At 46.6% G+C, this 71,839-nt stretch overlaps 3 protein-coding genes across 4 annotated transcripts; 2 read left to right on the forward strand and 1 right to left on the reverse strand.

The window, feature by feature from the left end:
* Window positions 1-11,344: 11,344 nt before the first annotated feature.
* LOC109755727 (calcium uptake protein, mitochondrial) lies at window positions 11,345-17,378 on the forward strand. The gene is made up of 8 exons (XM_020314616.4): window positions 11,345-11,866; window positions 13,145-13,212; window positions 13,304-13,527; window positions 13,629-13,712; window positions 15,560-15,773; window positions 16,250-16,426; window positions 16,509-16,628; window positions 16,835-17,378. Exons 1-8 carry the CDS (start codon window positions 11,551-11,553, stop codon window positions 17,039-17,041), a joined length of 1,410 nt encoding a protein of 469 aa, XP_020170205.1. The 5' UTR covers window positions 11,345-11,550; the 3' UTR covers window positions 17,042-17,378.
* Window positions 17,379-29,047: 11,669 nt separating this feature from the next.
* LOC109755728 (protein LAZ1 homolog 1) lies at window positions 29,048-32,531 on the forward strand. Of its 2 annotated transcripts, none has more exons than XM_020314617.4 (5): window positions 29,048-29,300; window positions 30,049-30,335; window positions 30,423-30,545; window positions 31,029-31,319; window positions 32,039-32,531. In XM_020314617.4, exons 2-5 carry the CDS (start codon window positions 30,054-30,056, stop codon window positions 32,240-32,242), a joined length of 900 nt encoding a protein of 299 aa, XP_020170206.1. In that variant the 5' UTR covers window positions 29,048-29,300; window positions 30,049-30,053; the 3' UTR covers window positions 32,243-32,531. The 2 variants fall into 2 exon arrangements, with proteins under 2 accessions (XP_020170206.1, XP_020170207.1); XM_020314618.4 differs by having other exon boundaries at window positions 29,103-29,296.
* Window positions 32,532-33,372: 841 nt separating this feature from the next.
* Window positions 33,373-34,962, reverse strand: LOC109755731 (NAC domain-containing protein 73). Its single transcript, XM_040400473.3, has 3 exons — window positions 34,672-34,962; window positions 34,518-34,536; window positions 33,373-33,994 (listed from the first exon to the last, which is right to left on the reverse strand). Exons 1-3 carry the CDS (start codon window positions 34,753-34,755, stop codon window positions 33,570-33,572), a joined length of 528 nt encoding a protein of 175 aa, XP_040256407.1. The 5' UTR covers window positions 34,756-34,962; the 3' UTR covers window positions 33,373-33,569.
* Between the last annotated feature and the right edge of the window lie 36,877 nt (window positions 34,963-71,839).

The raw sequence follows: 71,839 nt of genomic DNA on the forward strand, positions 1-71,839 counted from the left end.
GCTTGTCTTTGCTCTCAAGCGGAACTTGTTTCTTCACTCAGAACAGACTTTTGTACATGTGATGCAACTCTAAAGAGAAGGTCGCAGACGACCTGCACCTCATCGTCCTAGCGGATCGAGATGGAGCATACATTGTATTTGTGGCGTAGCTCCGAGGAGAGGGTCGCAGACGACCTGTACCTCATCGTCCTTGCGGATCGAAATGGAGCGTACATTGTATTTGTGGCGCAGCTCCGAGGAGAGGGTCGCAGACGACCTGCACCTCGTCGTCCTTGCGGATTGAGATGGAGCGTGTGGCTAAGTCTCCGAGGGAGAGGATTGCTCTTCACTCGGAGGTTTAAAAACTTAGGCGGGTACGAGACTGCAGCTAAGCCCCCGAGTGAGAGGATTGCTCATCACTCGGTAGGATTTCTATAACTTAGGCGAGTACGAGACTGCAGCTAAGCCCCCGAGTGGGAGGATTGCTCATCACTCGGTAGGATTTTTATAACTTAGGTGAGTACGAGACTGCAGCTAAGCCCCCGAGTGAGATGATTGCTCACCACTCAGTAGGATTTTTATAACTTAGGCGAGTACGAGACTGCAGCTAAGCCCCCGAGTGAGAGGATTGCTCACCACTCGGTAGGATTTTTATAACTTAGGCGAGTACGAGACTGCAGCTAAGCCCCCGAGTGAGAGGATTGCTCATCACTCGGTAGGATTTTTTCAAACTTAGGCGAGTACGAGACTGCAGCTAAGCCCCCGAGTGAGAGGATTGCTCACCACTCGGTAGGATTTTTATAACTTAGGCGAGTACGAGACTGCAGCTAAGCCCCCGAGTGAGAGGATTGCTCACCACTCGGTAGGATTTTTATAACTTAGGCGAGTACGAGACTGCAGCTAAGCCCCGAGTGAGAGGATTGCTCTTCACTCGGTAGGATTTTTTCAAACTTAGGCGAGTACGGAACTGCAGCTAAGCCCCCGAGTGAGAGGCTTGCTCTTCACTTGGTGGGATTTTTTCAAACTTAGGCGAGTACGGAACTGCAGCTAAGCCCCCGAGTGAGAGGCTTGCTCTTCACTCGGTGGGATTTTTTCAAACTTAGGCGAATCGGGTTCGCGGATAAGCCCCCGAGTGAGAGGCTTGCTCTTCACTCGGTGTTTGTTTTTCAAACTTAGGCGAATCGGGTTCGCGGCCAAGCCCCCGAGTGAGAGGCTTGCTCTTCACTCGGTGTTTGTTTTTGAAACTTAGGCGAATCGGATTCGCAGCTAAGCCACCCACTAGGGGATTTTGAACACATGTATAAGTAATAACAATCATTTAGGAGACTGTAAAACCATGTCTTTGATAAACAAACTGAAAGGTACTTCTTATTACATCTCAACAATATGAACGCTTAAGTAAAAAAGTGGCGGAGCAACTCCGCGTTCCAAGCGCGTGGCTCGTCTTTCTTGTGTTCCACATCGTACAGGTGGTACGCTCCATTGTGGAGCACCTTGGTGATGATGAAGGGGCCTTCCCAAGCGGGAGCAAGCTTGTGAGACCGTTGCTGATCTACTCGGAGCACGAGATCTCCTTCCTGAAATGCTCGACCTCTCACGTTTCTAGCATGGAATCGACGGAGGTCTTGCTGATAAATGGTCGACCTGATCAGGGCCATCTCTCTTTCTTCTTCCAGAAGATCAACAACATCTTGTCGGGCTTGTTCTACTTGTGCTTCTGAGAAAAGTTCTACTCGTGGAGCATTGTGGAGTAAATCAGACGGTAGCACAGCTTCAGCTCCATAGACCATGAAGAAGGGAGTCCGACCAGTCGACAGATTCGGCGTTGTTCTTAGACCCCACAGTACTGATGATAACTCGTCCACCCAAGCACCTGCCGCGTGTTTGAGCTCACGCATCAACCTGGGCTTCAGCCCTTGGAGGATCAAACCATTTGCCCTTTCTGCTTGTCCATTCGACTGCGGGTGAGCGACTGAAGCATAGTCGACCCGAGTGCCTTGGGAAGCACAGAAAGCTCTGAACTCATCTGAATCAAAGTTTGAACTGTTGTCCGTGATGATGCTGTCCGGGACCCCATATCTGAATGTTAACTCTCTGATGAAGCTGACGGCGGTACTTGAGTCGAGGTTTTTGATGGGTTTGGCTTCAATCCACTTAGTGAACTTGTCGACTGCAACAAGCAGATGAGTGAAGCCACTCCTACCAGTCCTTAGAGGTCCAACCATATCCAATCCCCAAACTGCAAAGGGCCAGACGAGTGGATTGGTCTTCAGGGCTGATGCAGGCTTGTGAAACATGTTGGAGTAGAACTGACAGCCTTCACACTTGTCGACTATGTCTTTTGCCATTTCATTTGCTCGTGGCCAATAGAATCCCGCTCGGTATGCTTTGGCCACAATGGTCCGAGAGGACGCATGGTGACCACAGGTCCCCGAGTGGATGTCGTTGAGAATCATTCGACCTTCTTCTGGCGTGATGCACCGCTGAGCAACTCCAGTAACACTCTCTCTGTAAAGCTGTCCACCTATTACCGTGAAGGCTTTAAATCGACGGACAATCTGACGTGCCTCATCTTCATCTTCTGGAAGCTCTTTCCTAAGAATATATCCAATATACGGTACTGTCTAATCAGGAATGACGACCAAAACCTCCATGATTAAGTCGACTACGGCTGGGATTTCAACTTCAGTCGGATCAGTAGAACTCTTAGGCTGCGGGGGCTCTTCTGTGAAGGGATCCTCTTGAACTGATGGTGTGTGAAGATGCTCCAAGAACACATTGCTGGGAATGGGCTCCCGCTTGGAACCTATCTTTGCAAGGTCATCAGCTGCTTGATTCTTCAGTCGGGGAATGTGGTGGAGCTCTAGCCCTTCAAACTTCTTTTCTAACTTTCTCACTACATTGCAATAGCCAGTCATAGCTGGGCTCTTGATGTCCCACTCCTTCGTCACTTGATTGACCACCAAATCTGAGTCGCCGTAGACCATTAGGCAACGGACGCCGAGTGAAATGGCCATACGCAGCCCATACAGAAGTGCCTCATATTCAGCTTCATTGTTGGAGGAATCAAAGTGAATATGGAGAACGTAATTGAGTTTGTCGCCTCGCGGGGATACCAGGACTACTCCAGCACCAAAACCATTCGGCATCTTGGATCCATCAAAGAACATAGTCCAATATTCCGAGTGAATCTGATTCGGTTGCTGCTGCTCAATCCACTCGACGAGGAAATCTGCTATTGCTTGGGACTTGATTGCTTTCTTTGCCTCAAACTTGACATCCAACGGAAGGAGTTCAATCGCCCACTTTGCCACTCGACCAGTTGCGTCTCTGTTGTTCGGAATTTCTGATAATGGAGCATCGCTGATGACTGTGATCCAGTGATCTGAGAAATAATGTGCAACCTTCTTCGTGGTCAAGTAAATTCCATAGACAAGCTTCTGATAATGCGGATATCTCTCCTTGGATGGAGTTAAGACTTCAGAAATATAGTACATTGGGCGCTGAACCTTTTAGGCTTTACCTTCTTCTTCCCGCTCGACCGTGAGTACTGTACTGACAACTTGTCCAGTGGCTGCAATATAAAGCAGTAAAGGCTATTTGCTGATTGGAGCAGCGAGCACCGGCTGGGTGGAAAGCAGGGTTTTGAGCTCTGCAAACGCTGCGTCAGCTTCAGGAGTCCACTCAAACTTATCAGATTTATTCATCAGTCAGTAAAGAGGTAATGCCTTTTCACCGAGACGAGAGATGAATCGACTCAAAGCGGCCAAACAACCCGTAAGCTTCTGAACGTCGTGTACACGCACAGGGTGTTTCATTCGGAGTATTGCACCAACTTTCTAGGGTTTGCATCGATCCCACGTTCGGAAATGAGGAAACCGAGTAACTTTCCACCTGGAACCCCGAATGTACACTTCGACGGATTAAGCTTGATATCATATCTCCTCAGATTGGCAAAGGTTTCAGCGAGGTCAGTCAGCAGGTTGGAACCTTTACGCGACTTAACCACGATGTCATCCATGTATGCTTCCACATTCCAACTGATTTGAGTGAGTAGGCACTTCTGTATCATGCGCATGAATGTGGCACCAGCATTCTTAAGACCAAAGGGCATAGTAACAGAGCAAAAGCACCCGAACGGGGTGATGAAAGCTGTTTTTATTTCGTCGGGTCCATACAGTCGGATCTGATGGTACCCGGAATATGCGTCCAAAAAGGACAATCGCTCACATCCCGTAGTCGAATCGACTATCTGATCGATGCGGGGAACAAGGAAGTGATCTTTCGGGCAGGCCCGATTGATATGCTTGAAGTCAATGCACATACGAAGTGAATCGTCCTTTTTGGGGACCATGACAACATTGGCGAGCCACTCAGAGTGGTAAATTTCACGGATGAACTCAGCTGCCAGAAGCCGCGCCACCTCCTCGCCGATTGCCTTTCTCTTCGCCACGGCGGACCGACGGAGATGCTCTTTACGGGTTTTGCTTTTGGATCGACACGCAAACGGTGCTCAGCCAGTCCCCTGGGTACACCCGGCATGTCAGAAGGTTTCCATGCAAAGATGTCCCAGTTCTCACGAAGGAACTGGATGAGCGCTTCTTCCTATTTGCTGTCGAGTGTTGTTGAAATATGAGTCGGAGCAGCATTGGGATCGGTCGGGTGAATGTGAACTGACTTCGTTTCACCGGACGACTGAAATGCAGAATCTGAAGCAGGCTTCCTGGCACGTAACAAATCACTCGGATCTGCGTTCTTCTGATATTCTTGCATTTCCACCGCTGCCATTTGGTCATCGGCAATTTTTGAGCCCTTCTGGAGGCACTCTTCTGCTCTCTGCCGATTACCAGTGACTGTGATCACGCCCCTGGGGCCAGGCATCTTCATCTTAAGGTACACGTAACATGGTCGAGCCATGAAACGAGCGGACGCAGGTCTGCCTAGAATAGCATGATAGGCACTTTGAAAATCCACAGCTTCAAATGTCAACTTCTCCTTTCGGTAATTCTTTGAATCACCAAAAACCACGTCCAGAGTGATCTGGCCAAGTGAATCATCTTTCTTTCCAGGGATGACACTGTGAAACCTCATGTTGCTCTCACTAAGTTTGGACATCGGAATGCCCATCCCTCTGAGGGTCTCAGCGTAGAGAATATTCAGACCACTGCCACCATCCATCAATACTTTGGTCAGTCGAGTGCCCCCAACAACTGGGTCGACTACCAACACTTGTCGTCCTGGAGTGGCAACGTGTGCTGGGTGATCAGACTGGCCGAATGTGATTGCATTTTGTGACCACTTCAAATATGTCGTCGTTGCCGGAGCAACCATGTTCACTTCTCTGTTGATGACTTTCAGTCGACTCTTGCTTTCGACATCAGCAAAATCACCAAGGTGGAGTTGACATTGGGGAAACCATCATCCTCCTCTTTGTCCTCATCCTTATCGGATTCCTTTTCTTTCTCACTGGGTTGTTTCTCTCTGAACTGCTGAATAAGGAGTCGACACTGTCGAGTGGTATGCTTGGGGTAAATCAGGTTTCCCTCTTCATCCTTGTTGGTGTGTATATGACACGATAAATCTAGCACATCATTTCCTGCCTGATCTTTTACCTTCTTGGGGATCCAGGGCCCTTTAGGTTTCCCCTTGAATTTTCCTTGGACTACGGCTGCAGTATCATCAGGTCCCGCGGGTTCAGCTTTGCGTTTCTGCTTCCAATTGGAATTACCTCCTCCAGTGTCCTGGCCTACTGGTTTGCTCTTGCCGCTACGGAGTCGGTCTTCTTCTTCGCCATTAGCATACCGAGTGGCTATTTCCATCATTCGGGTCAGGGTCATGTCTCCTGTCCGACCGAACTTCAAGTTAAGCTCTCGATACCGAACGCCCTCCTTGAAGGCGCACACTGCTTGATGCTGAGACACATTCTCCACTGTGTGATGCAAAGTGGTCCACCTCTGGATGTAATCCCTCAAAGTTTCATTCGGCTATCGCACACAATGTTGTAATTCTGCCAACCCTGCAGGTCATTTGCATGTACCCTCGAACGTTCTGACAAACACTCTGGCTAACTCTTCCCAGCTGAATATACTGCATGCAGTCAACTGATTCAACCAAGCTCTAGCTGATCCTTCAAGCATCAGGGGGAGGTGTTTCATGGCCACCTCATCATTACCACCACCGATCTGTACAGCCACTCGGTAATCCTCAAGCCAAGTGTCAGGCTTCGACTCACCAATGAACTTACTAACTCTAGTAGCCAACCTGAAGTTGGGAGGGATCTCTGCAGCTCTGATGGCTCTGCTAAAACACTCGGGACCAGAAACATGCACTCTGCTTCCAGTCGGGTGATCTCTGTCTTGCCTTTCTCTGTGTGCTCGATTTCTGTCGACTAAGCCTTGCACCAGAATTGATCTCGCATCAAATCCTGGCTCTTTGGGGTTGACCGGCAACCTCCGCTCCTCGCTGTACGGGCGCCTGTCATCATAATGCCGGGGCACATATGATCCGCCCCTCGGAGGGGGCGTAGGCACTCGACGACGATCATCACGGCCGAGCCGATGATCGTACTGCTCATGGTTCCGACCCAAGTACTGCTCTTGGCGATGCCCACGTCCCTCACGCAGCGGAGGCGATCTAGGGCTGTGAGCCGACTGGATTGTGTCAGCCACCACGGATCTGCTACAGATTTTGTTACGCGACTGAGATACTGTTGTGTTTTGCTCTCCTGCTGCCCGGAGCAGTGCCCGGATCTGCATCAAACCTCGTCCAGCCTCTGACTGGGAAGGCTGGATGGACTCTGCTATACGAGCTGCAACTGTGAGATTCTGAATCGGAGTGCGGTATACCTGAGGTTGAGGTGGAAACAATTGTCGCCGTGGACTGGACTCAGGGATCTGCTATCGAGCGCGTTCGTCGAGTGCATGCTGAAGGTTCTCCAGTCGAGTGCGCTTAGCCAAAGTGGCCAGGCACGCGGCCTCCAAGACCCGAGCCTCAGAGGTTTCTCCGACGATGGGAGTGTGGAGCGCCTCCATGTTGCGACGGTGCAGTTCCTCCCTCTGCTGCGAAGAGAGAGCTTCGGGATGATATTCCTCATGAACACGCGATGGATCATCGCCGCCATCGCCGCCGTCGCCGCAACGGAAACCAGGCGGGCTGTGCGGTGTGTTAACAACCAAGACTTCTGCCGCAGGGTCACTGCTGTCACACTCGGACAGTGTCTCGCCGGAGCCATTCGACAGGTCGAACAACCCGTAGAGCGATTCGTCAGGCTCGATTGCCGCGACCTGAGGAGTGGCCGATTGACGGGCCACCGCATGCTTCACCCACCGCTGGAGTCGCGATCAACCGGGCCGCTTGCGGCGACGAACGGCGGGGAGTGAAGGTGTCATGGGAGCCGACCGATACTGGGTCGACGGCTGCCGCAGAAGGACACCGCGGACGCATGCACGAAAGTGAGTAGCTCCGCGGACGGGGAGCGTCTCGACGTCGAGAGGGGCCTCCTGGAGCCAGGCGGAATCGTCGGCGACGAAAACAAGCGCGCCGAGACGGATCTTGCGGCCCTCCGCTAATCCACCGCCGGAAACCATGATGATGGGAATCGGAAAAATCGCAACCTCACCGGAGAGTCGCTAAGACACCTGCCCCACGGTGGGCGCCAACTGTCGTGGTTCTAAGTCTGACAGTAGAATGGGGGGGTAGGTTAGGAGAGGCGAGATCCTAGCTACGATGTGGTTGAGCAAGCAAGATTTACGAGTTCATGCCCTTCTCGGAGGAAGTAACAACCCTACGTCTCGGTGCCCAGAGGCTGGTCGATTGGATTATGCATGAAGTTACAGGGGGTGCGAACCCTTGTCCCAGAGGAGGGGGGTGGCTTATATAGAGTGCGCCAGGACCCCAGCCATCCCCGTTACATAGGGTTCAATGTACATAAAGATGGGACGTTACTGGTAACGTCAGCAATATAGTCATATAAATGCTCATTAAGACCACGGGGTGAACGCCTGACCGTTGCCATCCAGAGTGATTTTAGATCTTCTGCACTCCGAGTGGTTTCTGATATGGTTGAATGATTATATCTCTGTCGAGTGGAACTGTTGGTCGAGTGGGTTACACCTTGAGGTGATTTCAGTCGGGAGATGTTGTTGTCCTTTGAATGTCTTTAACTGTAGGGCAGTGTCCTTGGGAAGGGTGTCTAGATCAGGTCTATTACCCTACCCTAGGTACATGTCATCGTCAGGTGGCGCCCTCCCTCTCCCCTCAACCTATATATAGTAGAGGATTTTGCCCCTTGGACATATAAGTTTTTGGAGCCTCCTTTAGTTCTTTACTCCTAGTTCTAATTTATAGTTGATCTAGATTTGAGCTAGACCTAATTCTCTCTAATACTCATAATAGAGAATCCCCGTGTGGTTCTCTTCTTCTCCCTCTAATTCTTCGGGGACGATATCTTTGGACGGTGAAGTGTTGCCGGATGTGAAGCCCTGTACGCCTGCAATCCGGACAGAGGTCATGCTTCCGGTCTTCGGTTTGAGGGGGGCATTCATGAACGGTTTGAGGAACTTCATCAACGATCTACACCAACTCTTCTTCCACTGCAACTCAAAGTTGGTAACGATCCGATCTAAACCTCTAATGCATCTTCATAGTGTTCCTGGAATCGTGATTTTAGGTTAAACATTTTTGTTTTCTACTACGTTTCCCAACAACCATTGTCATAAGCATAGCAAGTATCAAGTTCATCAAAAGGAAACATTTCAAACGAATCCAAGGGATCATAACATTCATTCTCCGGTAAGCCCAAAGGGAAATTAAACAATGTATGAGTTAAAGAGTTACTCTCATTAGAAGGTGGGCTCGAGTGATCAATCCGCTCTTCCTCCTTTTGTTCTTTACTATTAGGGCATGACATGTTTGAATTATTGGAGCATCACAATATTTAAGAATTGTTTTGCTCTATTCGATGACAGTTTCCAAAGAACCAAATTCTCAACTCTTCCCAAGGCTTCTTTAGAGCAACTTGTATTTGATCAGATGGCATTTTGGTGTGAAGTGGCATGAACAAATTCTGAAAAATGGCAAATTGAACACATGGTAGAAAAATCACATGGCAAATTCAAAACATGGCAGTTCTTGCTTACTTAAACATGGCTTTTTAGAGCAAATTGTCTTTGGTCACATGGCATTTTTGTGTGAAGTGGCATAAATTGCAGTTTTTAGAGCAAATTTATATGCGAGAAATTCATATGGCAAATTCAAAACATGGCAGAAAAATCATATGGAAAATTCAAAAAACACGACAATGTTTGTTTAGTGAAACATGGCTTTTTAGAGCAAATTTTATTTATTTTTGTCACATGGCATTTTTGTGTGGATTGCCATGGCAAAACTATCACGCATACATAAATTTCTTCTCAATTCTTTTTGTTTTGAGATAGTATCAACTCATGAAGATTTTTGGATGCAAATCTTTTCGTACTAGGTATATGCCAGTTCCACATGTGCAAAAATGTCCACATGGCTCATTCATAGAGTTTTTGCCATGGCAATTACCTACAGTTTTTTTCTTAATCCACATGTAAAATATTTTGTTAACATGGCAAATTTATAGAGTTGTCATGGCATATAATTTTTTTTCAACATGCCAATTTGTTGTTCTATTTTAACCAACTTGTTCTAATGTTTGCCATGTGTAAATTTCATTATAGGTAGCATGATTTTTTTTACTTCTTTACACCATGGCATTTTAACTCGTTAGACCATGTCAGTTTTATTAATCATCCATGATAGTGTTATCGTTAAGATGATACCATTTTTCATTATCAATAATAGGATGGCAGTTTAATAATTATTAGCACGACATTTTAATCGTTAATAACATGAATTTTTTAATAATAATAGGATGCCGGTTTTTATGAATAACATGAAATTTTTTATAATAGGATCAAGCCCATAAAATTTTTCATTTTTTGTACAAGCATGGCATTTTGAAAAAAAAGAGGATGGTGTTTATTTTATGTTAAAGAGCGTGGCAATTTTTAATAGATCATGCTTTTTTCCCCCTCTTTTAGAGCATGTCATTTTTTGTTAGAAAGAACTTGGCATTTTTTAGCATGGAGTGGTAATTTTTCTCTTTGTATGGAATTTTTTAGGTACAAAAACATCCCAACACTTTTTTTGTGTGTGCATAACACATTTTTTAGTTTTAGATATGGCAAATTTGTACTTCGTCTCAAAATAAATGTCTTAATTTTAATACAACTTTATACTAAAGTTAATGGGTCTGCCTATGTCACATCTAGATGTGAGATATTATCTCGCATCTAACTCCCTCACCCTTAAAATCCATGGAAGACTTTAAAAAAAAATCAAGGTTGAGTGAGTGGAAGACTTTAAAAAAAACAAGGGTGAGTGAGTTAGATGTGAGATAATATTTCACATCTAGATGTGAAATAGCAAACCTGAAAGTTAATAGGTTTAATGTTGAGACACTTATTTTTGTGCAGATGGAATACAAACTAGACACCGGTCGAAGCGGTTGCGTTGCAGCAGGACAACTAGTCCGGTGGGCGCCCGCCATACCGTACGTACCTGTTTCCGGCGCAGGTTGTTGACGGACGTGCGCCTCGCGCCTCCCCTCCAGGTGCTCGCGGAAAAGGTTTTTCCACCAGGGATGGGAGGGACGCGGGAATCGGTGACCTGACTCGACCCGCACCCGGCGGGTATTCTTCGCACGAGATCATCATTGGCATCTTCCCCGCCTTCTCCCTCTCCTGAAGCGATCCTTCCGGCCGGCCCGCCGTCCGTTCGTCCAACAGCCGGAGCACCTGCTACTGTTTTTCCTCTATCAGAGTAATTTATTATTACCACTCGAATAGTGCCCATCTGTCACCGGAAGGTTGGGAACATTTTAAATCGTTGGAAAAGGGCTAAAGGCATTCCCACTTTCGCTTTCACCACCGAATAAAGGATAAATAATCATCGCAAAGCAATGCCTTTCTCTCAATCTTCAGTTCGCTTCATTCATTCAGCACGCACCTGTATTTATCTGTTTTTCTTTTGCATCAATCTGTATTTATCTGTTTGATGAGTACCAGCTTTACGTACACGACGGACAGCTTTACGTATGGCCCGAATCCGTGTGCTACCAACCGTCCGCCCGCAGTACCACACTAGCCGCCCACAGCAGCACCGTGAAACGTGCAAGCATAAACGCCAGCAGTCAGTACACCCGCAGTACGTACGATACAGTACAACACCGTTCGGTGCACGTAATAAATCACACGGGAAATGTGAGTCAAGCCACCACCACAGCACGGCCAGCCACCTCCCCGTTAAAAGGGACGGCCCCCCTGCCGACGCCGACGCGCCCACAACCCGCCCCATTTTCTCCCCTTCTCTTCTGACTTCTCCCAGTGCTCCGCGCATCGACGCATCGCCGCCTCCTCCCTCCCCCACAAGCCGGACAGAGTCCACTCACACTCTCCTCCTCCTCCTCCGCACCACCATCATAATAACCGCCTCCTCCTCATCCGCGCCGCCCGCCGAAACCGGGACCCCGATAATCCCACGCCCATGGCACCCTTGAGACTCCTCCGGTCCGCCGTCGGACGGCTCAGGGCGGCGCAGTCCGCCGGCCGCGCAGCTTTCTCCAGCGCCGCCGCTACGACGGAGGCCAAGGCGACCGTCCGCGAGGGGGTGATCGCCGCCGCCGCCGCGGCCGTCGCAGGGTCCGGGCTGGGGCTCTGGCTCATGCCGCCGGCGCTCGCGGACTCCGGCGAGCTGGCCCGCGCCGCCGCGCCAGGACAGATCGCCGCGGCCGGGCAGATCTCGGCGGCCGCCGGCGCCGTGGAGGAGCGGCACGAGAAGAAGACGAGGTTCCTGCTCGCAGGTGAGCCGTCCTGTTCCCCCAATTTACTCCGATGTACGGTGCAGGACGCTCCGTCCGTCCTTGGTTCCAACGGCGTTTGGGCGATACAGGCGTCTGATTTCGCCGCCGCCGTTGCCCCGTGACGCTTGCTTTCCTTGCCCGCTGGGGTCTGGAAAAGCCGCGCGCTTTCGCATGATTTCCCCCCCACCAACACTGCCTTTTTTTAGCGGCTGCTGCTACCTTTCCCAATAGTTTGATCTCACGCCTTCCCTACTTTTCTTCTTCTAGCAAAGAACGTTACTAGTACGTTTGCGATAGGTACGGTGCTTGCCTTGCTGTACCGATATAGCTCCAGATAAGCGATAAGCCCACTGGCCGCAAATATCCAAACCTGTTGACACGGCGTTGGGTGGTGTAGTAAATCCAAACCTACTACTTCCTCTGTCCGGGTTTATTAGGCCTCTCAGCATCACAGACATGTCCCCTTTTATAAGGCCCCGCTTTGAAAAGGTGCATGCATGCAACCAATGAAATGGTTGCATTGAAAGCCATTGTTGTTGGTGCCATGGTTGGAAAATTAATATACTTCGCTTTTTCATTGGCTGCATGCACGTGAGAGAGTGCATTGGGAGTGGAATGGAAGAATTAATGTGAGCAAATTACTATGTGTCTTGGTCTAAGAAAAGTTGTTTTTAGGCCTACCACCTCCGTCTAGGTGAATAAGGGGGTGTTTGGTTCAGGGACTTTTTAGTCCCAGAGACTAGAAGAAGTCCCTAAAAAGTCCCTAGAAACCAAACGGGAGGGACTTTTTCTACAGGGACTAGAAAAAGACTCTACTAGAGAGTCTTTTTTGATTAGTCCCTGGGACTAGAAAAAGTCCTAGGACTTCTGAACCAAACACCCCCTAAGTCATTCGCGTAGTTCTAGGTCATCGATTTGAAGAATTAAATATTTATTATATGTCATGAAAAGTATATCACTAGATTTCTACACGGATGTAGTTTCTAAATATATATTTTTTGTCACATATAATACATATTTAGATAGTTAAATTATCGACCTTGAACTACGCGAATGACGTATTCACCGAGACGGAGGTAGTAATAAACCCGGACGGAGGGAGTAGTATTAATGTAGTAAAGTCTTGCGACGCTTTCTGTCATGTTTTCAGATCAGACAGCAAATAAGCATGAACTGGCTATAACTACGTGCATTTATCGCTATTATATGCTAAGTTTTGAAAATTTTAACCCATGATGATCATCTGATCAAAACCCCTTTTCTCTGCTCTCACTGCAGACTCATACCGCCGAAGGGTGTTCTTCAACTACGAGAAACGGATACGGCTTCGCAGCCCTCCGGAAAAGGTGAAGCATCATTGTCTGCATTGTAGGTGGTTGCGTGTAATTTGATTTTGGTTTGTCCTATGTTTTCTAACTTTTGGTGCTATCTGCGTAGATTTTTGAGTACTTTGCGTCTGTGCGAAAACCGGATGGGGAAATGTTCATGTTGCCTGCCGACTTGATGAGAGCGGTGGTCCCTGTTTTCCCTCCATCGGAGTCGAACGTCGTGCGGGAAGGGAGGCTAAGGGGGGAACCCAGCCCCGGAGAGCTGCACTGCGCGCCATCCAAATTCTTTGTCCTGTTCGACACAAACACCGATGGTCTCATCTCATTTGCCGAGTAAGTGAATTGTGATTTCTCCCCGTTTGACACAAACACCATGTTATATGACTGTACTCAGCTTTGCTGATGGTGATTTATGCTTTTGGTGGCTATGGCAGGTACATCTTCTTTGTTACATTACTCAGCATTCCTGAGTCAAGCTTCAGTGCGGCCTTCAAAATGTTCGACGTTGATCTCAGTGGGTGAGTTCTATTTCTACCACACTACCTTGTCTTATGAACACGGTCCTGCTGTAGAATTATATGTATTATCCATGTAGCTGTTTGTTGATTAGCAAACCTGTTAGAGCAACTCCAACGGGCCGACCCAAACGGACGGCGATTTCGTCCGCTTTTTGTCCGTTTGGGTCGGCCAGACGGACACGGATACCCGCTTCCGCATTTGGGTCGGCGCGTGCGCCCAACGCTAGCCTGAGACCCATTTTGACGGCGCCAAAAAAAAATGAACGCATGCATATTAAAAAAAAGGAAAAACAGCATTAATTAAACATTAAAGCCGGCCACAAAGGCCGGCGAGAGTCCACGCGTCCACATTTGCATTAAAAAAAACAGCCTAAACTACGAGGCGGCGCGCTGCCCTAGGCGTCGTCGTCGTCGTCCTCGGGGTCCGTGAGGTCGATGAGCGTCGGCGCCGGCCCGGCCCAGGCGAACGCCGTGTTCCAGAGCGCCGCCATGTCGGGCTGTGCCGGCGCAGGCAGTGCCGGGGCAGGGGGGTGTGCGCCGCTCCGCCTCCGCCGCCTCCGCTCTGCGCCGCTCGTCCTCCTCGCGGACGACGAGCGGCGTTGGCCTCCGGTCGACCTCGCGCACACCCCGTCGCCTCGCCTCCTCGTGCTCGAAGGCGAACCACCTCGCCCAGTTGGGTGAGTCGGTTGCGTAGGCCTTGTCGAGGAGCTGCTCCGGTGTCAGCAGCGCCCGCCGGCGCCGCACCTCCTTCGCGTGAGCACGAGCCGTCCGCGGCGCTGCCGGCACTGGGATCCTATCTGGATCCAGATGCCAGTCGTGCGGCAACGTCACGTCCGGATACGCAGAGGCTGGCGGTTCTGCCAGTGCCACTCCGCCTGGTGCACTGGCACGTTCACGCACTGCCTCTGCCAGCGAGGCGCCGGCGGATGTGGGAGGAACTCTGCAGGGGAAGGGGTGGAGGGGACTTGCCCTTGGCCTTGTTGCCGCTGGTGCCGGAGAAGAGGCCCATCTCGCTGTGGTTGTGGTGACTAGGGTTTGCCGGTGACCAGGGAGCAAAGGTGGGCAGATGTGGACGGCGAGTTTGGATGAGGACGGCCCCGCCGCACGGTCGGCTTAAAAAAGGACGAGCGCCGTCGCTGACGCGTGGGCCCGTCGTCAGAAATTAAGCTGACCGCGTGGGCAGCGGGTAGTTGGACGGCCGCCATGTGGGGACGCGGCGGATAGCGAGAAGGCGCGCGAAGCGTCCGTTCGGCGTCCGCGCCGACGCATTTGGGGCGCAAATTTGGGCCGCAAATGCGTCGGCGCGGACGTGATTTGGGTTTGGGTTGGCGCGTTGGGCCGCCACTTTTGTCCGCGCCGACCCAAACGGACGCAGGCGGACGAAATGGGTCGGCCCTTTGGAGTTGCTCTTACAGTTCTGTTTGCATTAAAAAACAAATAATAGTAAAACACTGACTTTTTGGTAGGAGAAGAAATTAATTAATAGGCGGTGTTATGTATCAAGTTTAGTGGCTTGAATCCAATTTTCTTTGTTTATCGTGTAGACGTGTTTTGTTTACTGAAGCTGCTAAAGGTATGTTATCCCCTTTTGTTCTCTTTGATTGATTTATGCATAAACAAGATACATTTGAATAATATATCTTGTTTGTGCTATATTGTTGTTTACCTGTGATCATTCGCGTGCAGTTAATTTCTCTTGTCGTCCAGAAAAAAAGACCTGCTCTTTATGAGCATGTTCAATCATCTGGCTTGTTAGTTGATGGTAAAACAAGGGTAATGAACAAATTTTGGCAATCTTCTTCTCGGTTGTTTTGTTGTTCTTATCTGTCGATTCTCATCATTTCCAGGGAGATAGACAAAGAAGAGTTCAAGAAAGTAATGGCATTGATGCGGTCCTATAACAGACAAGGAGCTGCCCATAGGCATGGCTTACGTACAGGATTTAAAGTTGGCCAGTCTGTGGAAAATGGTGGGGTTGTTGAGTATTTCTTTGGTAATGATGGGAATGAACCTCTACACTTTGATAAGTTCACAAGTTTTTTGAAGGAATTGCATGAAGAGGTAATTTGCTTCTTCCATATTCCTTTTGTGGACTTCACTAGGCACGGCCTCTCATTAATGCATGCAATATTCAGTGACTTGTCAGAAAGCATGTCGTGTAATGAACGTGAAACGCAATCTCACATTCTCTCATCATCTCCCCTGAACCATTTATCTTCTAGTCAGTCTATAACCGTATTTGCAAACTGGCAGCTGGTACATAATGTTTTATTTTTGCATACTGGAAGGATGCAACATTTTTTATTTCATAATGGAAAGTGAATGTTTCTTCTGATGTTTAAATCTGAATGGCATATTTGCTTGCTTCCATTTTTTGTATAGCTATAAAATATTTTTAACATAGTTTGTGTATTGAAAGTGTGTGTTTTTTATCTAAATTTACATTTACGATATTGCAATTGTCCAGCGTTTTTCCATTTGTATATCTCTCAAACTCCCTCTGTTTTTCTCAGCCCCCTTTATTCATTTCTCTGCAGATTATTCGTCTGGAATTCAGTCATTATGATGTCAAGTCGACGAACACTATCCCGGCAAAGGATTTTGCACTGTCCATGGTGGCTTCTGCTGACATGAATCACATTAGCAAGCTACTTGATAGAGCTGATACGTTGGAAAATGACCCTTATCTCAAGCACTTGCGCATTACCTTTGAGGTTTGACTTGCTGTCATGTTGGTCTTTTCTGCGTAATTACTTTCTCATGTGGTTCTTATAGATGTATTTTCTGGGACTTCAGGAGTTTAAGGCATTTGCTGATTTACGCCGAAGATTAGAATCATTGACGATGGCTATATTTGCTTATGGTCAAGTAAATGGGCTGTTGACAAAGCAGGATCTGAAGCGTGCAGCACAGCATGTAAGATTTTGTACCAAGCTTGTTTTAAGCGTTTAGATAATTACTCTCTCTGTCTCAAAATGTAAGACGTTTTATGACACTAACTTTTACATTTTGAGACAGAAGGAATACTTAACTTCTAGCTGTCCTTTCGGCTGTTCAATCATGTACCTAATACTATAACATGTTTTTTTTACTGATTTCATGCCTTTTCTGGTTTGTTATAGGTCTGTGGTGTTGAATTAACCGACAGAGTGGTGGACATCATTTTCCATGTGTTTGACATGAACAATGATGGGCACCTGAGCTCAGAGGAGTTCCTGAGAGCACTACAAAGACGAGAAGCCGATATTCATCAGCCAGCGGCGCGAGGAGGTCCCATGGGCTGGCTGAACCCTAAAAATCGTTCTTCGCTCCTACAGATGCTGCGCTAGTAGAGTTTTTGATCGTCGCAAGATCTTTTCTTCTTTAGCCTTGGGTTAAGTACCATCTGAATGGTATGTCTGCCAAGTCTAGGTCACATAAGATTAGTTCATCCAGTCTTGTTATAGTATCCTGTTCTGTCACTTGTGCTCAGGAGTGGGAGGAGATTTTGCTGTAAATATCGTGTAGGTATAGCGGTTGATCCGGTTGTAAATAGTGTCTTTGTTATAGTCTCTCAATACATTGGTGAGGGTAATGTATTGTATCAGTATAGGATATAGGTGTAAGTTTCAAACCTTGTCCATTTTTGCCGTTCCATTTTTATTGATTTATAGATGCATTTCATAATATGACAGCTTCAGCTCTGTCGATATTTGTTTCTAAATGATAAAGATAACTGGTTACTGAGATTGGTAGGCGCTATCGATGGCTAGAGTCCAAGGGCTCAATGCTTGCCTCTTACTGTAATAGATAGGCAAAATTCTGAGGTGACATTTCTTCTTTAAACGATGCTGGAGTACCGCCTTATGGGGGTATCCGCCGCCTCCAACACACTCCGTGTCGTTCGGCCTTTGCATCGTCTGATGGAGATGGGGCGTTCCTCATTGTGTTGGTGGCTTGGAGATCTATGATTTATTTGTCTATCTATGAATTATTGTATTTTCTTCTGGCATGTGTTGAATTGTTCTTTATTTTGCTTCGTTGCATTGTTGCATTGGTGATGAATTTGTGATATATGATGGATGTGCATTGAATTTGAATATAATGGATGTGGTTGTCCAAAAGGACAAATGAGGATCCGTTTGGTGTTGTCCAGAGACACGCGGGCGGACGTTTGGGAGGGTGGATTTGCCCAATCCAATTGTAGATGCTCTTACACCGTAGAGCCTAACAGGTGGACTGAAGAAAGGTAATCACTCATGCTGATGCGGAGCATCTCAAGGTCATCCCCATGGACCTACCGTCGTCTCATTAAGTGCCTAGTGGACCCATGACTCGATCACGTGCAAGAGCTCTCGAGACCGAGGTGACATCTCTCCTCTCACAATTCCACTTCGATGACCATGAGACATGGCTACTACCTCAAACGGAGACATTGTGCATACTCAGGTATCAAGGAGTTAGCCATGGAGACGCCAAGGAGCAAGGAGAATCCGAAGAGGGAGATGGACGTGAAGACGGAGAAGGAAAAGGGCTAAGTCAGCAGAAGCCCGGACGATCCGGACCGCCATCCGGACGATCCGGCTAAGATGCCCAATGACACCCGAAGCTTCAACATGAAGCCGGATCATCCGGACCCAGACCCGGATCATCCGGCCACACCCGGACGTCCGGACCCGGACATTCGGCCCTTCTGCAGCTGCTCCAACACAACCGGATCATCCGGACGCCGACCCGGATCATCCGGACCCCCGAAGCCCGGATCATCCGGACCAACTCCCGGATCATCCGGCCACCGCCTGCGTGCGTGACCTGGGCCGAGGCCCATGTACCCGTTTCGTCCCCTCACTTACCCCTTCGCCCCTTGGGCTATAAATAGACCTTCTCCTCCCCATTTTTAGGGTTAGCAAAGTAGTAGCTCATATGTGAGGATAGCTTTTGCTCATCCATACGGATCGTCTCCTCGAGAGTGACCGTGGCCCCTCTACGGAGAGGATCCCTTGGATTCAAGACCCCCTTTTGGGTGGCCCCATCAAGACCTCCTTACGGAGAAGAACCGGTTACCTTTGTATCGTCCTTTGTTGGATTTGGACCTTGTATCTTACCTTTGTGTTCATCGATCTAGCGCATGTGTGATGTATTCTTGTTGGTCGAGTGATTTCTCTCGTGTTCCCCTCGTGTTTCCCTCGTGTTTTCCCTCGTGTTCATCACATTCTTCGTAGGGATCCGCTCCTTTCGTGAAAGATCAGCCATCTAGGGTTCCACCCTACATCATCTTGGTATCATGAGCCACGTTGATCACGATTTCGGAGCCTCCCCTCTTCGTTTTCTAGCTTGATTTTGTTGTTTTTCATCCTAATCCGAAAATCCCCACAAAAATAGCCCCATTTTTTGTGATTTGTGAGTTTTGATGACGTTTTGTTGGTTTTGATCCGTGAGTTTGTTGTGTTGCAAGTGGATCTAGCCTTCCCTCACCATCTCCACTTCGCAATCCCTCCAAAATCCGTGAAATCCCCAAATTTGTGGCCGTTTTCGAGTTCATCCCGAGCCATCCCCGAGCGAGATTGACCCGCCCGGATCATCTAGCTGTTTGCCCGGATCATCCGGCTCCTGGCCCGGATCATCCGGCTTCTTCTGTCGAAACTGCATTTCCTGCAGTTTTTGACCACCGCCGCCTACGCCTCCGCATACCCACTTCGACCACCACCACCTAACTTCCGCAAACTCCTCCGCAAACCCTTCCAATACCCCAAACCATACCACCAATTGACCGCTACCTATTCCGACACTTTTTGTCACGTTTGGTTTTGAGAATTTGAGTTGTGGCTCACCGTTTCCTCTCGTGTTTCGGCTACATAGGGACGGTTCGACATCAACATCACCACCGCTCATCTTTGCCAAGGACTACTACGAACGACTACACCCTTGTGGTATCAACTTCACATTGGTATAATCTTGGTATCGTGATCTCATCATACTCTCTTGCATTTGCATTGATAACCCCATAGCCTTACTTTTGCGTACCTTTCCCATCGAGACTAGCCTTTGAGTATTGCCGGCAACTTGACTTGTGCACATTAGTGATCATACTTCCCATAGCATACATACTATCATCGTGTTGCATATCTTGGAATCATCTCTTGTGTCACAAAGTTGTCATTGCATTCACAATTGCTATCTTGGTTCGTGAAGCATTGCATGAAACAAGAGCTCAAACAACAAAGAGCCAAACAAGCTTTTAAGCAAAAGGGAAAGATAAGCAACGAGCTTATAAGCAAAAGGGAAAGATAAGCAACGAGCTTATAAGCAAGAACCATAGCATCATACAACATTAAGATTGTCATACTCGGTCATATCTCCGGAACATCATACATAGAGCATACTTGGGATAGAAGTCGTTGCATTTTTGCTTAGTACGTTGTGCACAAGTTCGTATCCGCCTATTGTGCAATCGTGCTAGCGTCTCTCTAGTGTTGTGCAACAAGAGCATTTTCGTGGATTCCACATTTTGGCTCACCCTTGATTGCACGACCCCATTTATCTTTCCGTGTGTTGTGTTTCCGTGTACCATATCTTGCTATTGGTCTACTTGTTGCATTTACAAGTTGCGAATCTTCTCCAACATTATTGAATCTTGCTTACATTCGCATCAAAAATTGTGCCACCATCCTAACCAAGCTCCACCATAAGCTTTTACTTGTGTAGGTGTGAGGAACCGACAAGAATTGGTACCAATTGTGCTATTTCCTTGTTACACATTGGAGTGATCTTTGATCCATCTTCAACATCGGTCAAGGTACATTTGGTATTGGTTCTTCCTTTTCTCCCACTCACATATCTTTGTTTGGAATGATGGACAGGCCAAGTAATTCTACCAACCCACTCTTATTGGAGCAAGACAACGACATGTCATCCTACGTCACCAAGACTCAACTATTTGGTGCACATCGGGCTTTGCATCAAGAACAACTTGCTTTGGGCGACCGCATCGACAATCTCGCCACCGACCTACGACAATCCGAGCAACGTACAAGAGACTACTTCGACACATCCAGAGTTCCCTTAAAGAAGATATCCGAACCATGATGGTCCGCTCTTCTACAACTTCGTCCTCTTCAAGACGGAGCCGCTCAAGTCGACACTCCGACGACACCCTCTCCGGTTCAAGTACACCGACATCGAACACTCTTCGTCGTGCCGCGCTTGAAGACCGTCAAGCTAACCTCAATCCTCTACACGACACCGACTCTCAAGAGCATCGACATCGTCAAAACCAAGCTGCTTTCGCACAAGCACAAGAACGACAACGCCAACGACAACAAGAACAAGAGGAGCGAGCGCGACAACATCAAGATGCACAAGAAGCCGAGGCGCAACGTCAAGAACAACAACTACGTGAAGCTCAAGCACTTGAGGCGCAACGTGCCCTTCACGATTCAAGTCGTGCCGTAGCCAATCGAGGCCGACAAGCTCGACTACATCAAGAAGCACTTCGCGACGAAGCTCAAGAAAGGATTTTCCAAGCACGTGTGCATCGACAAGCTCCTCGTCAAGATAGACAAGCTCCTACTCAGGCGAGACAAGAACGTCAAGTCCATCGAGAGCAAGAAGACAATGGACCCCCTCCTCGCCAAGAGCAACATGAGATTGTCAATCCTCACCGACATGGGCGTCATCATCCCCGACCCCAACACAATGAAGAGCAACGATATGGCAAGCTAAAGTTCACCATGCCCAAGTTTACCGGAAGCAATGACCCCGAAGAATACATATCATGGGCATTGAAGCTTGACAAAATCTTCCGCTTGCACAACTACGAAGAAGAGAAGAAGATCGCAATGGCATCTCTCGAATTCCAAGACTACGTCCTCATTTGGTGGGAACAAGTCATTGAGCGCCAAGCGGCAAGAGGTGAACCACCCATCACCACTTGGGCACAAATGAAGGATGTCATGAGAGCACGATTCGTACCAAACTACTACAACCGCGACCTCTTCAAGAAACTCCAACAACTCAAGCAAGGAACCAAGAGCGTTGAAGAATACTACAAGGAAATGAAGATTGCCATGATACGAGCCAATGTCAAAGAAGATGATGAGCAAACTATGGCGCGTTTCTTGAATGGACTCAATCACCCTATCAAGAAGATTGCCGACTTCCAACCATACTCGAACCTCATCGAGCTAGTGCATCAAGCTACGAAAGCGGAACGGCAAGTCCAAGACGACTTCAAGTATGCCAAGTTCTCATCCAAGTCCTACGGCTTCTCCAACAATCAAGCTTCGATGACTCCCACTACAAGCAACGGCGACAAGTCAAGTTACAAGAAAGCTTCGACAAGCTCAAGTCGTCCTCCTACTACAAGCAACAACAAAAAAGCTCCATCATCATCTACCCCAACCGATGAGACCATCAAGACAAGTTCCATCAAATGCTTCATATGCGGAGGCCGAGGCCACAAGTCCTTCGAGTGCACAAACAAGCGCACCATGATCCTCAACGACGACGGAACCTATGACTCCATGAGTGAAGGAGAAATGGAAGCCCTTGAGCAAGTGGCCATGCACCGACAAGTGAACAATGATGAAGAAGATGATCACATCTTTTGTGACGAAGACTCAAGTCCCGCTCTTGTTGTCTCCAAGGTCTTGACTCTTAAACATCAATAAGACGAAGATCAAAGATGCCACATCTTCCACACAAAGGCCGGCATCAATGGACGGTCCGTCAAGGTCATCATCGATGGAGGGAGTTGCCATAACTTGGCAAGTGAAGAACTATGCTCCAAACTCCAATTGGTCAAGATGAAGCACCCGCACCCCTACAAGGTTCAATGGCTAAGCGACACCGGCACCATCCAAGTCGAGTATAGAGTACAAGTCTCTTTCAAGATCGGCGCCTATGAAGACACTTTGGAGTGTGATGTCCTTCCGATGACCGTGTGCCACCTCCTTCTTGGACGGCCATGGCAATTTGATCGAGGTGTCATTCACAATGGGCGTACAAATCACTTTAGCTTCAAGATGAAAGGGAAAGAGTTTGTGGTACGTCCTATGTCTCCAAGCCAAGTGCTCGCCGACAAGCAAAACACCCATCGTGGAGAGAATAGTGAGAGAGCGAACCACCAAAAAGAGAGTGAGCGCCACAAGCCCAAATTGAGTGCCTCCACGATGAGCGACAAGGAAACCTTAGTTCTCTTTGCCACCAAACGTGAGATGAGAGAAGTGTGTGAGAACCCATCAAGTGTCCTACACTATGTCCTATTGTGCAAGGACGAGGAACCAACAACTAACAACTCTCACAATCTTCCTCTAGTGTTATCCTCTTTATTGCAGGAATTCCAAGATGTTTTCCTCGATGAGCTACCTCCGGGTCTACCTCCACTACGAGGCATTGAGCACCGAATCGATCTCATCCCCGGAGCGCCGCTTCCAAACAAAGCTCCCTACCGCGTCAACCCCGAAGAAACCAAAGAAATACAAAGGCAAGTAAAGCATCTCATAGACCATGGTCATGTGCGTGAAAGTTTGAGTCCTTGTGCCGTACCGGTCATTCTTGTGCCAAAACGAGACGGTAGCCTTCGCATGTGTTCCGATTGTAGACCTATCAATGCTATCACCGTTCGTTATAGGTACACCATTCCACGCCTTGATGATATGCTTGATGAACTTTGCGGTGCCACTATCTTTTCCAAAATTGATCTTAAAAGTGGTTACTATCAAATCCGCATACAAGAGGGTGATGAATGGAAAACCGCTTTCAAAACAAAGTTTGGTCTATATGAGTGGTTAGTCATGCCTATGGGTTTATCGGAAGCACCCGGTACCTTCATGCGTCTTATGCATTATGTGTTTCGCCCTTACATTGGTGAATTTGTTGTTGTCTACTTTGATGACATCCTCGTTTTTAGCAAATCTCTCAAAGAGCATGTCACCCACCTTCGCACCGTGCTACAAACTCTTCGAAAAGAGCAACTTTATGCTAATATGGAAAAATGCCTTTTTGGTGTTGATAAGCTTGTTTTCTTGGGTTTCGTAGTATCTTCTAAGGGTCTTCATGTTGATGAATCTAAGATCAATGCTATTAAAACTTGGCCCCAACCAACCAATTTGCAACAAGTGCGTAGTTTTCTTGGTTTAGCCGGTTTCTACCGTCGATTTGTGAAGGATTTTAGCACCATTGCTTCACCTTTGCATGCTTTGAGTAAGAAAAATGCACCGTTTGTTTGGGGAACATCCCAAGACATAGCTTTCAATGAGCTTAAGAATTTGCTTACTCATGCTCCCGTGCTTGCATTACCCAATTTTGATAAACCTTTTGAAATTCATTGCGATGCTAGTGGTAATGGCATAGGAGGTGTGTTAACGCAAGAGAAGCGCCCCATTGCATACTTTAGTGAGAAACTCTCCGGAGCGCAACTCAACTATCACATCTATGACAAAGAGCTATATGCTTTAGTGCGAGTTTTGCATGAATGGGAACATTACCTTCGCCCTCATGAGTTCATCATCCATACCGACCATGAAATGCTTAAATACCTTAAGGGTCAAACTAAGTTGAGCAAGCGTCATGCTAAATGGAGTGAATTTATTGAGTCATTTCCTTATGTCATCAAGTATATTAAAGGTAAGGAAAATGTTGTGGCGGGTGCACTTTCCCGTATATGCATGCTTGTTACTCAACTTGAATTAAATGTCATTGGCTTTGAGCACATAAAAGACTTGTATGAGCATGATCCTACTTTTGCCATTCCTTATGCCAAATGTTTGACGCACACATCTTGGGAACGCTATTACATCAAAAATGGATATCTTATGAGAGCTAACAAACTTTGCATTCCCGAGTCTTCTCTTCGTTTGTTACTTTTGCAAGAATCTCATGGAGGAGGACTAATGGGACATTTTGGACGCGACAAGACCCTTGCTACGCTCTCCAAGAATTACTTTTGGCCAAAGATGTTTCGTGACGTCAACCGCTTCACCAACCGATGCTCTATATGTCGCAAAGCTAAGTCTAAAGCTCAATCTCATGGATTATATATGCCTCTTCCAATTCCATTCCAACCATGGGAAGATATTAGCATGGATTTTGTGCTTGGTTTGCCTCGAACTCGAAATGGCAAGGATTCCGTTTTTTTTGTTGTGGACCGATTATCTAAAATGGCACATTTCATTCCTTGCAACAAGATAGACGATGCTTCACATGTTGCCAATCTCTTTGGTAGGGAAATCTTGCGACTTCATGGAGTGCCAAAGACGATTGTCTCGGACCGCAACGTCAAGTTCTTGAGTTACTTTTGGAAGACCTTATGCGCCAAGCTTGGAATCAAACTACTATTCTCCACGACATATCATCCACAAACCGACGGCCAAATGGAGGTGACAAATCGTACGCTCTCCACCCTTCTTCGCGTGTTAATCAAGAAGAACATCAAGGAGTGGGAGGAGTGCCTACCTATCGCCGAGTACTCCTACAACCGAGCAAGACACAAGACTACCGGCAAGTCCCCCTTCGAGGTCATCTATGGTTTCAACCCGTTGTCCCCATTGGACATCCTACCCCTACCACTCCAAGAGCGCACAAACATGGACGCGAGTGCCCGAGTCAACCACCTCAAGAAGATGCATGAAGATACACGGCACACCATTGAGCGCCAAGTACAACGACTCGCGACCAAGATCAACATCAACAAGAAACCCATGATATTCAACATTGGAGATCTTGTGTGGCTACACCTTCGCAAGGAACGCTTCCCCAAGGAACGTAAGTCCAAGCTTCTACCACGAGCCTATGGACCATTCAAGGTGCTTGCACGCTACAACAACAACGCATACAAGATCGACATCCCACGTGACAAGTACTCCGTGAGCGACATCTTCAACGTCAAAGATCTCTCCCCGTACCATGGTGATGAGGATTTCGATCCGAGGTCGGATCTTTCCCAAGGGAGGGGAGATGATGCGGAGCATCCCAAGGTCATCCCCATGGACCTACCATCGTCTCATCAAGTGCCTAGTGGACCCATGACTCGATCACGTGCAAGAGCTCTCGAGACCGAGGTGACATCTCTCCTCTCACAATTCCACTTCGATGACCATGAGACATGGCTACTACCTCAAACGGAGACATTGTGCATACTCAGGTATCAAGGAGTTAGCCATGGAGACGCCAAGGAGCAAGGAGAATCCGAAGAGGAAGATGGACGTGAAGACGGAGAAGGAAAAGGGCTAAGTCAGCAGAAGCCCGGACGATCCGGACCGCCGTCCGGACGATCCGGCCTCAGCCCGGATGATCCGGACCCCGGCCCGGACGATCCGGCTAAGATGCCCAACGACACCCGAAGCTTCAACATGAAGCCGGATCATCCGGACCCAGGCCCGGATCATCCGGCCACACCCGGACGTCCGGACCGGACATCCGGACCTTCCGCAGCTGCTCCAACACAACCGGATCATCCGGACGCCGACCCGGATCATCCGGACCCCCGAAGCCCGGATCATCCGGACCAACTCCCGGATCATTCGGCCGCCGCCTGCGTGCGTGACCTGGGCCGAGGCCCGTGTACCCGTTTCGTCCCCTCACTTACCCCTTCGCCCCTTGGGCTATAAATAGACCTTCTCCTCCCCATTTTTAGGGTTATAAAAGTAGTAGCTCATATGTGAGGATAGCTTTTGCTCATCCATACGGATCGTCTCCTCGAGAGTGACCGCGGCCCCTCTACGGAGAAGATCCCCTTGGATTCAAGACCCCCTTTTGGGTGGCCCCATCAAGACCTCCTTACGGAGAAGAACCGGTTACCTTTGTATCGTCCTTTGTTGGATTTGGACCTTGTATCTTACCTTTGTGTTCATCGATCTAGCGCATGTGTGATCTATTCTTGTTGGTCGAGTGATTTCTCTCGTGTTCCCCTCGTGTTTCCCTCGTGTTTTCCCTCGTGTTCATCACGTTCTTCGTAGGGATCCGCTCCTTTCGTGAAAGATCGGCCATTTAGGGTTCCACCCTACATCACATGCTTAACAGATCTCTGATAGAAATGTCTGTTCCCAAAATGTAGGAGAATTTCATTAACAATATACAAATATCCCGTGATAAGAAGTTTTGATATTATTTTAGGGATTAAGCATTCATTTCATGCGGAATAATATTGGACATAAACAAAGTGGTACTCATAAGGAAATGGTGTCATTACTGATCAAACTGAAGAGAAATATCTGAAAAGAACTGATATGTTGAGTTATGTTGAAGAAATATTTTAGTTAAGCTAGGTACTCGTAATAATTAGCGGGCTTGTTGGAGAATATTATTTTGGGGAAAATGTTTGAAACTTTTGTAGAATAAAAGTATATTGTGATATAGGGATAAGATTTTTTTTTAGGTAAATGCCGTCATGACGATTTATATTTCATGTGAAAAAGGGCTACATCGTTCGGTCAAATATCGAGCAAAAGTCAGGAGGCTCGGACTGCCACACAAGAGTTCGTTGGCCCTCGCACTTACTCCCTCCGTTTCTTTTTAGTCCACATATAAGGTTTGGTCAAAGTCAAGTTTTGTGGAGTTTGACTAATTTTATATTAAAAAATATAAACATTCACAATATGAAATCAATATTATCAGATGCACCATGAGACGTATTTTCATACTATATAGTCTTAGTATTGTAGATGTTCATATTTTTTTATATAAATTTGGTCAAGGTTTGTGTAGTTTGACTTTAACCAAATCTTATATGCGGAGTAAAAAGAGACGGAGGAAGTACTAGCCAACAAATCAGCTGCCAGCATACTGACTTCCTTAGGGCAGTGTTAAAACCTAAGAAAATGAGTCCTCTCACTTAGTACATCGCAAAAAAAAAAGAGTCCTCTCACTTAGTAACCACAGACATGGAGAATTATGACTTGCACAAGGAATAATTGTCTTTGATGTAGAACCCGGATGTTGTTTTGCGTACAATATTTTTGACGTGGTGAGAAAAGATAGGATGCTTTTGGCAAGAAAGAATAGTAAAGTGGAAAATGTGATTTTCTAGACAATACATCTTCAAGAATATAGGTATAATAAATTTTGCAATAAGCACATAAGTACAGATCCAAACAGCACAAGTTCCTCTCGTGCATGCTATACGCTGAATTTTAATCAAGCGTGGGTGGCCGTTGAGACCGCATTAAAGCTTAATCAGTCTCCTACGAGTATATGACATGTCGGCAAGCTGCTTTTTTTTCATGGTAATACGTGTCTTATTTATATCATAAAGATCCTAGTACAAATCATGTACATACCGACCTGACAAAACTGAAAAGACAGCAGAACGCTAGCCTTTGCATACAAGAACACCAGCCAAGAAGTAAAATTACAAACAAGACTGAAGAATCCTCTGAGCTTGACACCAACGCCTGTCACCTGCCTCTGGCACCACCATAGCAGCCACCAAAGAAGAAAATGACGGATCACCTCCACACCCGAACTCGACGCGGCTCCATCGCTGATATGCAGATTTGCGGACCTCCAAGGTGGCTCGCCAAAAAAGGCGAAGCCATTGCCGCTGAACGAATCAGACCGGGACAACACCCCGGACACGCCATCGAACTCCAGATCTGACACCCCCGCCCAACTAAGACGTTGGAGGAGGAAACCATACCTGCCTGCCACGAACCACGAACCCAGATCCACCATCTTCCAGATGCCGTCGATGCAGACCACAATCTGCATCCGCTCCTGGACTACCTCCCAAGCTCCACGCCGGCGCTGGAGCAAACGCCGTCGCAATGGCGGAGCCTGAGGACACAAGTCCACCATGAGGATGCCGCCGCCGCCGCACCATCCTTGCTTGAACAGTCTGGTTTCCAAACCCACCCTAAAAGCGGATTGCCTCGTTGGAGAAGGATCTGAAGATTTATTAGTCGACGCCGCCATCGCCACCGTCGAAGCTATGGCGATAAACAGCCCAAAACCCTAAAAAACTAAGGACTAAAACAATCCACACGCGTGGATCCGGCGACCCCCTCACTACCGACGACCGAGGTCATCAGCGGAGGGGAGCCGCCGGAGGATGGCGGCGGAGAAAGGCGCCCTGGCGGCAAGAGGCAAGATCACCTTTCTTTCTTCTCCTGGAAGAAAGAAAACGTGTATCCAATCTAGAGTTCTAGACAGAGATGTCGGCAAGCTGCTACTCAGCGCTCCAATCTGCCAAGCAAGGACTCTACGTTTTTGCGAAAGAGAGAAGACATGTATTCTACGTAGGTGCGCAGAGTTGCACGCGTGGAGCCATGGCCGCGCGCGGTGCGCAGTTGTCACGCCAGCTGGGGAGAGAGGTGGAGCCGTGGAAGTCGGCTGACAGGGAAAGAAACGCCCCGCAGGCGGAGCCTCCAGATGCGTATCTTCTGTGTAAAGACATGATGTTTGTTGCAGTAAATATAATCCCAGCTTTCTCTCGCTCAAGAAAAGAAAAAACAAGAAACGCAACATCAAAGAGTTAAGACCGCGGCGGCTTCACAGGAAGCTACGTATCGTCAGACAGACAGCGCCCAAATTTGCAGATCTCTCGGCGGCTCCGCAACGAGCAACCGGCGCTAGCTGCTCCCCTTCCCTCCCGCGTGCCGACGGAAGCTGTAGGCACGCCCCGCTCCCTCCCTCCCTCCCTCCCTCCCTCCTCTGTTTTCTGTACCGCACCGGCCGAGAGGCAGCGCGTGGCGACCGCCGATCTGGGTTTGGGCGCGGCGGACCGGAGGCATGTCGCCCTCGGGGAGGCCGCCGCTGAGGTACCTGCCCGCACCCTCAAGGCGGCCGAGGACGTCTGCATCCTTGTCTGCCTCGGCGCCTCCGACGACGGGGGCCGTTATCATGCTGCTGCTACACCGCCGCTGCTGCCTCGCGTTGGTGCTGCTGGCTGCCGCTGCTGCCTTGCTGTGCGCTGCTCCTATCTGCTCTCTTCTCTCTTGCTACAGATTTTTGCTGGCTAGTATTTTTTTTGTATGGCTGGGTAAATTATCCTCAGAAGTACTGTTTGTTTTTATGAGTTGACCGGTACATCGATAATCAGTGCATCAGTTTGTTGAGTGAGGGGAACACAAATGCAAGTAGTTTGATGTTAGTAGTTATAGGAAATTGATAAAATAAAATACAGATGAGTGCATTTGAGGAGTCGGTTGGAGTGCAAGCAAAAAATGGACAGGGGATCTTCTGTAGTGACTCTCCAAATGAGGATTTGGAGATTCAGTTGGCTCTTCACTATCTTGAAAATGATCATACAAATCTTCACGCTCTTGGTGTTTTGTTCTTCTAATGCTACTTCTTTGTTTTGAATAATCATTAGCTTAAGTTAATATCCCTGATGAATAAACATGAATATCTGCATCTTCAGGCACCATGTCGATGTTCCCAGGGATGGATCTTACTAAAATGGATGCTCCAACTCTTACCCTCCTTGGAGCAGCTTGTTGTGTAATGTTATCTATGCATTTCACAGTGCAGCTGGTATCACAACATCTTTTCTACTGGAAAAATGCCAAAGAGCAGAAGGCCATACTCATTATTGTGCTAATGCCTCCACTGTATGCCATAACTTCCTTTGTTGGTCTTCTGGATATTAAGGGAAGCAAAGCGTTTTTTACATGCTTGGAGTCTGTTAAAGAATGCTATGAGGCACTGGTGAGTCCTCTTGGGTCAATGACATTTTCACCTGAAGTTTGCGATTTCACTCACTTTTCCTTATATTTTTTCCTTTCAATTGTGCAGGTTATTGCTAAGTTTCTGGCATTGATGTACAGCTACTTAAATATATCTATTAGCAAAAATATTGTACCTGATGAAATCAAAGGGAGGGTGCTTCATCATTCTTTCCCTGTTTCTCTTTTCCTGGTATCTACTTACACCCTTCTATACTCTTATAGAAAGTTTGATGAATGTTGCTGTAATCTGCTCTTGAATTTTGGTAATGCAAGCTGCACTATGAATGACAAATTAGTAAGGGGGTCCTAGGTGCATACCCATGCTGAACCTTTACATATTTGAAGGATGCTGCATTGTTCAGTAATACTAAAGTGATTCATGGTCTGAACAAAAAGGTTTTTATACTCCATTAATAAAGTACTTATTCACATAGTAATATCTGTTTTAATTGAACCATGTACATATGAGTAGTCATGCTTAAGTTATGATTTTAACTTAGATTCTTCATGTGTTGTTCACTATGTTTGCCTATATGCGTTTAAATGTTGTCCTGCATGTGTAGTCTGGAAGCTATTAGCAGTACTGATAGTTAAGGCTTTTCACGCTGTTCATTAGTTTTACTTTGTGTGTACTGAAAGTAACCAATATGCTTCTGGTTCTGTGCTTTGGCAGCCCCGCAATGTTCGGCTGGAGCACAAGACATTAAAGCTTCTGAAGTACTGGACCTGGCAATTTGTTGTTGTTAGGCCTGTATGCTCCATTCTGATTATTGCACTTCAGCTTCTTGGGCTGTACCCCAGCTGGGTCAGCTGGACGTTCACAATTATACTGAACTTTTCAGTCTCCATGGCATTATATGCCTTGGTCATATTCTATCACTTGTTTGCTAAGGAGTTGGCACCTCACAAGCCTCTTGCGAAGTTCTTGTGCATCAAAGGGATTGTCTTCTTCTCTTTCTGGCAGGTAAATCACTTCCTCTCCTGGCTGGAAAGAGTTTGAATATTCTTATAAATATCTTTGGGGTTACTTTGTCTGTGTGTATGAATGTTATTGATGTAATTGTATGCCAGTTTGTCTTGATGGTTGCATTGGAACATTTAATTGAGGTGGCGATATTGGTTTAGTAATGTTGATAGTTAAGACATTTTATTCTTGCCATGTTATCTGTGATAATTTTGCATGAAGCTTCTTCTCTCATTTGCTCTTTGGATTTTGTCCAGCATGATATTTAATTACCTTATTTATTTTTATTACGGCTGATGGTTATCGATATAGGAGCTTTGTCTGCAATTTAATTTTCCATGCATTGCCATGTAAATATCCAAATTCAGTAATAATAATAATAAAGGTCGCAAAGAAACAACTATACATGGCTACCCTTGCCGTGAAAAAATAAGCTAGAGATAAGTGTGAAACGAGTTTATGAGCATAAATCAGTTAAATTGTTTCACCTTTCAACGCACAACTTTGTTGCAGTAGACATTGCTAGTGGACTCTTGTTGTGAGTGAATCACCCTATTGTCTACTATGGGTGCTTGAGGCAACATTCTAACTTGCAATCCTTCGCTGTAGGAAACTAACTAGCTAAATACGACACCTGTTTCATTTTGTAACACCGTTTCTTTTTATCAAATCAAATACGATCAAACTCCTGATTCTTGAATGCCGTTACTTGTCTGCAGGGCTGTGCACTGGATATTTTGGCTGCTGCAGGGGTGATTCAGTCTCACCATTTCTGGCTGGACGTGGAGCACATCCAGGAGGCAATCCAGAATATCTTGATTATCCTGGAAATGGTCATCTTCTCAGTCCTCCAGCAATATGCGTACCACGTCGCTCCGTACAGCGGCGCTGACAAGGCGAGATCCGTGAAGAAGAACGAATGATCCAGGGCTTCGTGCCAAGCAACGTCTTCCGCTGGCTCTTGTATGATTTTGTGTGTATGTGCTGGGAGTATTGATTCAAAGATGTTATAGGACGTGTATTTCCTTGTGGACACGTGTAGAGTCGTCGTTATACCTTGAACATTAGAAAAACGAGATGATCAGGAACAAGATATAGGAATGCTACTGTTGTTACCGTGCTGTGAGACTATGTAATGCCCGAATAAGGAGAATTTTGGGGGTTTCCTGCCCCGAATTGCGCCCAGAATAAATGGTGGTTTACTGTCGCCAAGATCATCGCGTGTCACTGCATGATTGTTCCAAAACTTGTCTGAAATTATCACAGTGCTATGAGTCCAGGTATGGTTTGGATGGCATTGTTGTCGCATCTCTCTGCATACATAGGTGGTACCTGAAAGGGGAGCGCACCGCACACAGTGGCAAAGTGGGCGACTGACTGGTGTGGACTTGGGATGCCAGAAATTTGCAGGGTTTGATTTCAAGGTTCCTTTTCTCTTCAAGAAATGTAGTAAGAGGGTCCAGCGAAACGACTATCAGCGATCATTGATGTTCCCACTGGATGATGAGAAGCCCGCCTGTGTGAACGACACAGCCTGCACGACAACGGGACGATGCCCGATCCAGCCGTCGGCTGCACTTTACTGATATGCGTAGACGGACTGATATACGTTGTCGTTTGCACATCATCGTGTGCATAGCAGCACTCCACCATGATATGGACCTATTCATGAAGAACGAATCAACCTGTGAAGTTCAGCCTCACACAAAATTTAAGCCAGTGGAGAAGCCAAAGGAAGACCGGGCCGGTGAAATCGTATCTACGTCGGAAAGTTTGTGGTGCCTATTTTGGGCGGAATGCCACATCATATTTCAAGCTGCAACTTCCCATGTAAGCTAAATTAATTGCTCAAAAAACCCCAAGCTATATTAACTCTAGAAGGCTCTAGCACGTTTGAGGGGTTGCATAAGATGACATTTGAAGTCAGCTTTCATGCACAACAAACGATAAGTGACTAGCCTAAATTTGAATTTCAATCTATTGACATTTAAAGTTAGTGCAAAATAATATAAATGTGGTCAAACTTCTGACAAAATGTTAATAGGCGGAGAGAGAAAAAAACGAGAGGTAGTCATGTCATTACGAGAGAAGAGCTGCAAGGTTTTAAGAACTACAAGTACAGCATCGTGGACACAAGAACTCGAGAAGATCCGCGTTCTTTCGTGCTACCAAAAGACGGGCCCATAACTACGGCAGGGATGGCAACTTTTAGTTCAAGTGCGACAAGTTTCTTTTAGACGGTAAGTTTTACTAGTTTTTTGGGGGGTTGTTTTGGGATGGCAAAACGTCCATGCCACAGGGGCACTTGTTCTCTTGGGTCCTCAACACACTTCTTCTCTTGGGCCCCGCCGTCTGGTAGAAGATTTTGCACAGGACCAGCTCCCCATCTTCGTCTTCCTCGTCCTCGACGTCGCTGAGGTGATACTCGTGCATCACCCAGTTGGTCTTCCTGGCCTTGTCTCGCGCGCTGCCGCCGAACGTGTTGGTGTAGAGCACCAGGATGTTCTTCCAGCCCGTCAGCCGGCCGTTGGCCTTCAATGTCATGCTTTTGCCGGTCTTGTACCACGCGGAACGAGCGTTGCACTCCGCCTTTATCTTCCGATGTTTCCTCCGTCCACTCTTGAACGCCTTGGGACGGTAGAAAAAATGCTTGATCGTGCCGTCCATCGTCACACCTGCTAGATCGATGATCAGACGAAGTAATTAACAGTCAGTTTGAGTTCGGCCGCGCCTGTGCGTGAAATGCCAGTGCTCTATAGCTTGGCGGATGCTAGACGCACCAAGGTTTACTTGAGGATTTTACGGCCTAATTAAATCGGACCAGTAGAATTGCAGATTTGCTACTACTGAATTGCTCCGCCTTCCACTAGTAGGTCTGTTTGGATTGCAGCCAACAGCGGCCCAACCAAAAAATTGGTAGTAGACCGGGGCCAATAATTTAGGGATATTTGTTACTGAGGAGGTGTTTGATTCAGAAGTCCTAGGACTTTTTCTAGTCCCAAAGACTAATAAAAAAGACTCTTCAGTAGAGTCTTTTTCTAGTCCCTATAGAAAAAGTCCCTCCCATTTGGTTCTTAAGGACTTTTTAGGTACTTTCTTTAGTCTCTGGACTAAAAAAGTCACTGAACCAAACACCCCCGAATTGCTCCGCCTTCCACTAGTAGGTCTGTTTGGAGCGGCCCAACCAAATAATGTTACTGAATTGCTTCATCACAAACTGATTTCAAAAACAAAAACAAAAACCCAACAAACTCGACAGATCGGATCTAAAAACCCGAAACCCAACAATAATCCAATCCGTTCCCGGTTAGAAAATCCCGATAAGAATCCAAATCTGTTGACTAATACTTACAAGGTCGATTCCTTCCAAGGGGCTTGACTCATCTACTGCCGCGATGTTGAGGTCAAATCCCTTGAGAACTGGATCAACGACCATCGCGACCAGTGGATCGAAACGACGGCGGAACCTAATGCGGCTGTTCTGTTCTGGGAGGAAGAGGACTAGAGGAGGTTCAGCGAAGCGCTTGCAAGGGAAGCCTCTGGTGTCTCTTACTTCTCCATCTATCTATCTCTACCGAGTACTGACTGAGAACAGCAGCAGTTAATGCGAATGGGTGCGAGCTGGGGAAATTGGTGCCCTCGCCGGAAATCACAGGCAATAGTTGTTGCCTTTTTTTTCGGGGATACATTAGTTGGCTAATGTTGATCCTACTCGGCTGGATGATTGTATTTAGCCGCCGGGTGATTTGCTTCTTAACCTTGATCTTACGACTTACGACGGCTTATTTAGCAATAGTAAGTTTTACGTAGTCACCCCGCAAAAAAAAGTTTTGCGTGTTCTTTTTAAGAACTTCGAAACTATTCATTATCAATCTTTGAAGTACAACGAACACCGGAAATAATAAATATTATAATCAGATTTGTAGACCACCGAGCGACGACTACAAGCACTGAAGCGAGCCGAAGGCGTGCCGCGGTCATCACCCCTCCCTTGCTGGAGCCGGACAAAACTTGTTGTAGTAGACAGTCGGCAAGTCATACCAAGGCCCAATAGGACCAGCCCGCTAGAACAGCAACCGCTGCCGATGAAGATAAGCGTAGCTCGAAAGGGTCCAATATGAACAAACACGAACATAGAGGAACGAATATCAGATCCGAGAGGATCCACCAAAGACAACCACCAATCGAATCTCCGTTAGAAACACACCTCCACATGTTCTCCGACGACATTTGTCGCACCGCCGAAACAAGGGCTAGACGGGGAGAACTTCATTCCATCTCCAGGGAGCCACCGCCACCTCGTCTTCCTGAGCAGCACACAATCCCTAAACGGACACAAAAAACATCTAAAAATGGAGAAAGAGCCTTCCCGCCATCAAGGACTGAGATCCACCACGCCTCCATGGCCTAAGGCCATAGGACGAGGTAGACCTGCCGCGCCGCTGGCAGGAGGCAAGAAACCCTAGTCTCCCTGTCTTGCGAGAGCACACAGGCAAACCCTAGTCTCCCTGTCTTGCGAGAGCACACAGGCAAACCCTAGTCTCCCTGTCTCGCAAAGTTCTACGTACTCAACCGAACCATTTTCTAATTACTCCCTACAACCCAATATATTGGCATTTACAAAAATCAGAATAGGTTAAGGAGGTGCTGAAATCTTCTTTCTACCCTTTGTTTTGGAAGAGCATCAGCTGATACCACCCTTCACATGCTTCCGTTCTCCCAAGTTTGGTAAATGTTTTAAAACATCTTGATTTATTTTGTGAATGTTCACAAGACATGTGTCTACAAACCTTAGAAACTTCAAATCCATATTTGAAAGACACATAGGTAAACAAAAATGATAAATCCAAATGTGAATAGTGTCATTTTAACTCCTAGCTTTTCCTTTTTGCTGCTCTAGTGTATTTCAAATTTGGATTTTGAATTATGTAGAAGTTGTACGCACATGCCTTTTGAACATTCATAAAAAATTCAGAATGTTTTGGAACATTTTAGAAGCGATTTTAAAAACTGGCAATCTATTGACAAAATAAAAGATTATACTCCCTCCGTTTTTATTTAGTCCACATATTAGCTTTGGTAAAAGTCAAGCTTTGTAAACTTTGACAAAGTTTATAAAAAAAAAAATTAACATATACAATAACAAATTAATATCATTAAATTCATTATTGAATGTACTTCCACATCATTTTGATTTTTATAATAAATATTTATATTTTTTCTATAAACTTGGTCAAACTTTACAAAGTTTGACTTCAGTCAAACATAATATACAGAGTAAATAAGAACGAAGGGAGTATTACGATCGGACAACACGATTGTGATTGCCACCATATTTATTCGTGCCATCGTTTTTCTTTTTCTTTTTTGAGTCGACTGCCATCGTTATGCATAACCGGACCATGTGTGAGAAATTCCCGGTCCAGAAAAACTGCACACGACGAAGACTGTACATGACCGACGTGGAATCCATCATTTATGGAGCACAGTCGTGGGCAGGGAGCACTGTTCATAATATTGTCAGTATCATTAATACGTGAGCATATACAGTTCTTAGAGCAACTCCAATAAATGATTCAAATTTTGGCGGTCCAAAACTGGAGATGTAAAATTTAGACCGCCAAAAAGTGCATTTTGGAGCTCCGAAAAACGCTCAACTCCAACATATGGTCCAAATTGATGGTCTAAAAAAGCAACTCCAATAAATGGTCCAAACCAAAGATGTAAAAATCTGAAAACGGTCGCGGGGCTGCTGCCAGCCACTGTTCAGCTGCGGTGGCCGTCGGCGTGGCCACATCTTCCTCCACTGCCGGCGGTGGCGGCAGGGGAGGTTGAGGAATGGATGTGTGGCTGCTGGAGGAGGCCGCCGGCCGCATCGGCTGCGAGTCGTCGCCCCGAGCCGCCGCGGCCGCCTTGGAGGCCTTCACCGGCCGCGTAGAACTGTCGGTCGGGTTGCGGTTGCGGTTGGCCGCCCGTTTTCCGCCGCCTCGTCCCTTCGCCGGCTTCGCCGCCGGCGCGGTGGCCACCGGCCGGGGCGGCGCTAATCCGGGCCGGCGGGCGGGGGGCGGTGACATGGCAGCGGTTGCAGGCAAGATGGCAGCGGCGGCGGCCACGTGGGTCAACCCACCGGCTGCGGCGGAAAACGGGCGGCGAAGAAGGCGACGGGGTCGTTGCCTTCGGCCATGGCGGCGCCGGACCGGGGGGGGGGGGGCGGCCGGGCGGGTCGCGGGCGGGTAGACGGGCGCGGGCGGGCGGGAAAGGAAATGAAGTGGCGGTTGGACGTTCGCGGGCGGCAGCTGGTTTTGGACCAGATGCACCTCGTGATGTAAATTTGCACCGTGAGGTATTGTATTTTACATCATGAGGAGGCTGCGGTCCAAATTTTTTTACATATGGACCGTCTGTTGGAGCAGCGTTTTTGCCTCAGACGGTCCAAAAGTTAGGTATTTTTATATTTGGACCCTCTGTTGGAGATGCTCTTAGAGCAACTCTAGCAGACCCCGCATCCCGCCCCGACCCGGAAAATAACCGCCAAAATGCGGGTCGGGGCGGAAAAACCTGCTCGATCAGACCCCGCATCCCGCCCTGGTCCGCAAAAAATTTTAGGGGGCACGGCAAAATCTCGGCCCCAACCCGCGAATACGCGGGTTTCCCCGTCGCGACTGCGGTGCCCTGCATCACAGAGAAGTAGTTGGCGGGAGGGACATTTCAGCCCGCGCGCATTTTCCCCACCCCTTCCGCCGCCGACCGCCTTTGCTTCCGCCCGCCCGCCGCCGGCGATTCCGCCAAATCTGCGGGTAGAAACGCGCGGCGGGGCCGCCCACCATCCTCCCGCGCCGTCACGCTGCACCGACACCCCCGGATCCGGCGAGAAGAGCGCCCTCGTCGCTGCCGCCGCCGGGGATCGACCACCGTCGAGCCTGCCCATCGTCGCCGCCCCGGTATCACCCGCCGCATCCTCCACTGGTTAGTGCGTATTTTTGTGATCTTTGCGAGCGAGCGCTATAGTTCCTTGACGCGCCGGTGTGCATATAGATGGATTTGAACCCGTGCGAGAAGTTCTTGCTCACTGATTCGTCCGATTCGGATGATTCGGATGTTGAGACCATGCTTGCCAACTTTCGGCAGCACACATTAGTCATGGCACTTGCCGTGAAGGAGCACGAAGACGAGAACCGGAAGAGAAGGCGAGGATCGACCGTCGGGCGTCTTTGCACTCCTCGGAATCGTCATCTTGGGAATGAGATGTTGATGCAAGACTACTTTGCGGAGAATCCTACATATCCACCACACCTCTTCCGGAGAAGGTACCGAATGCGCCGATCTCTTTTTGTGAAACTTGTTCAAGCTTGCGAGGCAAATTGCCGGTATTTTACGCAAAGAAGAAATGATGCGGGCTTAAAGGGATTTAGTGCATATCAAAAAATCTCCGCAGCTATGCGGGTGATTGCATATGGCGTTCCGGCTGACTATGCCGATGAGTACCTTCGCATTGGTGAAGATACTACAATTGAGTCCGTGCGTAGATTTGCAAAAGTGATCATCCGTGTCTTTGGTCCTGAGTATCTTCAGGTACCCAACGAGGATGACACAAAGAAATTGATGGCATCTAATGGGAGGAGAGGTTGGCCTAGCATGCTAGGTAGCATTGATTGTTTGCATTGGACATGGAAAAATAGCCTGAAGGCATGGCAAGGAATGTATTGTGGCAAGTCTCGTGATGCAACAATTGTGCTAGAGGTCGTAGCATCCGAGGATTTATGGATTTGGCATTGTTTCTTTGGTATGCCGGGCACTCTCAATGATATCAATGTGTTGCAACAGTCTCATTTGTTTGCTAGGCTTGCTAGTGGTGATGCTCCTGCTTGCAACTACACTATCAATGGGCATGAATACACAAAAGGGTACTATCTTGCAGATAGTATATACCCTCCTTGGTGCATATTTGTCAAGAGCATCAAAGAACCCAAAACTAAAAAACAGTGTGAATTTGCAAGGGTGCAAGAGGCAGCCCAAAAAGACATTGAAAAAGCATTCGGTGTTTTGCAATGTAGGTTTGCCATTGTCCGTGGTCCTGCTTGTTTTTGGGATAAGAAAACATTGAAAAATATCATGACATGTTGTGTTATCCTTCACAATATGATTCTTGAAGATGAGAGAGGAATGAACTTGGAATTCTTCTATGACAATGTGGGTAGCCGTGTCAAACCAGCTAGAGACCCTAACCGCATTAGAGCTTTTCTTCAGACATACAAGGAGATTGAAAATGCAGACACACATTTTCAACTTCAGGAGGATCTCATTGAGCACCATTGGTAAAGGGCTGGACAGTGACTCCTTTTTGTATTCATTTGTATTTGTACTCATCACAAGTTTTTATTGCATTATTTAAGATTTGAATAATTATTTGTAATGTGGATGATTGTTGTATTGGGTTGAATTTGAATAATTATTTAGTTTGCTTCCGTTTGTTGTATTATTGCTGGATTTGATATATTTTGCGGGCTGATGAGATGCGGAAAGCAGCGATGCAAGAGCAGACACCGCAAGCCGACCCGTATAAAAGCATATTCGGCGAATATACTTTTATACGGGTCCGTTTGGGGGGTCTACATCTGCGGCCGTCCTTGCTGGCCCGCAAAAGCCGTTTTCCGCGAACTGCAAGCGCGTTTTGCGGGCCGGTGGGATGCGGGGTCTGCTAGAGTTGCTCTTAGCTCAGACCCCAAAGAGGGCCATCGGCTCAGATAATGCTAGCATATAGAGGCATGACCCATATCGAATTTCCGGTACTGACTCCTGTAAAAAGCTGAGTCGGTGATGATGTCTGCCATCCTTGACTTATGACCGTCAGATATGCATCCAACGCAGGCGATACAATCTGTGGCGGTTTTGAAAAAAAACGCCCGCCACTCCGGACACATTTGTAGATAAGCCCCTGTAAAATATCGTTCAGCCTATGTCCCCTACCTCATCTTTTTTTTCTTTTTCTTTTTTTGCGGGTGCCTCATCCAGATCCAAGATAGTGTACGAACCATGGAGGCTGATCTGGAGCAGGTGGCCGCTGTCGACGGCGCGGCACCTGCAAGTGCAACACTACCATCGGCTAAAATAGGAGTATGTATGTGGGCGCTGAACCTTGTCTGGTTACTTTGTATTTTTATCTTTTATCCTTCTACTTTTCACCTCCTGTCGGATTGGTTTCTCTGACCACACAGGAGCCTTGGAGGTCCCCATCTGGATGGGTGGATGTCTGGAGCAAATCGATTGGTGGTCCCCATCACGGTGGAGCCTTGGAGGCGTGGAGCGTGGCACCTGCCGACGTCTGAAGATATTTAAGATGAATTCATCTGAACAAGAAACAATTCAATACAAACTGAGCACTTTCTACATCAATTGTTTTATCTTTGCAACATCGTGCCGAGTTACAACGTCCTAACAAATTCCCACTTTCTTGAATTGCCAAAAATATAATTTGGGTTGTTAGTTACTTTACAAACTTTGCAATGTTGAGGTATATTTCCACTTTCTTAAATTTGAGAAAAATATTGCCTTCTGCCTTCATGTCTCATCTGAAATATGATTTTTGGCTATTACTCAGTCATACGGGCCATGAAGCCTGATATTGGGCCAGCTATAGCCACTCCATTCAGTTTTAAAAATGCTAGCACCATGTTCTCGAAAGAAAATCCCTAACACCAGGCCACATCACGCCGCTCACAAAAGGAAAAAGAAAAAACAGGTCACATCACGCTTCCTCTGCCGTCGAGCAGAGGACCTGATTGCAGCCATCACATCAATCAGATCCCGTCCCAGCACCTGACCCCCCGAACCCCGACTCATTGGCAACCATGGCTCCGGCGTAGCGCACGACCTCGCGCATCTGGCAGGGTTCCTCGGCAGGCACGGCGACGCTCGCGTCCGGCCGCGCAGCAGACGTCGGCAGGTGCCATGCTCCACGCCTCCAAGGCTCCACCGTGATGGGGATCACCAATCGATTTGCTCCACACATCCACCCATCCAGGCAAAAGGAGGTTGGCAAGCTTTGATTTGCCGGAGGCTGGATTTTACTGTGGTTTGTGGAGTTTCTAGAAGGAGCTAGTACTGTTTTTGGATTGGGGGGAACCCTGTGAGTAGCGAATCCTTGTAACATGAGCCGTTCGATCTAATAGATCCTACGGCTACAAATGAATTGATTATGCTAGCGGCGAGTAAAATAGGTGAGGCCATGGTAGATTCAAATATTGAAAAATTCGTGTACTTTAGTAGTAGAGATTTGAGGTTTTGAGTAAAAAATTGTGTAAAGTTTTTGTGCAAGTTGTCCATGAATTAATTATTTTCATGCATAAAAACGATGAGTGATTTGAGGTCTTGAGTCAAAAGTTATGCAAGTTCCGTTGCAAGCTGTTCAGAAATTAATTAACTTTCATGCACAACAAACGATGAGTGATTTGAGGTCTTGAGTCAAAAGTTATGCAAGTTCCCGTGCAAGCTATTCAGAATTAATTAACTTTCATGCACAACAAACGATGAGTGATTTGAGGTCTTGAATAAAGTCATGCAAGTTCAGGTGCAATGTCCAGGAACCACACAACGCAAGAGCCCACAAGTTCTTCCCCTGCTACAACTTACGAATTAATCCTTCGTTTTGAGTAACTAGTAGGTGATTCTAGTATAAGTACTCCCAGCTGTTCCATGTGAGGGGATGAGAAGTTGAGCGTTAGTTTCCTTGAGCATTATCTCTTGTGTGTGCGTGTGCGTGTGTGTGTGTGCGCGCGTGTGTGTGGATTGAAAGGCTTGTCCTTAATCCATATAGGATTGGGTTGTGTCCTTATAGAGCATGCTAGTTAGCCAGTGCAATATATTTAGGAGTGTTTCCTCCTGTGTCTTGCCACTTGAGAGTTAGTTGTTCTTGCTAGTGAGTTGTTTGGTACCGTGAAAGATCGTCTCAGCGGCACCCCGCATCATCTTGGCATCAGAGCAATACGTTGATCATGGTACTATTTTTGTTTTCTCGATGATTTTGTTCTTGAGAAGCTTCCATGAGTTGGAGGAGGTCCAATGGTGTTGATAGAGTACATGGAGGTGGGCGCCTCATGGAGGAGGAACCACCACTTCCCGTGTACGATCCTAGTTTGCAACCCGCCAATGTGTTGGCATTGAAAAATACACGAGAGTGTGTTGAACAAGGTGGTGAAAGGATCGAGATGGACCTAGGGGGGGGGGGGGTGAATAGGTACAGTTACAAATTTTAATTCTTACTTAGCAATTTTAGGCAATAATGCGGGATATGACGGTGAGCCTAACAATTGCAAATATGATACTAAGAGCTAAGCAAGGTAACCGGCACCACAAGTATACAAGTAAGCAAGCATAATAAGAGATAAGTAAAGACTAAGAGACAAGTAACCACAAGTAGGAGATAGGGTTAGGAATAACCGAAACTCTGAGAGACGAGGATGTATGTCGATGTTCACTTCCTTGGAGGGAAGCTACGTCACCGTTTAGAGAGGTGGGTCTTACCACGAAGGCACACCAATGCCACGAAGGCTCACCCTATTCTCTCTTTGAGATATCACCACGAAGGCAATTCTCAAACATTAGTGGTAGACCTTGGGGTAGTCTCCAAACGCTCACAAACTTTCTGGGGGTAATCACAATGAATGATTCCTCGCCGGAGTACTCCTACCGCCTAGGAGTCTCCAACCTCCAAGAGTAACAAGATGCACCACAAAAACAAGGGGGAATCAACTTTCGCTTTGGTGAATGTGTAGATCGGGCACTCCTCCTTTGCTCCTCAAAAGATCAAGAGCTTTTGGTGGCTAACGAGGGAGATCTCCAAGAAATTGAGGTCTGAAAATGGAGGTCAGAGAAATGGAGTCGTCACCTTCTTCGTGTTGGGGAACGTAGTAGTTCAACAAAATTCCTACGATCACGCAAGATCTATCTAGGAGATGCATAGCAACGAGACGGGAGAGTGTGTCCACGTACCCTCGTAGACCGAAAGCGGACGCGTTTAATAACGCGATTGATGTAGTCGAACGTCTTCACGATCCAACCGATCCAAGTACCGAATGTACGGCACCTCCGTGTTTAGCACACGTTCAGCACGATGACGTCCCTCGTGCTCTTGATCCAGTTGAGGACGAGGGAGAGTTCTGTCAGCACAACGGCGTCGCGACGGTGATGATGAAGTTACCGGCACAGGGCTTCGCCTAAGCACTATGATGATATGACCGAGGTGTTAAACTATGGAGGGGGGCACCGCACACGGCTAAGAGATTGTCTGTTGTGCTTTGGGGTACCCCCTGGCCACGTATATAAAGGAGGGAGAGGAGGAGGCCGGTGGCCAGGAGGGGCGCGCCATAGGGGGAGTCCAACTAGGATTCCCAATCCTAGTTGGACTCCCCTTCCTTTTCCAAGAGGGGGAGAGAGGGAAGGAGGAAGAGAGGGAAAAGGAAAGAGGGGGGCACCGCCCCCTCCCTGGTCCAATTCGGACTTGCCATGGGGGGCGTGCGGCCACCCTTGCAGCCCTCCTCTCCTTTCCACTAAGGCCCATGAAGGCCCACTACTTCCCCCCCCCCCCCGGGGGGGGGGGGGTTCAGGTAACCTCCCGATACTCCGAAAAATACCCGAATCACACTGGAACCATTCCGGTGTCCGAATATAACCTTCCAATATATCAATCTTTACCTCTCGAACATTTTGAGACTCCTCGTCATGTCCGTTATCTCATCCGGGACTCCGAACAAACTTCGGTCATCAAATCACATAACTCATAATACAAATCGTCATCGAACGTTAAGAGTGCGGACCCTGCGAGTTCGAGAACTATGTAGACATGACCGGGACATATCTCCGGTCAATAACCAACAGCGGAACCTGGATGCTCATATTCGTTCCTACATATTCTACGAAGATCTTTATCGGTCAAACCGCATAACAACATACGTCTGAAAACAGAATATTCTGTCTCATAGTTCTGAAATAGAGTTCTTTATTTTTATTTTATAGTATTACTTCTCATTAATTATACTGTCACTTTGTCATCAGTATGTTACTTGCCCGAGATTCGATCATCGGTATCATCATACTTAGTTCAATCTCGTTACCGGCAAGTCTCTTTGCACATTCTGTAATGCTTCATCCCACAACTAACTCATTAATCACATTGCTTGCAAGGCTTATAGTGATGAGCATTACCGAGAGGGCCCAGAGATACCTCTCCGATACACGAAATGACAAATCCTAATCTTGATCTATGCCAACCCAACAAACACCTTCGGAAACACCTGTAGAGCATCTTTATAATCACCCAGTTACGTTGTGACGTTTGATAGCACACAAGGTGTTCCTCCGGTATTCGGGAGTTGCATAATCTTATAGTCAGAGGAACATGTATAAGTCATGAAGAAAGCAGTAGCAATAAAACTGTAACGATCATAATGCTAAGCTAAAGGATGGGTCTTGTCCATCACATCATTCGCTAATGATGTGATCCTGTTTATCAAATGACAACACATGTCCATGGTTAGGAAACATAACCATCTTTGATTAACGAGCTAGTCAAGTAGAGGCATACTAGGGACACTATGTTTTCTCTATGTATTCACACATGTACTAAGTTTCCGGTTAATACAATTCTATCATGAATAATAAACATTTATCATGATATAAGGAAATATAAATAACAACTTTATTATTGCCTCTAGGACATATTTCCTTTAGTCTCCCACTTGCACTAGAGTCAATAATCTAGATTACAAAGTAATGATTTTAACACCCATGGAGTCTTGGTGTTGATCATGTTTTGCTCGTGGAAGAGACTTAGTCATCGGGTCTGCAATATTCAGATCCGTATGTATCTTGCAAATCTCTATGTCTCCCTCCGCGACTTGATGGCGGATGGAATTGAAGCGTCTCTTGATGTGTTTGGTTCTCTTGTGAAATCTGGATTCCTTTGCCAAGGCAATTGCTCCAGTATTGTCACAAAAGATTTTCATTGGACCCGATGCACTAGGTATTACACCTAGATCGGATATGAACTCCTTCATCCAGACTCCTTCATTTGCTGCTTCCGAAGCAGCTATGTACTCCGCTTCACACATAGATCCCGCCACGATGCTCTGCTTGGAACTGCACCAATTGACAGCTCCACCATTCAATATAAATACGTATCCGGATTGCGACTTAGAGTCATCCGGATCAGTGTCAAAGTTTGCATCATTGTAACCATTTACGACAAGCTCTTTGTCACCTCCATAAACGAGAAACATATCCTTAGTCCTTTTTAGGTATTTCATGATGTTCTTCACCGCTGTCCAGTGCTCCACTCCTGGATTACTTTGGTACCTCCCTGCTATACTTATAGCAAGGCACACATCAGGTCTGGTACACAACATTGCATACATGATAGAATCTAAGGGTGAGGCAGAGGGAATGACTTTCATTTTCTCTCTATCTTCTGCAGTGGTCTGATGACCCACAAGTATAGGGGATCTATCGTAGTCCTTTCAATAAGTAAGAGTGTCGAACCCAACGAGGAGCAGAAGGAAATGACAAGCGGTTTTCAGTAAGGTATTCTCTGCAAGCACTGAAATTATCGGTAACAGATAGTTTTGTGATAAGGTTAACAGGTAACAAGTAACAAAAGTAAACAAGGTGCAGCAAGGTGGCCCAATCCTTTTTGTAGCAATGGACAAGCCTGAACAAACTCTTATACAAAGCAAAGTGCTCCCGAGGACACATGGGAATTATCGTCAAGCTAGTTTTCATCATGCTCATATGATTCACGTTCGTTACTTTGATAATTTGATATGTGGGTGGACCGGTGCTTGGGTACTGCCCTTCCTTGGACAAGCATCCCACTTATGATTAACCCCTCTCGCAAGCATCCGCAACTACGAAAGAACAATTAAGGTAAACTTAACCATAGCATAAAACATATGGATCCAAATCAGCCCCTTACGAAGCAACTCATAAACTAGGGTTTAAGCTTCTGTCACTCTAGCAACCCATCATCTACTTATTACGTCCCAATGCCTTCCCCTAGGCCCAAATAATGGTGAAGTGTCATGTAGTCGACGTTCACATAACACCACTAGAGGAAAGACAACATACATCTCATCAAAATATATCGAACGAATACCAAATTCACATGACTACTTATAACAAGAGTTCTCCCATGTCCTCAGGAACAAACGTAACTACTCACAAATCATATTCATGTGCATAATCAGAGGGGTATTAATATGCATAAAGGATCTGAACATATGATCTTCCACCGAATAAACCAACTAGCATCATCTACAAGGAGTAATCAACACTACTAGCGACCCACAGGTACCAATCTGAGGTTTTGAGACAAAGATCGGATACAAGAGATGAACTAGGGTTTGAGAGGAGATGGTGCTGGTGAATATGTTGATGGAGATTGACCCCCTCTCGATGAGAGGATCGATGGTGATGACGATGGCGATGATTTCCCCCTCCCGGAGGGATGTTTCCCTGGCAGAACAACTCCGCTGGAGCCCTAGATTGGTTCCGCCTAGGTTCCGCCTCGAGACGGCGGTGCTTCATCCCGAAAGCTTCCTTATGATTTTTTTCAGGGAAAAAGACACCATACACCAGAAGATGGGCACCGGGGGGCTGCCAGGTGGCCCACGAGGCAGGGGGCGCTCCCAGGGGGTAGGGCGCGCCCTCCACCCTCGTGGACAGTGGTGGGCCCCCTCTGGTGCTTTCTTCGCCCAATATTTTTAATATATTCCAAAACTGACTTTCATAGAGTTTCAGGACTTTTGGAGTTGTGCAGAATAGGTCTCTAATATTTGCTCCTTTTCCAGCCCAGTATTCCTGTTGCCGGCATTCTCCCTCTTCATGTAAACCTTGTAAAATAAGAGAGAAAAGGCATACGTATTGTGACATAATGTGTAGTAACAGCCCATAATGCAATAAGTATTGATATAAAAGCATGATGCAAAATGGACGTATCAACTCCCCCAAGCTTAGACCTCGCTTGTCCTCAAGCGGAAGCCGAAATCGAAAAATATGTCCACATGTTTAAAGATAGAGGTGACGATAAAATAAAATACGGACATGAGGGCATCATGATCATTCTTAGAACAACAACGTATATATTGTCATATGATTTCTTATGCTAAAGTAACGATCTATTCACAATGTATAGTATGAATCTGTCACGTCCCTAGTTCTGGTATGACCTAGACTAGCTAGTCATGTGTGCATCATGTTTAAATTCCATTTAAATTTGAAGTGGGGATTTGTGAAACCCTCAGAATCATTTCTGGAAATGACCCAGATAAAATTTGCTCCAAAAGGGTCCAAGAAAATGTTCATGTTGCTCTCTGAAAATATTGGAGAAAGATAAAAATCAAACCAATATTTTTAGGAGCTCATAAAATTTTTATTTTGGGCATTTGGAATTAATGCAGTAATTATTTGCTTTGGATATATATTTTTATATATATAAAATATTGTCCAAAAATTATGCCATTTGTTGAGGAGTTCTAGAATAATACGACTAGCCCCCACAAAAATTGGCATAAGAAAATAAAATGGTTTATTATTTTCATTAAACCAAACAAATGTCAGAAAAATAGAAAAGAAACAGAAATGAAAAAAAACCTACCTGTGCTTACCTGCGGCCCAGCTGGACCAGCCCGCCAGCGCCGTCGTCCTCCTGGCGCCAGTCGGCCAGGCGTGTGGCCGGCGCGCGCGCACGGCCGTGCCGCCACGCCACCTGCCTGCCTGTCCTCCCCCTCGTCGCCTGGATGCCCCGAGCGACGCCACGCGCCGCCCCACACCTCTCTTGCTCTCTCCCGTGCCCATTTCCTCTTCCCCTCGCTCTCTCTCGCGCACGGCCGAACGCCACCGTCGCCGCCGCTCGCTGCTGCCGCAGCCACCGCCTCCCCCTCGACCTCTCCCCGCGCCCGAGAGCTCCACCACGACGTCTTCTACGTCCTCGACGATCCAGGCAACTAGGAACGCACCGTATCACCGCCTCCGCCGTCATCTTCAACTCCGGCCGCCGTGGATCTCCACCGCCCGTCCGTCGCCTGCAGAGCCTCCCCCGAGCCGCCGTTGCCTCTGCTGGACTCCCCGTGAGCTCCCACCTCGAATCCCCCTCTCCCCTTTGTCTTTTGCAAGCTGCAGCCACGATCCCGCCCGAGGCCGAACTCCGGCCGCCGCCGCGAGCTCCGCCGCCCCCGCAGCCTCTCGCTGGCTCCCCTGGATGCGCGGGAGCGCGGGCAACCTCCTGGTGCCCCCAGCCGCCGCTCCCGTGGCGTCCAGCGGGGACTCCGCCGTGGCCAGTGGTCGCCGGCGACGAGCCCCGTCGCCTGAGCCCTGCCACGTGGGTCCGGCCTGGCAGGTGATTAGCTTAGCGCTAATCACCGCCTGATTAATCCCCCTGACACTGACATGTGGGCCCAGTGCGCCCTAATCTTTTAATTAGATTAGTAACCCCCCCCTGTTTAACACTGTGTCACTGACGTGTGGATCCCACAAGTCAGGTTTGACCCAGTCAGCGCTGTTGACTTGCTGACGCAAGCATGACGCAGTGCTGATGCAGTTATTTATTTTCTGGATTTAAATTAAATCAGGAAATTCCAGAAAATAGCCAAAACTTCTAAAATTCATAGAAATTCAACCGTAACTCAGATTGAAATAATTTATATATGAAAATTATCAGAAAAATTCAATCTATCCATCTGTACCATTTTCATGCATGACAAACCAACCTATACATGCTGTATATATGAAAACACACTTATGGCATTTAAAGGGACTTAACATAGAATTGCATTTGAACCTTTGGTTCAAATGGACCTCTTCCAAGTTGAATGCTAGTTGCATTAACTCAAACAGAATCACATCTACATGCCATGATCATGCATCATATTGTTGCATATGCTTTTTTATTGATTGTCGACACCGTTCCTTCTCGATAGGTCCTGCTCCGAAGAGTGCTCGAGAGTACCTGTCTGAGGAGCAGTGGAACCCTGTTGATCTACCAGGCAAGCAAACCCCCCCTTGTTCATTCCGATAAAATCCTACTCTCGCTCCTGCTCTCTTTTATTGCATTAGGACAACAACGATTCAACTGCTACTTTATGCTGCCATAGTTGAACCCATTCCTCTGCATGACCTGTCATTGCCACAGTAAATAGTTGAAACCCACTAGCATGTGTAGGAGTTGATTGAGCCATGTTGTCTTCCTACCATGCCATGCCTGCTATTTCTTAGAGTTGTCAGGTCTGATTCATTGGGAATGAATTGGAGTGTTACGATATGTTCTGGTGCTGAGAGTTAAGTGTATGAACACGATTTGGTAAAGGTAGCGGTGAGAGGCCATGTAGGAGTACATGGTGGGTTGTCTCACTGGAACCGTCCTTAAGCACTGAGTTCTGTGTATGTTGTCCAATGACTAGCTACTACCACACATTGGGTTCCAGTAACTCGACCCCTCTCGACTTATTAACCAACTTGATCTCTGTCCAGGAGTTGCAATTAGTTTCTGGTGTTTGTAGGTAGTGTTAGTAGTCTACCAAGTGGCACCCGGCCAGGTGGGCTTGGGACAGACTAGGCACAAGTGGCACGGTGTACCAAGCGTAGATCCATCCGGCGAGGTGGGCTTGGGAACCCTGCACACATCGTTTGGGGCCGTGAGCGACACCCCGGCCGGATCTCCTTGCGGATGGAACCCGAATAGGCGATAAACCTGGATCTAGAGTCTTGTGTGGCTAGTCAGGTCGTGGCCGACACCCTCGCCAGGCTTCCGCTTGAAGGTTGCCGAGATACATGACGTGTACATGGCGGTAAGTGGCGAGAGCGTGTGTGAGCAGTACACCCCTGCAGGGTTATCATGATCTATTCGAATAGCCGTGTCCTCGGTTATGGAATTCTTGGATGCTTACGTGGTACATAGACAACTTGAAGTGGATACTCTAAAATGCTCAAGATAAGTGTGAGTGCTATGGATGGCTTCTCGTAGTGAGATGGGAATGAATCCATAGTGGTGTATTGAGGTGGTGATTAGTGGACTCGTGTGCGCCTTCTTACCTCAAAGAAGTTCCTCGTAGTCGTAGAACAGGATAGCCACTGAGTCAAAGCTGGCTTGCTGCAACTAAACCCCACACTACCTTCTTGATACAAATGCATGTATGATAGGATCTGATGTAAGTCTTGCTGAGTACCTTTGTACTCATGTTGCTTTATTTATGTTTCTGCAGCGGAGACTTCAGTCTTACTAGTAGTTCCGCTTGGACTTCGACGAGTAGCTTGTACCTCAGCTACGATCTTGTACCCTTGGGAGGGGCTTGTAGATAGTCAGGCTTCTCAGCCTTTTCTTTTGTAGTTGTTTGTACTCAGACATGTAATGCTTCCGTTGCTTGTATGCTCTGAATGATGGGTCATGTGACCCCTGTTTGTACTTAATGCTATGTGGCTCTTCTGGGCCTTTTATCTATATGAGTTTGCGTTATGTTGTGATGCCATGTTGTACAACACATACTTGCATGTTATGCGTACGTGTGACGTGTATTGCTATGTGTGGGATCCGAGAACCTAGTTGTCTATCCTTGGTAGCCTCTCTTATGGGGAAATGTAGTCTAGTGCTTCCACCGAGCCATGGTAGTCCGCTACAGCCCGGTTTACCGGAGTCCTGCTAGCCCCGCACTACTGCTCCGGAACACTTAGACTGGCCGGCATGTGATTCACTTCTTTCCTGTGTTTGTCCCTTCGGGGAAATGTCACGCGGTGACATCCGGAGTCCTGCCTAGCCTGGTACAGCCCGGGTTCCCGGAGTCCTGTTAGCCTAGTGCTACAGCCCGGATTCGCACGCTGCTGACCGACATGCTCGATGTTGATTCATGTATGCCTGTCCCCGTAAGTTAGTGCCACTTTGGGTTCACGGCTAGTCATGTCGGCCCGGCTTCTCTGTCATATGGATGCTAGCGACACTATCATATACGTGAGCCAAAAGGCGCAAACGGTCCCGGGCCATGGTAAGGCAACACCCGTGGGAATACCGTGCGTGAGGCCGCAAAGTGATATGAGGTGTCACAGGCTAGATCGGTGTGGCATAGAATCGGGGTCCCCACAGCTTTGGTATCAGAGCCTGACTGCCTGTAGGATTTCCAAGCCAACCTGGTCGAAGTTGAGTCTAGAAATTCTTTAGTTATATAAGGGAATTGATTGTGGAAGGGAACGTAAGGCTCTTTTTACTCCTTTTACCTCATGCCTTCTCATCTGAGTCATCCTATCTGTCCTACGGGGTTAAGGAACTAGGCTTTCTCTTCCGTCTATCAGGATCACGTGTTACTACTCCGTAGTCTCTTAGGATTGGTTGATCAGAGTCATATCCCAGTTCGAGTACCTCCGGTGTAGCCTGTTTAGTAATATCTCAGAACCTTGAGTGACGATGTTGAGTATGGTGCTACCCCGCCTTTTGCAGAATGTCTCATTTTGAGCATTTTACTGCCGTTATGCTGCCGGATTTGTCCTAGGAGTTTGAGAGATACTAAATTTCCTTATGCTACATGTTGCGTCCTATAGTTGTTGTTGACCTCGTCCTTGGTTCCGCTTCTCAGGATGTCATCAGTTAACCGAAGTTCTGTTGCTCGTTGCCTGAACCACGGAGGTGGTAGGGATGAGGAGGATCCTCCCGACCAGCCTTCGTTGGCAGAGTTTATGTTAGAGATGGAGAGGAACAAGCATGAGTCTAACCGCTTGCTAGCACGTATCGAGGAGAACACCGCACCTCAGTGCAAAGAGTCAGCGACCATCTATGATTTCATTGGTTTGAAACCACCTACCTTCCATCATTCCATTGAACCACTCGATGCAGATGACTGGCTCCGTAGTATCACACACAAGCTGCGTTCTGCGAACGGAGCTGAAGGTGACCAGGTCACTTATGTTGCATATCACCTGGAAGGTCCTGCTAGTCTTTGGTGGCAGAACTATGAGGCTATGCTTCCAGCTGGCCAGATACCGACCTGGAGGGATTTCACCGAGGATTTTCGCGAGCATCACATTCCTCAGGCTCTCATTGACCGCAAGAGAGAAGAGTTTTGTAGTTTTACCCAGGGTAAGATGGCTGTTGATGCTTACAGTAGAGAGTTTGAGAACCTCACCCACTATGCTACAGAAGAAGTGTCCACGGACGCTAAGAAGCAGGCTAGGTTCCGGAAGGGTCTCAACCTCATGTTGCATCGAGATCTCCACTTGCACCATTGCAATACATTCCAGGCTCTTGTGAACAAGGCCATTAATGCGGAGACAGCTTAGCTCACCTACGAGGAGTCTCGTAAGCACACCCGTGATTTGGGTTCTTCCTCCGGTTCTAGTTCTCAGAAGCGCCGGATTTGGATTCCGAACTCTGCTCTTCCACCCGGTTATACACTGAGGCCATCTTATGTGGCGCCTCACCCAGTTCAGCCGTATGCTCCACCCAGGCCTATTGGCGGACCGCCTGCCAACGCGGGTCCACGTCCTACCTCCAAGATTTGTTACAAGTGCGGAGAGCCAGGCCACACCGCCCGTATTTGCACTTAGACCCGTGTTGCTCCACCCCAGCCCGAGAAGTCTGTTGGCCGTGGTAAGCCATCACCCAAGATGATCAGTACCAAGTCAGCTCCCACTGAATGTGGACGTGTGCATCACGTCTCAGTTAAAGATGCTCAGGATGATCCAGATGTCGTTCTTGGTACACTCCTTGTAAACTGTCATCCAGCTTCGGTTCTATTTGATACTGGGGCGTCTCATTCCTTCATTTCCGAAAGTTATGCCCGCTTGCACGACATGTCATTTTGTGATATGCCCTCCCCACTACTCATTCAAACTCCTGGATCCAAATGGAAAACTTCTAGGATAAGTTATGGCAATGAAATACATGTTGACAGACTTGTATTCCTAGCTTCCTTGATATCTCTCAAGTCTTCAGATATTAACATCATCTTGGGTATGGACTGGATGAAAGCTCATTATGCCAAGATTGATTGTTACACCCGGTCTGTTCAGCTCACACACCCATCTGGCAAGATAGTCACTGTCTCCACCAGAATTGCAAAGCGTCAGCTTTATTCTCTTAATGCCAGCCCTCTTCCAGACCTTGAGGATATCCCGGTAGTCCGTGACTTTTCGGATGTCTTTCTAGAAGAACTGCCAGGTATTCCACCTGACAGGGATGTAGAGTTTGTCATAGATCTTATCCTAGGAACTGCCCCAATTTCTAGGAGACCTTACAAGATGGCACCCTTAGAGCTAGCCGAGCTTAAGAAACAACTCGATGAATCCTTGCAAAAGGGTTTCATCCGTCCTAGTTCTTCTCCTTGGGCTTGCCCCGTTCTCTTCGTCAAGAAGAAGGATGGTACGGACCGGATGGTTGTAGATTATCGTCCCGTTAATTTGGTCACGATAAAGAACAAGTATCCGCTCCCCAGGATCAACGACCTGTATGATCAACTCGCTGGATCCTCAGTCTTTTCCAAGATGGATTTGAGGTTAGGCTACCATCAAATCAAGATTTGAAACGGGGACATTCCTAAGACGGCTTTTGTCACTCGTTATGGCCAGTACGAGTACACCGTCATGTCCTTTGGTCTAACCAATGCTCCAGCTACCTTCTCGCGCTTGATGAACTCGATCTTCATGGAGTACTTAGACAAGTTCGTCGTGGTTTACCTCGATGATATCCTTATCTACTCGAAGAACGAGGAAGAGCATGCCGAACATCTTAGACTTGTGCTAGAAAAACTCAGAGAGCACCGCCTTTATGCCAAGTTCTCCAAGTGCGAATTTTGGTTGCCAGAAGTAACCTATCTGGGCCACGTGATCTCTGGCAAGGGCATTGCTGTCAATCCTGAGAGAGTTCAGGCCGTTCTTGATTGGACTCCACCTGAAACAGTTAAACAAGTTAGGAGTTTCCTTGGTCTAGCCAGTTATTGTCACCGCTTCGTTGAAAACTTCTCCAAAGTAGCCAAACCCCTCACGGAACTTCTCAAGAAAGATAAAAAGTTTGAGTGGTCCCCACAGTGTGAGTACAGTTTTCAGGAACTGAAAAGACGCCTGACTTCTGCTCCCATACTGGTGCCACCGGATTTCACGAAGGACTTTGTTATCTACTGCGACGCCTCACGACAGGGACTAGGCCGCATTCTTATGCAGGATCGTCATGTGATTGCCTATGCATCTCGACAGTTGCATCCACATGAGGAGAATTATCCTACACATGATCTAGAGCTCACAGCCGTAGTCTATGCTCTTAAGACATGGCGACATTACCTTCTTGGTAAACGTTGCGAGATTTACACCGATCACCAGAGTCTCAAGTATATTTTCACCCAACCAGATTTGAACCTTAGGCAAAGACGTTGGTTGGAGTTGATCTCAGATTACGACTTAGGGATTACCTACACCCCAGGCAAGGGCAATGTCATGGCTGATGCGCTAAGTCGTAAGTCCTATTGCAACAATCTTATGTTGCAGCAGGGCCAACCACTTCTCCATGAGGAATTCTGTAAGCTTAACCTTCACATTGCTCCTCAAGGATTCCTTTCTACCTTGGTGGCGAAGCCTACTCTTGTGGATCATATCATAGAAGCCCAGAAGCATGATACGGGGATTACCCGGATCAAGAGAAACATTGCCAAGGGTATTGCTGGTAGTTTCTCTATAGATGATCGAGGTGTTGTTCTCTTCGAGAACCGTCTGGTGGTTCCCAAGAAGCAACATCTTCGGCAATTGATCCTTAAGGAGGCGCATGAATCCCCTCTCACGATTCATCTCGGTAGTACTAAGATGTATCAGGACCTACGCCAGAGGTTCTGGTGGACTAGGATGAAGAGAGAAATTGCTGAGTTCATAGCTAACTGTGACGTTTGTCGTCGCGTTAAGGCAGAGCATCAAAGGCCTGCTGGCACCCTTCAGCCTTTAGCTATTACTGAGTGGAAATGGGACAAAGTTGGTATGGACTTCATCACCGGCTTTCCCAGGACCAAGAAAGGGAATAATGCTATCTTCGTAGTCATTGATCGCCTGTCCAAAGTGGCTCACTTCCTACCTGTTCGAGAGAGTATCACTGCTAGTCAGCTCGCTGACTTATATATTTCTCGTATAGTGTCACTTCATGGTGTTCCACTAGAGATCAATTCAGACCGTGGTAGTCTCTTCACTTCTCTTTTTTGGGAGAGTTTCCAAACTGCCATGGGCACCCATCTTTCCTTCAGTACCGCTTTCCACCCTCAATCAAGTGGTTAGGTGGAAAGGGTCAACCAAATTCTCGAAGACATGCTTAGAGCTTGCGTTATCTCATTCGGTATGCATTGGGAGAAATGCCTACCTTTCGCCGAGTTTGCTGATAACAATAGCTATCAATCCAGTCTTAAGAAAGCTCCTTTCGAGATTCTGTATGGACGAAGATGTCGAACACCTTTGAACTGGTCAGAAACCGGTGAAAGACAATTCTTTGGACCGGACATGATCCAGGAAGCAGAAGAGCAAGTTCGCATCATTCGTGAGAATTTGAAAACAGCCCAGTCTCGTCAAAAGAGCCAGTATGACCGTCGTCATAAGGAAGTGGCTTATGAAGTTGGCGACAAGGCTTACCTTCGGGTTACTCCTCTAAAGGGTACCCATCGATTCGGTATCAAGGGCAAGTTGGCTCCTCGTTATATAGGTCCCTTCCTCATTCTCGCTAAACGAGGAGAGGTTGCCTACCAGTTGGAACTACCCCCACATCTTTCTCGAGTCCATGATGTCTTCCATGTCTCTCAACTCAGGCGTTGCTTCTCGGATCCCATCTGCGGAGTGGACCACGAAACGCTTGATCTCCAAGATAACCTCACATATCGAGAGTACCCTATTCGCATTCTTGATCAAGCAGAGCGTGTCACCCGACGTCAGAACACTAAGTTTCTCAAGGTTCAGTGGTCTCATCATTCCGAGAGGGAAGCTACTTGGGAGCGAGAAGATCGTCTTCGACTAGAGTACCCCGCTTTCTTTCCGTCGACCCCTGAATCTCGGGACGAGATTCTTTCAAGTGGGGGCGAGTTGTCACGTCCCTAGTTCTGGTATGACCTAGACTAGCTAGTCATGTGTGCACCATGTTTAAATTCCATTTAAATTTGAAGTGGGGATTTGTGAAACCCTCAGAATCATTTCTGGAAATGACCCAGATAAAAATTGCTCCAAAAGGGTCCAAGAAAATGTTCATGTTGCTCTCTGAAAATATTGGACAGAGATAAAAATCAAACCAATATTTTTAGGAGCTCATAAATATTTATTTTGGGCATTTGGAATTAATGCAGTAATTATTTGCTTTGGATATATATTGTTATATATATAAAATATTGTCCAAAAATTATGCCATTTGTTGAGGAGTTCTAGAATAATACGACTAGCCCCCACAAAAATTGGCATAAGAAAATAAAATGGTTTATTATTTTCATTAAACCAAACAAATGTCAGAAAAATAGAAAAGAAACAGAAATGAAAAAAAACCTACCTGTGCTTACCTGCGGCCCAGCTGGACCAGCCCGCCAGCGCCGTCGTCCTCCTGGCGCCAGTCGGCCAGGCGTGTGGCCGGCGCGCGCGCACGGCCGTGCCGCCACGCCACCTGCCTGCCTGCCCTCCCCCTCGTCGCCTGGATGCCCCGTGCGACGCCACGCGCTGCCCCACACCTCTCTTGCTCTCTCCCGTGCCCATTTTCTCTTCCCCTCGCTCTCTCTCGCGCATGGCCGAACGCCACCGTCGCCGCCGCTCGCTGCTGCCGCAACCACCGCCTCCCCCTCGACCTCTCCCCGCGCCCGAGAGCTCCGCCACGATGTCTTCTACGTCCTCGGCGAGCCAGGCAACTAGGAACGCACCGTATCACCGCCTCCGCCGTCATCTTCAACTCCGGCCGCCGTGGATCTCCACCGCCCGTCCGTCGCCTGCAGAGCCTCCCCCGAGCCGCCGTTGCCTCTGCTGGACTCCCCGTGAGCTCTCACCTCGAATCCCCCTCTCCCCTTTGTCTTTTGCAAGCTGCAGCCACGATCCCGCCCGAGGCCGAACTCCGGCCACCGCCGCGAGCTCCGCCGCCCCCGCAGCCTCTCGCTGGCTCCCCTGGATGCGCGGGAGCGCGGGCAACCTCCTGGTGCCCCCAGCCGCCGCTCCCGTGGCGTCCAGCGGGGACTCCGCCGTGGCCAGTGGTCGCCGGCGACGAGCCCCGTCGCCTGAGCCCTGCCACGTGGGTCCGGCCTGGCAGGTGATTAGCTTAGCGCTAATCACCGCCTGATTAATCCCCCTGACACTGACATGTGGGCCCAGTGCGCCCTAATCTTTTAATTAGATTAGTAACCCCCCCTGTTTAACACTGTGTCACTGACGTGTGGATCCCACAAGTCAGGTTTGACCCAGTCAGCGTTGTTGACTTGCTGACGCAAGCATGACGCAGTGCTGATGCAGTTATTTATTTTCTGGATTTAAATTAAATCAGGAAATTCCAGAAAATAGCCAAAACTTCTAAAATTCATAGAAATTCAACCGTAACTCAGATTGAAATAATTTATATATGAAAATTATCAGAAAAATTCAATCTATCCATCTGTACCATTTTCATGCATGACAAACCAACCTATACATGCTGTATATATGAAAACACACTTATGGCATTTAAAGGGACTTAACATAGAATTGCATTTGAACCTTTGGTTCAAATGGACCTCTTCCAAGTTGAATGCTAGTTGCATTAACTCAAACAGAATCACATCTACATGCCATGATCATGCATCATATTGTTGCATATGCTTTTTTATTGATTGTCGACACCGTTCCTTCTCGATAGGTCCTGCTCCGAAGAGTGCTCGAGAGTACCTGTCTGAGGAGCAGTGGAACCCTGTTGATCTACCAGGCAAGCAAACCCCCCCTTGTTCATTCCGATAAAATCCTACTCTCGCTCCTGCTCTCTTTTATTGCATTAGGACAACAACGATTCAACTGCTACTTTATGCTGCCATAGTTGAACCCATTCCTCTGCATGACCTGTCATTGCCACAGTAAATAGTTGAAACCCACTAGCATGTGTAGGAGTTGATTGAGCCATGTTGTCTTCCTACCATGCCATGCCTGCTATTTCTTAGAGTTGTCAGGTCTGATTCATTGGGAATGAATTGGAGTGTTACGATATGTTCTGGTGCTGAGAGTTAAGTGTATGAACACGATTTGGTAAAGGTAGCGGTGAGAGGCCATGTAGGAGTACATGGTGGATTGTCTCACTGGAACCGTCCTTAAGCACTGAGTTCTGTGTATGTTGTCCAATGACTAGCTACTACCACACATTGGGTTCCAGTAACTCGACCCCTCTCGACTTATTAACCAACTTGATCTCTGTCTAGGAGTTGCAATTAGTTTCTGGTGTTTGTAGGTAGTGTTAGTAGTCTACCAAGTGGCACCCGGCCAGGTGGGCTTGGGACAGACTAGGCACAAGTGGCACGGTGTACCAAGCGTAGATCCATCCGGCGAGGTGGGCTTGGGAACCCTGCACACATCGTTTGGGGCCGTGAGCGACACCCCGGCCGGATCTCCTTGCGGATGGAACCCGAATAGGCGATAAACCTGGATCTAGAGTCTTGTGTGGCTAGTCAGGTCGTGGCCGACACCCTCGCCAGGCTTCCGCTTGAAGGTTGCCGAGATACATGACGTGTACATGGCGGTAAGTGGCGAGAGCGTGTGTGAGCAGTACACCCCTGCAGGGTTATCATGATCTATTCGAATAGCCGTGTCCTCGGTTATGGAATTCTTGGATGCTTACGTGGTACATAGACAACTTGAAGTGGATACTCTAAAATGCTCAAGATAAGTTTGAGTGCTATGGATGGCTTCTCGTAGTGAGACGGGAATGAATCCATAGTGGTGTATTGAGGTGGTGATTAGTGGACTCGTGTGCGCCTTCTTACCTCAAAGAAGTTCCTCGTAGTCGTAGAACAGGATAGCCACTGAGTCAAAGCTGGCTTGCTGCAACTAAACCCCACACTACCTTCTTGATACAAATGCATGTATGATAGGATCTGATGTAAGTCTTGCTGAGTACCTTTGTACTCATGTTGCTTTATTTATGTTTCTGCAGCGGAGACTTCAGTCTTACTAGTAGTTCCGCTTGGACTTCGACGAGTAGCTTGTACCTCAGCTATGATCTTGTACCCTTGGGAGGGGCTTGTAGATAGTCAGGCTTCTCAGCCTTTTCTTTTGTAGTTGTTTGTACTCAGACATGTAATGCTTCCGTTGCTTGTATGCTCTGAATGATGGGTCATGTGACCCCTGTTTGTACTTAATGCTATGTGGCTCTTCTGGGCCTTTTATCTATATGAGTTTGCGTTATGTTGTGATGCCATGTTGTACAACACATACTTGCATGTTATGCGTACATGTAACGTGTATTGCTATGTGTGGGATCCGAGAACCTAGTTGTCTATCCTTGGTAGCCTCTCTTATGGGGAAATGTAGTCTAGTGCTTCCACCGAGCCATGGTAGTCCGCTACAGCCCGGTTTACCGGAGTCCTGCTAGCCCCGCACTACTGCTCCGGAACACTTAGACTGGCCGGCATGTGATTCACTTCGTTCCTGTGTTTGTCCCTTCGGGGAAATGTCACGCGGTGACATCCGGAGTCCTGCCTAGCCTGGTACAGCCCGGGTTCCCGGAGTCCTGTTAGCCTAGTGCTACAGCCCGGATTCGCACGCTGCTGACCGACATGCTCGATGTTGATTCATGTATGCCTGTCCCCGTAAGTTAGTGCCACTTTGGGTTCACGGCTAGTCATGTCGGCCCGGGTTCTCTGTCATATGGATGCTAGCGACACTATCATATACGTGAGCCAAAAGGCGCAAACGGTCCCGGGCCATGGTAAGGCAACACCCGTGGGAATACCGTGCGTGAGGCCGCAAAGTGATATGAGGTGTCATAGGCTAGATCGGTGTGGCATAGAATCGGGGTCCCCACAGCTTTGGTATCAGAGCCTGACTGCCTGTAGGATTTCCAAGCCAACCTGGTCGAAGTTGAGTCTAGAAATTCTTTAGTTATATAAGGGAATTGATTGTGGAAGGGAACGTAAGGCTCTTTTTACTCCTTTTACCTCATGCCTTCTCATCTGAGTCATCCTATCTGTCCTACGGGGTTAAGGAACTAGGCTTTCTCTTCCGTCTATCAGGATCACGTGTTACTACTCCGTAGTCTCTTAGGATTGGTTGACCAGAGTCATATCCCAGTTCGAGTACCTCCGGTGTAGCCTGTTTAGTGAGGCCGCAAAGTGATATGAGGTGTCACAGGCTAGATTGGTGTGGCATAGAATCGGGGTCCCGACAGAATCAGAAACTTCATTGAAAATTGGCAAACTATAATCTTAGTCATTGAAGCAATTGCAATTTATCATAACATCGGAAAGATTCAATATAAAGGCTTTTCAGCAAGTTCACATACTCAACTATCATTTAGTCTTTCACAATTGCTAACACTCACGCGATACTTATGGGTATGAAGTTTTAATGTGACACAGAGAAAGATAGGGGCTTATAGTTTTGCCACCCAACCTTTTACCTCAAGGATAATGTCAACAATAATGTTTTATGAAAACCCACATCCAGTTGGATATATATATATATATATATATATATATATATATATATTAGGATCTTTCCAACACATAGTGCTTGCCAAAGGATAAAGTGTAAAAAAGAAAGGTGAATATCACCATGACTCTTGTATAAGGTATAAGGCAAAAACAAAAGATAGGCCCTTGGCAGAGGGAAGCAGAGGTTGTCATGTGCTTTTGTGTTTGGATGCACAGAATCTTAATGCAAAAGAACGTCACTTTATATTGCCACTTGTGATAGGGACCTTTATTATGCAGTCCATCGCTTTTATTTCTTCCATATCACAAGCTCGTATAAAGCTTATTTTCTCCACACTAATAGATCATACATATTTAGAGAGCAATTTTTATTGCTTGCAACAATGACAACTTACTTGAAGGATCTTACTCAATCCATAGGCAGATATGGTGGACTCTCATTGCAAAACTGGGTTTAAGGATGTTTGGAAGCACAAGTAGTATCTCTACTTGGTGCAAAGAATTTGGCTAGCATGAGGGGGAAAGACAAGCTCAACATGTTGGATGATCCATGACAATATAATTTATTTCGGATATAAGAAAACATAACCCATTATGTTATCTTCCTTGTCCCACATCAACTTCTTTAGCATGTCATATTTTAATGAGTGCTCACAATCATAAAAGATGTCCAAGATAGTATATTTATATGTGAAAACCTCTCTTTCTTTATTACTTCCTATTAATTGCAACGATGACCAAAACTATGTTTGCCAACTCTCAAGAACTTTTATTCATCATACTCTTTATATGTGAAGTCATTACTCTCCATAAGATCAATATGATCTTTTTGTTTCTTTTCATTCTTTCTTTTTCTTTTATTCCCTCAAGATCATAGCAAGATAGCAAAGCCCTCGACTCAAAACTAATCTTTATTATATATAGCTCACGGACTCGATTACATAGATAGGGATCAACAAAAAAACTCAAAGCTACATCATACTGAACTTTATTCTACTAGATCAAGATATAACCAAAAGGATCGATCTAATAAAAACGGTAAAGATAGAAGTGTGATGGTGATACGACACCGGGGCACCTCCCCCAAGCTTGGCAGTTGCCAAGGGGAGTGCCCATACCCATGTGTTTATGTCTCTTTCTTCGGAGGTGGTGATGTGATATTTTTGGCGATGATGCCCCTTAGGATACGGTTCTCCTCCTCAAGCTTATTGACTTGCTGCTTACGATTCATTGTTTCCTTACGGAGTTTACCCGCGACGGTTAAAGCTTCATTCACCCATGGATGTTGCATAGCTGCGGGAGAAAAAGTAACACTCTTTTTCATATTTTCATAAGAAAGAAATCTAGCATTGGGAGGGATGACCGAATTTGGAATTGCTGAGCTCTGGAGTTCCTCCATCATAAATCTGGCTTGGAGACAAGAGGTAACTTTTGATCCTCCTCCATGGCATCTATCCTTTTTAAGTCGGCCTCCATCTCTTCCTCCGTTGATGGCCCAAAGTGATCAACATCGCTGTTTGCTCTTGGCCATGGTGTCGGGTGAGATACCCAACTCTCCCCGACTGACTCTTGAGAAGACATCTTGCTCTAGATTAGCTGCAGAAGCAACTCAAAACAAAAATAGAGGATTTCGTCATGGTACGGTGGTCAAAACCTTCGGGAGATTATATAATGAATTTTTACCGACCAAAAGGAGCATCGTGCAAGAAAACGGAGTCCGGAGGGCACACGAGGTGCCCACGAGGCAGGGGGCGCCCAGGGGGTAGGTCGCACCCTCCACCCTCGTGGATGCCTCGTGTCCTTTCCGGACTACTTCTTATTTTCCTATTTATTAAAATATTCCAAAACGGAGAAAAATTGCTATTAGAACTGTTTTGGAGTCGGTTTACTTACCGTACAACATACCTATTCCTTTTCGGAGTCTGAAACGTTCTGGAAAGTGTCCCTTATGTACTCCTCCGGGGTTACGGTGTTAATAACATTGGTTTCAACATTTATGGGATTACTTGAGATATAATGCTTGATTCTTTGACCGTTCACCACCTTCGGATTTGTGCCTTTGAAGTTGTTGATTTTTATGGCACCGGAACAATAGACCTCTTCGATAACGTAAGGACCTTCCCATTTAGAGAGGAGTTTTCCTGCAAAAAATCTTAAATGAGAGTTGTATAACAAAACACAATCACCTACATTAAACTCACGCTTTTGTATCCTTTTGTCATGCCATCTTTTAACTTTTTCTTTAAACAGTTTGGCATTCTCATAGGCCTGGGTTCTCCATTCATCAAGTGAGCTAATGTCAAATAGCCTCTTCTCACTGGCAAATTTGAAATCATAATTGAGCTCTTTAATGGCCCAATATGCCTTATGTTCTAGTTCGAGAGGTAAGTGACATGCTTTTCCATAAACCATTTTACGCGGAGACATGCCCATAGGATTTTTGTATGCAGTTATATAGGCCCATAATGCATCATCAAGTTTCTTAGACCAATTCTTTCTAGATCTATTAACAATCTTTTGCAAAATTAATTTAATCTCTCTATTACTCAATTCTACCTGACCACTAGACTGTGGATGGTATGGGGATGCAATTCTACGATTAACATCATACTTAGCAAGCACTTTAAGAAAGGCACCATGAATAAAATGTGAATCACCATCAATCATTAAGTATCTAGGGACTCCAAACCTCGGAAAAATAACTTCTTTAAGCATCTTAATAGAAGTGTTATGATTAGCACTACTAGTTGGAATAGCTTCTACCCACTTTGTAACGTAATCAACAGCAACTAAAATATGTGCCCATTAGAGGAAGGAAACGGTCCCATATAATCAAAGCCCCAAACATCAAATGGTTCAATAACAAGTGAATAGTTCATAGGCATTTCTTGACGTCTACTAATATTACCAATTCTTTGACATTCATCGCAAGACAAGACAAACTTACGAGCATCTTTGAAGAGAGTAGGCCAATAAAAACCGGATTGCAATACCTTATGTGCAGTTCTATCTCCCGTGTGATGTCCTCCATATGCCTCGGAGTGACACTTGCGTAGGATCTGTTCCTGTTCATGCTCAGGTACACAATGTCTAATGGCACAACCTACTCCTTCTTTATAAAGGTGTGGGTCATCCCAAAAGTAATGTCTTAAATCATAGAAGAACTTTTTCTTTTGCTGGTATGTGAAACTAGGTGGTATAAATTTAGCAACAATGTAATTAGCATAATCAGCATACCATGGAGCAGTACGAGAAGCATTTATGATAGCTAATTGTTCGTCAGGAAAGCTATCATCAATAGGTAGTGGGTCATCAAGAACATTCTCTAACCTAGACAAGTTGTCTGCAACGGGGTTCTCAGCTCCCTTTCTATCAATAATATGCAAATCAAATTCTTGTAGCAAGAGAACCCATCTAATAAGTCTAGGTTTAGCATCTTTCTTTTCCATAAGATATTTAATAGCAGCATGATTAGTGTGAACCCTTACTTTGGAGTCAACAATATAAGGTCTGAACTTATCACAAGCGAACACAACTACTAAAAATTCTTTTTCAGTAGTAGCATAACTTCTCTGGGCACTGTCTAGAGTTTTACTAGCATATTGGATAACATTTAATTTCTTATCAACTCTTTGTCCTAGAACAGCACCTACAGCATAATCGCTAGCATCACACATATTTCAAAGGGTAAATTCCAATCAGGAGGCTGAACAATAGGTGCAGAAATCAAGTCTTTCTTAAGTATTTCGATTGCTTCTACACAATCATCATCAAAGTCAAAAGGAACATCTTTTTGTAAGAGATTAGTCAGAGGCCTAGAAATTTTTGAGAAGTCTTTAATGAACCTCCTATAAAAACCAGCATGACCAAGGAAACTTCTTATACCTTTGATGTCCTTAGGACACGACATCTTTTCAATAGCATCAACTTTAGCTTTATCAACTTCAATACCTCTTTCAGAAATTTTATGCCCCAAGACAATACCTTCATTAACCATAAAGTGGCACTTCTCCCAATTCAAGACATGATTAGTTTCTTCACATCTCCTCAAGACTCGATCAAGGTTGCTTAAGCAATCATCAAATGAAGTTCCATACACGGAGAAATCATCCATGAAAACCTCAACAATCTTTTCACAAAAGTCAGAGAATATAGCAGTCATACATCTTTGAAAGGTAGCAGGTGCATTACATAAACCAAAAGGCATACGTCTATAAGCAAAGGTACCGAAAGGGCAAGTAAAAGTGGTCTTATCCTGATCCTCTTTTGACGCAGGTATTTGAGAGAAACCAGAATAACCGTCTAGAAAGCAAAAATGTGTATGTTTGGATAATCTTTCTAGCATTTGATCAATAAAAGGTAAAGGGTAATGATCTTTCCTAGTAGCTTTATTTAATTTGCGGAAATCAATTACCATTTTATAACCTGTAACAATTCTTTGTGGGATCAATTCATCTTATCATTAGGAACAACAGTAATACCTCCCTTCTTAGGGACACAATGGACATGACTTACCCACTCACTATCAGCAACAGAATAAATTATACCTGCCTCCAGAAGCTTTATTATTTCATTTCTTACTACTTCTTTCATCTTAGGATTTAACCGTCGTTGGTGATCAACAACTGGTTTAGCATCTTTTTCCAATTTTATTTTGTGTTGGCATAGAGTGGACTAATGCCCTTAAGATCATCAAGAGTGTATCCAATAGAAGCACGGTGCTTCTTCAGAGTTTTCAATAATTTCTCTTCTTCCTGCTCTGAAAGGTTAGCACTAATAATGACAGGATATATCTTCTTTTCATCAAGATAAGCATATTTAAGACTATCAGGTAAAGGTTTAAGCTCAAACACGGGATCACCCTTGGGTGGAGGAGGATCCCCTAGGATTTCAACAGGCAAGTTGTGTTTCAAAATAGGTCCCTGTTTAAAGAATAATTCATCTATTTCCCTTCTTTCATTCATAAACATAACATTTTCATGGTCTAGCAAATATTGTTCTAAAGGATCATTAGGAGGCACTGCAATAGAAGCAAGACCAATAATTTCTTCTTTACTAGGCAATTCTTTATCATGGGTTGTCTACGGAATTTAGCAAAATTAAAATCATGAGACATGTCCCCTAAACCAACAGTAACAATATCCTTTTCGCAATCTATCTTAGCATTAACAGTATTCCAGAAGGGTCTACCAAATATAATGGGACAAAAGTCATCTTGTGGGGAACCAAGAACAAGAAAATCAGTAGGATATTTAATTTTCCCACACAAGACTTCAACATATCTAACAATCCCAATTGGTGAAATAGTATCTCTATTGGCAAGCTTAATAGTAACATCAATATCTTCTATCTCAGCAGGTGCAATATCATGCATAATTTCCTTGTATAAGGAATGAGGTATTGCACTCGCACTAGCACCCATATCACATAAGCCATGATAACAATGATCTCCTATTTTAACAGAAACAACAGGCATGCCAACAACAGGTCTATGTTTATTTTTAGTATCGGGTCTAGCAATTCTAGCAGCTTCATCACAGAAGTAAATAACATGCCCATCAATATTATCGACCAAGAGATCCTTAACCATATCAATACTAGGTTCAACTTTAATTTGCTCAGGGGGTGTAGGTGTTCTAGCATTACTCTTACGAACCACAGTTGAAGCTTTAGCATGATCCTTAATGTTGGGGAACGTAATAATTTCAAAAAAAATTCCTACGCACACGCAAGATCATGGTGATGCATAGCAACGAGAGGGGAGAGTGTAGTCCACGTACCCTCGTAGACCGAAAGTGGAAGCGTTAACACAACGCGGTTGATGTAGTCATACGTCTTCACGATCCGACCGATCAAGTACCGAACGCACGGCACCTCCGAGTTCAGCACACGTTCAGCTCGATGACGTCCCTCGAACTCCGATCCAGCCGAGTGTTGAGGGAGAGTTTCGTCAGCACGACGGCGTGGTGACAATGTTGATGTTCTACCGACGCAGGGCTTCGCCTAAGCACCGGTACGATATTATCGAGGTGTAATATGGTGGAGGGGGGCACCGCACACGGCTAAGAGATCAATGATCAATTGTGTGTCTATGGGGTGCCCCTCTGCCCCCGTATATAAAGGAGCAAGGGGGAGGCGGCCGGCCAAGGAGGAGGGCGCGCCAAGGGGGGAGTCCTACTCCCACCGGGAGTAGGACTCCTCCTTTCCTTGTTGGAATAGGAGAAGGGAAGGGAGAAGGAGAAAGAAAGAAGGGGGCGCCCCCCCTCCCTAGTCCAATTCAGACTAGTCCATGGGGAGGGGTGCGGCCACCCTTTGGGGCCTTTCTCTCCTTTCCCGTATGGCCCATTAAGGCCCAATACGAATTCCCGTAACTCTCCGGTACTCCGAAAAATACCCGAATCACTCGGAACCTTTCCGAAGTCCAAATATAGTCGTCCAATATATCGATCTTTACGTGTCGGTCATTTCGAGACTCCTCGTCATGTCCCCGATCTCATCCAGAACTCCGAACTCCTTCGGTACATCAAAACACATAAACTCATAATATAACCGTCATCGTAACGTTAAGCGTGCGGACCCTACGGGTTCGAGAACTATGTAGACATGACCGAGACACGTCTCCGGTCAGTAACCAATAGCGGAACCTGGATGCTCATATTGGCTCCCACATATTCTACGAAGATCTTTATCGGTCAGACCGCATAACAACATACGTTGTTCCCTTTGTCATCGGTATGTTACTTGCCCGAGATTCGATCGTCGGAATCTCGATACCTAGTTCAATCTCGTTACTGACAAGTCTCTTTACTCGTTCCGTAATACATCATCCCGCAACTAACTCATTAGTCACAATGCTTTGCAAGGCTTATAGTGATGTGCATTACCGAGTGGGCCCACAGATACCTCTCCGACAATTGGAGTGACAAATCCTAATCTCGAAATACGCCAACCCAACAAGTACCTTTGGAAGCACCTGTAGAGCACCTTTATAATCACCCAGTTACGTTGTGACGTTTGGTAGCACACAAAGTGTTTCTTCGGTATACGGGAGTTGCATAACCTCATAGTCATAGGAACATGTATAAGTCATGAAGAAAGCAATAGCAACATACTAAACGATCGAGTGCTAAGCTAACGGAATGGGTCAAGTCAATCACATCATTCTCCTAATGATGTGATCCCGTTAATCAAATGACAACTCATGTCTATGGCCAGGAAACATAACCATCTTTGATCAACGAGCTAGTCAAGTAGAGGCATACTAGTGACACTCTGTTTGTCTATGTATTCACACATGTATCAAGTTTCCAGTTAATACAATTCTAGCATGAATAATAAACATTTATCATGATATAAGGAAATAAATAATAACTTTATTATTGCCTCGAGGGCATATTTCCTTCAGTCTCCCACTTGCACTAGAGTCAATAATCTAGTTCACATCGCCATGTGATTTAACGTCAATAGTTCACATCACCATGTGATTAACACCCATAGTTCACATCGTCATGTGACCAACACCCAAAGGGTTTACTAGAGTCAGTAATCTAGTTCACATCGCTATGTGATTAACACCCAAAGAGTACTAAGTGTTGGAAATATGCCCAAGAGGCAATAATAAATGGTTATTATTATATTTCTGTGTTCATGATAATAGTCTATTATTCATGCTATAAGTGTATTGTCCGGAAATCGTAATACATGTGTGAATACATAGACCACAACCTGTCCCTAGTAAGCCTCTAGTTGACTAGCTCGTTGATCAACAGATAGTCATGGTTTCCTGACTATGGACATAGGATGTCATTGATAACGGGATCACATCATTAGGAGAATGATGTGATGGACAAGACCCAACTTAAGCATAGCATAAAAGATCGTGTAGTTTCGTTTGCTAGAGCTTTTCCAATGTCAAGTATCTTTTCCTAAGACCATGAGATCATGCAACTCCCGGATACCGTAGGAGTGCTTTGGGTGTGCCAAACGTCACAACGTAACTGGGTGACTATAAAGGTGCATTACGGGTATCTCCGAAAGTGTCTGTTGGGTTGGCACGGATCGAGACTGGGATTTGTCACTCCGTGTAAACGGAGAGGTATCTCTGGGCCCACTCGGTAATGCATCATCATAATGAGCTCAATGTGACTAAGGCGTTAGTCACGGGATCATGCATTGCGGTACGAGTAAAGAGACTTGCCGGTAACGAGATTGAACTAGGTATTGGGATACCGACGATCGAATCTCGGGCAAGTAACATACCGATTGACAACGGGAATTGCATACGGATTGATTGAATCCTCGACACCGTGGTTCACCCGATGATATCATCGTGGAACATGTGGGAGCCAACATGGGTATCCAGATCCCGCTGTTGGTTATTGACCGGAGAGGCATCTCGGTCATGTCTGCATGTCTCCCGAACCCGTAGGGTCTACACACTTAAGGTCCGGTGACGCTAGGGTTGTAGAGATATATGTATGCGGAAACCCGAAAGTTGTTCGGAGTCCCGGATGAGATCCCGGACGTCACGAGAGGTTCCGGAATGGTCCGGAGGTGAAGAATTATATATAGGAAGTCCTGTTTCGGCCACCGGGAAAGTTTCGGGGGTTATCGGTATTGTACCGGGACCACCGGAAGGGTCCCGGGGGTCCACCGGGTGGGGCCACCTGTCCCGGAGGGCCCCGTGGGCTGAAAGTGGAGGGGAACCAGCCCCTAGTGGGCTGGGGCGCCTCCTTGGGCCTCCCCCCCATGCGCCTAGGGTTGGGAACCCTAGGGGGGGGAGTTCCCCCTTGCCTTGGGGGGCAAGGCATCCCCTTCCCCCCTTGGCCGCCCCCCCCTTGGAGATCCCATCTCCTAGGGCTGCGCACCCCCCAGGGGGCCTATATAAAGGAGGGGGGAGGGAGGGCAGCACACTACAGCCTTTGGCGCCTCCCTCCACCCCTGCAACATCTCTCTCTCTCTCTCTCGCAGAAGCTCGGCGAAGCCCTGCCGGAGAGCCGCTACATCCACCACCACGCCGTCGTGCTGTTGGATCTCCATCAACCTCTCCTCCCCCCTTGCTGGATCAAGAAAGGAGGAGACGTCGCTGCACTGTACGTGTGGTGAACGCGGTGGTGCTGTACGTTCGGCACTCGGTCATCGGTGATTTGGATCACGACGAGTACGACTCCGTCATCCACGTTCATTGGAACGCTTCCGCTCGCGATCTACAACGGTATGTAGATGCACTCCCTTCCCCTCGTTGCTAGTAGACTCCATAGATGCATCTTGGTGAGCGTAGGAAAATTTTAAATTATACTACGATTCCCAACACTAAGGTCTGATCATGTTTTGCTTGTGAGATAATTTTAGTTAACGGGCCTGTCACATTCAGATCCGTAAGTATTTTGCAAATTTCTATGTCGACAATGCTCTGCGCGGAGCTACTGTAGCTAATTGCTCCCACTTTCAATATGTATCTAGACCGAGACTTAGAGTCATCTAGATTAGTGTCAAAACTTGCATCGACGTAACCCTTTACGACGAACCTTTTGTCACTTCCATAATCGAGAAACATATCCTTTTTTCACTAAGGATAATTTTGACCGCTGTCTAGTGATCTACTCCTAGATCACTATTGTACACCCTTGCCCAAATCAGTGTAGGGTATACAATAGATCTGGTACACAGCATGGCATACTTTATAGAACCTATGGCCGAGGCATAGGGAATGACTTTCATTCTTTTTCTATCTTCTGCCGTGGTCGGGCTTTGAGTCTTACTCAAATTTCACACCTTGTAACACAGGCAAGAAACTCTTTCTTTGACTGTTCCATTTTGAACCACTTCAAAATCTTGTTAAGGTATGTACTCATTGAAAAAACTTATCAAGCGTCTTGATCTATCTCTATAGATCTTGATGCTCAATATGTAAGCAGCTTCACCGAGGTCTTTCTTTGAAAAACTCCTTTCAAACACTCCTTTATGCTTTGCAGAATAATTCTACATTATTTCCGATCAACAATATGTCATTCACATATACTTATCAGAAATGCTGTAGTGCTCCCACTCACTTTCTTGTAAATACAGGCTTCACCGCAAGTCTGTATAAAACTATATGCTTTGATCAACTTATCAAAGCGTATATTCCAACTCCGAGATGCTTGCACCAATCCATAGATGGATCGCTGGAGTTTGCATATTTTGTTAACACCTTTAGGATTGACAAAACCTTCTGGTTGCATCATATACAACTCTTCTTTAATGAATCCATTAAGGAATGTAGTTTTGTTTATCCATTTGCCTGATTTCATAAAATGCGGCAATTGCTAACATGATTCGGACAGACTTAAGCATCGCTGCGAGTCTGAAAATCTCATCGTATTCAACACTTTTGAACTTTGTCAAAAACCTTTTTCCGACAAGTCTAGCTTTGTAGATAGTAACACCACTATCAGCGTCTGTCTTCCTCTTGAAGATACATTTAATCTCAATGGCTTGCCGATCATTGGGCAAGTCAATCAAAGTCCATACTTTGTTCTCAAACATGGATCTCATCTCAGATTTCATGGCCTCAAGCCATTTTGCGGAATCTGGGCTCACCATCGCTTCTTCATAGTTCGTAGGTTCGTCATGGTCTAGTAACATAACCTCTAGAATAGGATTACCGTACCACTCTGGTGTGGATCTTAATCTGGTTGACCTACGAGGTTCAGTAATAACTTGATCTGAAATTTTATGATCATTATCATTAACTTCCTCACTAATTGGTGTAGGTGTCGCAGAAACTGGTTTCTGCGATGATCTACTTTTCCAATAAGGGAGCAGGTACAGTTACCTCATCAAGTTCTACTTTCCTCCCACTCACTTCTTTCGAGAGAAACTCCTTCACTAGAAAGGATCCATTCTTAGCAACGAATG

This window comes from Aegilops tauschii, chromosome 2 (assembly GCF_002575655.3).
Source record: "Aegilops tauschii subsp. strangulata cultivar AL8/78 chromosome 2, Aet v6.0, whole genome shotgun sequence".
NCBI classification, from domain to species: domain Eukaryota; kingdom Viridiplantae; phylum Streptophyta; class Magnoliopsida; order Poales; family Poaceae; genus Aegilops; species Aegilops tauschii.

Bases quoted from the DNA above. Each gene is read 5' to 3' on its own strand.
- LOC109755727 (XM_020314616.4), top strand. From the start codon at position 11,551: ATGGCACCCTTGAGACTCCTCCGGTCCGCCGTCGGACGGCTCAGGGCG. The intron at 13,213-13,303 runs GTGAAGCATCAT...CTATCTGCGTAG, and splicing joins TTCGCAGCCCTCCGGAAAAG to ATTTTTGAGTACTTTGCGTC. The intron at 16,427-16,508 runs GTTTGACTTGCT...CTGGGACTTCAG, and splicing joins ACTTGCGCATTACCTTTGAG to GAGTTTAAGGCATTTGCTGA.
- LOC109755728 (XM_020314617.4), top strand. From the start codon at position 30,054: ATGTCGATGTTCCCAGGGATGGATCTTACTAAAATGGATGCTCCAACT. The intron at 30,336-30,422 runs GTGAGTCCTCTT...TCAATTGTGCAG, and splicing joins AAGAATGCTATGAGGCACTG to GTTATTGCTAAGTTTCTGGC. The intron at 30,546-31,028 runs GTATCTACTTAC...GTGCTTTGGCAG, and splicing joins TCCCTGTTTCTCTTTTCCTG to CCCCGCAATGTTCGGCTGGA.
- LOC109755731 (XM_040400473.3), bottom strand. From the start codon at position 34,755: ATGGTCGTTGATCCAGTTCTCAAGGGATTTGACCTCAACATCGCGGCA.